The following is a 72,089-nucleotide window of genomic DNA, read 5'->3' as shown; positions in this document are numbered from 1 at the left end:
TTTCACATGAGCAGGAGCAAGGACAAGAACATTCTTGTTGAAGCAGACCCTGAACCTGAAAGGACTCTGAAGAGGAAACTGAGAGAAGCTAAAATACAACAATCCAGAGATAACCTTACAGGAATTTTCAAACAGGAAGAGGAGATGGCAGCCGAAAATAATAATAATGCAAGGAAGATGCTTGGTGACTTTACTGCACCAAATTCCAATCTACATGGAAGAAGCATCTCCATCCCTACAATTGGAGCAAACAATTTTGAGCTTAAACCTCAATTAGTTTCTCTGATGCAACAAAACTGCAAGTTTCATGGACTTCCATCTGAAGATCCCTTTCAGTTCTTAACTGAATTCTTGTAGATCTGTGATACTGTTAAGACTAATGGAGTAGATCCTAAAGTCTACATGCTCATGCTTTTCCCTTTTGCTGTGAGAGACAGAGCTAGAATATGGTTGGATTCTCAACCTAAAGATAGCCTGAACTCTTGGGATAAGCTGGTCACGACTTTCTTAGCCAAGTTCTTTCCTCCTCAAAAGCTTAGTAAGCTTAGAGTGGATGTTCAGACCTTCAGACAGAAAGAAGGTGAATCCCTCTATGAAGCTTGGGAGAGATACAAGCAACTGACCAAAAAGTGTCCTTCTGACATGCTTTCAGAATGGACCATCCTGGATATATTCTATGATGGTTTGTCTGAATTAGCTAAGATGTCATTGGATACTTCTGCAGGTGGATCTATTCACCTAAAGAAAACGCCTGCAGAAGCTCAAGAACTCATTGACATGGTTGCTAATAACCAGTTCATGTACACTTCTGAGAGGAATCCTGTGAGTAATTGGACGCCTCAGAAGAAGGGAGTTCTTGAAATTGATACTCTGAATGCTATATTGGCTTAGAATAAAATATTGACTCAGCAAGTCAATATAATTTCTCAGAGTCTGAATGGAATGCAAGCTGCATCTAACAGTACTCAAGAGGCATCTTCTGAAGAAGAGGCTTATGATCCTGAGAACCCTGCAATAGTAGAGGTAAATTACATGGGTGAACCTTATGGAAACACCTATAACCCCTCATGGAGAAATCACCCAAATTTCTCATGGAAGGATCAACAAAAGCCTCAACAAGGCTTTAATAATGGTGGAAGAAACAGGTTTAACAATAGTAAACCTTTTCCATCATCCACTCAGCAACAGACAGAGAATTCTGAGCAGAATTCATCTAGCTTAGCAAATTTAGTCTCTGATCTATCTAAGGCCACTCTGAGTTTCATGAATGAAACAAGGTCCTCCATTAGAAATTTGGAGGCACAAGTGGGCCAGCTGAGTAAGAAGATCACTGAAACTCCTCCTAGTACTCTCCCAAGCAATACAGAAGAGAATCCAAAGAGAGAGTGCAAGGCCATTGATATAACCATCATGGCCGAATCCAAGGAGGAAGGGGAGGACGTGAATCCCAAGGAGGAAGACCTTCTGGGATGTCCAGTGATCAATAAGGAGTTTCCCTCTGAGGAACCAAAGGAATCTGAGGCTCATCTAGAGACCATAGAGATTCTATTGAACCTCCTTATGCCATTCATGAGCTCTGATGAGTATTCTTCTTCTGAAGAGAATGAGGATGTCACTAAAGAGCAAGTTGCCAAGTTCCTTGGTGCAATCATGAAGCTGAATGCCAATTTATTTGGTAATAAGACTTGGGGAGATGAACCTCACCTATTCACCAATGAACTAAATGCATTGGATCAACTGAGATTATCTCAGAAGAAACAGGATCCTGGAAAGTTCCTAATACCTTGTACCATAGGCACCATGACCTTTGAGAAGGCTCTATGTGACCTTGGGTCAGGGATAAACCTCATGCCACTCTCTGTAATGGAGAAACTGAGAATCTTTGAGGTGCAAGCTGCCAGAATATCATTAGAGATGGCAGACAACTCAAGAAAATAGGCTTATGGCCTAGTAGAGGACGTGTTAGTAAAGGTTGAAGGCCTTTACATCCCTGCTGATTTCATAATCCTAGACACTGGGAAGGATGAGGATGAATCCATCATCCTTGGAAGACCCTTGCTGTGATTGATGTGGACAGAGGAGAGTTAGTCCTTCAACTAAATAAGGACAACCTTGTGTTTTAAACTCAAGAATCTCCTTCTGTAACCATGGAGAGGAAACATGAAAAGCTTCTCTCAGTACAGAGTCAACTAAAGCCCCCACAGTCAAACTCTAAGTTTGGTATTGGGAGGCCACAACCAAACTCTAAGTTTGGTGTTGAACTCCCATATCCAAACTCTAAGTTTGGTGTTGGGAGTCTATAAAATTGACCTGATCACCTGTGTGGCTCCATGAGAGCCCACTGTCAAGCTATTGACATTAAAGAAGCGCTTGTTGGGAGGCAACCTAATTTTTATTTATCTAATTTTATTTTTATTTTTATTGTTCTTTCATGTTTTATTAGGTTCATGATCATGTGGAGTCATAAAATAAATCAAAAAATTAAAAATAGAATAAAAAACAGCAGAAGAAAAATCACACCCTGGAGGAAGGACTCACTGGCGTTCAAACGCCAGTAAGGAGCATCTGGCTGGCGTTCAACGCCAGAACAGAGCATGGAGCTGGCGCTGAACACCAGAAACAAGCATGGAGCTGGCGTTCAACGCCAGAAATATGCTGCATATGGGCGTTGAATGCCCAGAACAAGCATCAATTCGGCGTTTAAACACCAGAATTGCATGCAAAGGCATTTTACATGCCTCAATGGTGCAGGGATGTAAATCCTTGACACCACAGGATCTGTGGACCTCACAGGATCACCTCAGGATCTGTGGACCCTACAGGATCCCCACATACCTCCACTCACCTTACCTCCTCATAATCCTATATCACCCTTTTCCAAGAACCCTTCCCACACCTCCCTCTCCTCCATATTTTCTCTTCTTCTTCTTCTTCTTCTTCTTCTTCTTCTATTCTTTCTTCTTTTGCTCAAGGGCGAGTAACATTCTAAGTTTGGTGTGGTAAAAGCATAGTTTTTTTTGTTTTTCCATAACCATTTATGGCACCTAAGGCCAGAGAAACCTCTAGAAAGAGGAAAGGGAAGACAAAAGCTTCCACCTCCGAGTCATAGGAGATGGAGAGATTCATCTCAAGGGTCTATAGCTCAGTGGTAGAACATTTGACTGCAAATCAAGAGATCCCTGAGATACTTCAGGGGATATATTTTCTTCCACACAATTATTGGGAGCAACTAAGGGAGGAGCAACAAAGACAAGGAAGAGACATAGAAGAGCTCAAGGACATCATTGGTTCCTCAAAAAGGAAATGCCACCATCACTAAGGTGGACTCATTCCTTGTTCTTAAATTTTCTGTTTTTCATTTTTTTATGCTAAATGTTTATCTATGTTTGTGTTTTTATTACATGATCATTAGTGTCTAAGTGTCTATGCCTTAAAGTAGTGAATATGAATCCATCACCTCTCTTAAATAAAAAATGTTTTAAAAACAAAAGAACAAGAAGTACATGGTTTCAAATTCATCCTTGAAACTAGTTTAATTATTTTGATGTGGTGGCAATACTTTTTGTTTTCTGAATGTATGCTTGAACAGTGCATATGTCTTTTGAAGTTGTTGTTTAAGAATGTTAAATATGTTGTCTCTTGAAAGAATGATGATAAGGAGAAATGTTATTTGATAATCTGAAAAATCATAAAATTGATTCTTGAAGCAAGAAAAAGCAGTGAATACAAAAGCTTGCAGAAAAAAAATAGCGAAAAAAAAAGAGAGAGAAAGAGAAAGAAAAAGCAAGCAGAAAAAGCCAAAAGCTCTTAAAACCAAAAGGCAAGAGCAAAAAGCCAATAGCCCTTAAAACCAAAAGGCAAGGGTAATAAAAAGGATCCCAAGGCTTTGAGCATCAATGGATAGGAGGGCCTAAAGGAATAAAATCCTAGTCTAAGCGGCTAAACCAAGTTGTCCCTAACCATGTGCTTGTGGCGTGAAGGTGTCAAGTGAAAACTTGAGACTGAGCGGTTAAAGTCAAGGTCCAAAGCAAAAGAAGAGTGTGCTTAAGAACCCTGAACACCTCTAATTGGGGACTTTAGCAAATCTGAGTCACAATCTGAAAAGGTTCACCCAATTATGTGTCTGTGGCATTTATGTATCCGGTGGTAATACTGGAAAACAAAGTGCTTAGGGCCACGTCCAAGACTCATAAAGTAGCTGTGTTCAAGAATCAACATACTGAACTAGGAAAATCAATAACACTATCTGAACTCTGAGTTCCTATAGATGCTAATCATTCTGAACTTCAATGGATAAAGTGAGATGCCAAAACTATTCAAGAGGCAAAAAGCTACAAGTCCCGCTCATCTGATTGGAGCTATGTTTCATTGATATTTTGGAATTTATAGTATATTCTCTTCTTTTTATTCTATTTGATTTTCAGTTGCTTGGGGACAAGCAACAATTTAAGTTTGGTGTTGTGACGAGCGGATAATTTATACGCTTTTTGGCATTGTTTTTAGTATGTTTTTAGTAGGATCTAGTTACTTTTAGGGATGTTTTTATTAGTTTTTATGTTAAATTCACATTTCTGGACTTTACTATGACTTTGTGTGTTTTTCTGTGATTTCAGGTATTTTCTGGCTGAAATTGAGGGACTTGAGCAAAAATCAGATTCAGAGGTTGAAGAAGGACTGCTGATGCTGTTGGATTCTGACCTCCCTGTACTCAAAGTGAATTTTCTGGAGCTACAAAACTTCAAATGGCGTGCTCTCAATGGCGTTGGAAAGTAGACATCCAGGGTTTTCCAGCAATATATAATAGTCCATACTTTGCCCGAGTTTAGATGACGCAAAAGGGCGTTGAACGCCAGTTCTATGTTGCAGTCTAGAGTTAAACGCCAGAAACACGTCACGAACCAGAGTTGAACGCCAAAAATACGTTACAACTTGGCGTTCAACTCCAAAAGAAGCCTCTACACGTGTAAACTTCAAGCTCAGTCCAAGCACACACCAAGTGGGCCCCGGAAGTGGATTTATGCATCAATTACTTACTTCTGTAAACCCTAGTAACTAGTTTAGTATAAATAGGACTTTTTACTATTGTATTTAGATTTTTGGATTATCTTTTGATCTATTGATCACGTTGGGGGCTGGCCATTCGGCCATGCCTGAACCTATCACTTATGTATTTTCAACGGTAGAGTTTCTACACACCATAGATTAAGGTGTGGAGCTCTGCTGTTCCTCAAAGATTAATGCAAAGTACTACTATTTTTCTATTCAATTCAACTTATTCCACTTCTAAGATATCCATTCGCACTTCAACATGAATGTGATGATCGTGACAGTCATCATCATTCCCTATGAACACGTGCCTGACAACCACTTCCGTTCTACCTTAGATTGAATGAGTATCTCTTGGATTCCTTAATCAGAATCTTTGTGGTATAAGTTAGAACCCATGGATGGCCATTCCTGAGATCCGGAAAGTCTAAACCTTGTCTGTGGTATTCCGAGTAGGATCTGGGAAGGGATGGCTGTGACGAGCTTCAAACTCGCGAGTGCTGGGCATAGTGACAGACGCAAAAGGATCACTGGATCCTATTCCAGTATGATCGAGAACCGACAGATGATTAGCCATGCAGTGACAGCGCATTGGACCATTTTCACTGAGAGGACAGGATGTAGCCATTGACAACGGTGATGCCTGACATACAGCTTGCCATGGAAAGGAGTAGGACTGGTTGGATGAAGACAGCAGGAAAGCAGAGGTTCAGAGGAACGAAAGTATCTCTATACGCTTATCTGAAATTCTCACCAATGAATTACATAAGTATCTCTATCCTATTTTATGTTTTATTTACTATTATTATTCGAAAATTCTACAACCATTTGAACCCGCCTAACTGAGAGTTACAAGGTGACCATAGCTTGCTTCAAGCCGACAATCTCTGTGGAATCGACCCTTACTCACGTAAGGTTTTATTACTTGGACGACCATTACCAGGGATCACAATTTCGTGCACCAGATACTCTGGACCTTATGTTTTAGTTTAAACAAATATTATGCATTTTGGTATTTTGTTCTTATCTGTTTTGCAGGTTCCCCCATTGATGACAAAAGGGGGAGAAAAGTTGAAAAAATTGAAAAACAGGGACTAAAATCAATTTGATTAATGATTACCCTTGTGCATGTGTTCCAATCTTATTTTCATGTTTTATGATATATGCTCTGGTTTATGCATTATCATGTTCTAATTTTGGCTGTGATATTTTGATTATGCTTTGATTTTTTTTCTAATCTGCCAATTGTTATGAAGAGTTGTTTTTATCCCAGAAAAACCTTCATAGATCATGAATTATTGTTTTATTTGGCAAAAGTTTTCTTGGCAGGAAATTGTTTTTACAAGAATTAGTTTGTTCATTTTAAGTATGTTGAGTCTTGATTATATGTTGAAATGTACTTTGAAGGTACTCAAGCATGCTTTACTTTATTTATACTGAGCAGAAAATCATTAGTTGATAACAAATCAGATTGTGTTTATCATGTTACTTCTGCTCAAAAATCAAGCTGTTCAACATTGTTTAAAAATCCACATGTTGAATACATTGTGACTTTAAGCTTGATTTACGAATGTTACATGTAATGCTTCCTTTAATAAAATGGCACATATTAAGGGGGAGCTATGTAACAGATGGAAAGGAGGAGGATTCCAAACCTTCAAAGGGAGTACTCTTAATCCTTACTCTTTTCATTTCAATTTTTAATAATGTTTGTCATCAAGGGGAGATTGATGAGTTTGAAAAACTCCAAATTAATTTGATGATGATCAAACATTATTAAAATAATTAATCACAAAATTATTAATTTGAACTTTAATTCACATTTGTTAATAATAATTTTTTTTGCTTACAGATTTTATTTTGGGCCGAAAAATAACAAGTCCAATGTGAAGTTAAAATTCAGCCTTGTGAAAAAAAAGTTTTAAAATATGTGGCTGAAATTATTATTGTGAAAGTTGGGCCATATTTTATTGAACAAGCCCAAATTAATCTTTGCTACAAGACCATCAAGGCTTGGTCCAAAAAATTGAAAAAGGAAGAAAGCAATATTGCATGCTTTCCCATGGTTACCCACTCTCATCTTTGAATGGATTTCAAAATTCAATTAACTTGCATTAATAGCATTGAAAACATGAAAGAGAAAGTGGAAATTGATTTGATTGCCAGTATTACTATCACACGTTATAAGCAAAAGGGAAGTGGAAAATTAATTCATTTTTAATTTCATTCTTCAATTACATTGAAAGTTTTCTCTCTTCTCTCTCTTCTCTCTCATTGTTTCGGTCATGTCACAGAGAAGAAGAAGAAGAAGTAAGTTATCAGAGATGAGGCACTGTAGCAGTAAAGCTATATGCAAGCAAGATGTCATTGTGATGATGGAGTTAGCAGAAAGAAGATCTACAGTAGGGTGTGGCTGAGATCTTTGCCACTAATGGTAAGATGTAGTGAAGAAGTCTCAAGCTCTCTATACCCAAAAATGGAAGAGATCCAACTCAGTCACAGAAGAAGATTCTAGGAGTATGGCTCGTCTCTACTTTTGTTCATCCATCACAGGAGGTAGCTACTTTAGCTACGTGGGAAGAAGCAGAAGATAGAGCAGATGGAGCTGTCAAGCATCAAGGACTCATCAAGGGTCAGGAATTCTTCTTGGGGAGCAAGTTAAGATGGAAGGCCCGGATTGATGAAGCTTGGTAAGAAGGGATGAGGAAGAGGTAATTGCATGTTGGATTTTACATTCGGTTCTCTCTCTTCTCTCTCTGGCCGAACCAGTTTTGTGTTGAAGAAGAAGAAGATTAGCTCGGTTCAACCGTTTTAACCTTGGAGGCTTCCCCTTCTATAATAAGGGTGAACAGCCAAGGCTTGAAGTAAGGAGAATAGAGTGAAAGCACAGAGTTCTCATAGCTACCCAAACTAACAGAAGTTCTTCTCCTTCAATGTGTTTCATGTTGTATTTTTCTATTTAATTTTGTCTGCCTTAAGTCTCATAGAAAAAGACAAACAGTGAGGTTTGTATGAAAAAGCCGTAGAGCAGAAAAAGGCAGATTATACAAAATTAAAAAAAAAAGTCATAAATGTCCTAGAGGTCCTTTGTATATCTGTGTTGTGTTTCATGATTCTGTGAGAATCCCCTTGCAAGTTGGGCTAGCACTTACCAGTTGAAAGCTTGGTAGGTGACCAAGTCAAGTTCAGGATTGAGGATAGATTCTGGACTTGTCCCGAATAGGAAGGGTAGTTCCTAGCTAGGGAGAGTTGGTGTCTGTAATCAAGAAGATTATAGTGAAATTCCATTATTGTTGTGATGTAGACTGGATGTAGGCTGCATTGTATTTAGTAGCTGAACCAGGATACTTCTTGGGGTGATTCTCTCTCTCTCTCTTCTACTCAATTTCTGAATTTGTTCGCAGGAGACAAAATTGAAAAATATCTCCTTACTGGTTATGAGACAAAAAAATGTCTCTTGACTAGTGACGAGACAGAAAGTAGAAATATCTCCTAAAGCAGTTTAAAAGGAAAGCAAGAGTTACTCTGTGAAAAGGGGCTAAGATTCAACCCCCCTTCTCTTAGCCACTGATAAACTATCATATATATTCTATCACAAATTATTCTTCCAAAAATCTTATTTTCATCTTTTATATTTTAATCATTTTTTTCTAATCTTTTTATCATCGTATATCCCCTCCCCAAATTTTCATTGTGCCATCGATCCCTTCCTTACCAGCAGTCTCAGTGTTGTTGAGCTTCTTCTCCATCAGCAAATTGTCGGTTTAGAATGAAAATAACCATTCACATACTTAGTAAAATAAACATCCATCAATTTTATTATATCTACTTAAATTCAATCCAAATTAAATAAACATCCACTTTAGAATAAAAATAACTATTCACAAACCTAGTAAAATGAACATCCAGCAAATTTCATTATATCTACTTCAATCTAATCCAAATTAAATAAACATCCATTCGCATACCTAATAAAATGAACAACAATTTAAAGCGGTGATCTTAGAGTCCTGGACAATCTCTATACTTTCTCTTACACACTACTCTGTCTTGTGTTGCAATATTTGAGAAAAAACCCATGAATCCATTTCATCAAAAAGAAAAAATCAAAATAAAAATGTGGAAGCTTGTTGCTGTCGTTGATCAATAGGGTCGAAACACCAGCAAGAAAGTGCGGAGAAACCAGCAAAGAAGAAGCAAGTGTTCACCAAAGTGGCTGGGCAGGTAGGTGGGAGGCACGAGTGGAAGCTTATTGTTTGTGTTGACCAATGGCGTTGAATCAGCAACGGAAAACTGTGGAGAAATCAGTGAAGAAGAAGCCATTGTTCACCAAAGTGGATGGGCGGGTGGGCCGGTGGGTGGGAAGTGCGTTGGACCGAGCGCCGGAGGAGGAGGCGCATCGGGCTGACTGATGGAGGTGGAGGTGTGTGACGGGCGAAGGGAAGGACTGTCGGGATGAATGACAGTGTGAGTGGAGGAGGGAGAAGAGAGTTGAGATGGAATGGAAACGTGATGCGACAGTATATTAAGAGGAGGTTACATTGTCTAATCCTAATAATTTAAATTAAAAAATTGATTATTCTAAAAAATTGAGAATTTAATTTTAATAATTAATTTAATTTTTTTTTTAAACTGTTGTTTATATTGTTCAACATTTATATTGTTCACCTATATTTTTTCATACACATTTTAGCTGAAAATTATTTCACCTTGTGCTGCTCTAATTTGCAATTATTTACAGTAGAGAATAAGTTATATTTTAGATGCAAAGGAAGAATATGTCTAAAATGAACCTAGTATCTTTGTGTACATTAAATATATTACATTTTTATAAATGATTGAATTTTATTAAATAAAAATTAAAATTTATTATAAAAAAATATTAACAAATTATCATAAATATAAAATACATTAATATATACATATATATTAATATATAATATTTTAAATAATAAATATAATTTTTATTTTCAAATAAATAAGTATAAAATATATAAATATACAAAATATAAATATTTTTTTATTCATGATCAATTATTAGGATAAATTACATGAATAAAATGATTGTTCCACAATACTACATAGATATCCTAAATTAAATTGTGTTATATGCCTGTTTTGTTTGCAACTCTATGTAATCGAATCAAATAAGTATGATTTAAACTCTTTCAATATAAATTGAATAAAATGAATTCAGTTTAGTAAGATCGGTAGTAAATCAAAACAATTAGATTCGACTTATTATAATAGACTTTTTTACCCATGCATCTTATAGTAAATCAAAATAAATGAATTCGATTTACAAGAGAGAAAGCTCTAGGTAAATCGAATCAAATAGATTCGAATTACTTCAAAATGCAAACAACATAAATTGACACCAATTAATTCGATTTAGTGTTGGTATACTCTATTAAAAGATTCGAATTAGCTTGATTTGAATTACAGCTACAATTTCCTTCTCCCCCAAAACCCCATACGAGAGAGAATTCTAAGATCACAATACGAAAAGGTTCAAAACTACAGATATAGAGGATGATTCAAATCGTATATATCTATCGATTGGATGAAATCGTACCATATTACTGATAGCATCAACGAAGACGTGAGTAACTGAAATCTCTTTTCTTTAAGTTAGATTAGAAATGTTAGCAATATTTAGTGACTTAGAGTATTTGATTATAAATGTTAGTTAGAGTAGTGAATAAAAATTTTGTTAAAATTTTTAAATTAGAAATACCAGTAATATTATTGATTTAAGATTGTTTTTAATTAGAGTATTTTTTTAATTAAAAATGTTAGTGCTGGGTGCATATGGATTTAGTGGAGAATTGAGTTTTACGAATAAGGTTAGAATAGCATTGATGAGCGGATAATTTATACGCTTTTTGTCATTGCTTTTAGTATGTTTTTAGTAGAATCTGGTTACTTTTAGGGATGTTTTTATTAGTTTTTATGTTAAATTCACATTTCTGAACTTTACTATGAGTTTGTGTGTTTTTCTGTGATTTCAGATATTTTCTGGCTGAAATTGAGGGACTTGAGCAAAAATCAGATTCAGAGGTTGAAGAAGGACTGCTGATGCTGTTGGATTCTGACCTCCCTGCACTCAAAATGGATTTTCTAGAGCTACAGAACTCAAAATGGCGCGCTTCCAATTGCGTTGGAAAGTAGTCATCCAGGGCTTTCCAGCAATATATAATAGTCCATACTTTGCCTAAGTTTAGATGACGCAAAATGGCGTTCAACGCCAGCTCTCTGCCCAATTTTGGCGTCCAGCGCCAGAAACAAGTTGCAAAGTGGAGTTCAACGCCCAAACTGGCACAAAAGCTGGCGTTCAACTCCAAGAATGACCTCTCCACGTGTAGACTTCAACCTCAGCCCAAGCACACACCAAGTGGGCCCCGGAAGTGGATTTATGCATCAATTACTTACTTCTGTAAACCCTAGTAACTAGTTTAGTATAAATAGGACTTCTTACTATTGTATTATCAATCTTTGATCAGTTGTATGCTATTTTAGATCACGTTTGGGGCTGGCCATTCGGCCATGCCTGGACCTTTCACTTATGTATTTTCAACGGTAGAGTTTCTACACTCCATAGATTAAGGTGTGGAGCTCTGCTGTTCCTCAAAGATTAATGCAAAGTACTACTGTTTCTCTATTCAATTCATCTTATTTCGCTTCTAAGATATTCGTTTGCACTTCAATCTGAATGTGATGAACGTGACAATCATCATCATTCCCTATGAACGCGTGCCTGACAACCACTTCCGTTCTACCTTAGATTGAATGAGTATCTCTTAGATCTCTTAATCAGAATCTTCGTGGTATAAGCTAGATTGATGGCGGCATTCATGAGAGTCCGGAAAGTCTAAACCTTGTCTGTGGTATTCCGAGTAGGACTCTGGGATTGAATGACTGTGACGTACTTCAAACTCGCGATTGCTGGGCGTAGTGACAGACGCAAAAGGAGGGTGAATCCTATTCCAGCATGATCGAGAATCTCAGATGATTAGCCGTGCTGTGACAGAGCATTTGGACCATTTTCACAAGAGGATGGGATGTAGCCATTGACAACGGTGATGCCCTTACATAAAGCCAGCCATGGAAAGGAGTAAGACTGATTGGATGAAGACAGCAGGAAAGCAGAGATTCAGAGGAACGAAAGCATCTCTATGCACTTATCTGAAATTCTCACCAATGATTCACATAAGTATTTCTATCCTTCTTTTATTATTAATTTTCGAAAACACCATAATTATTTTATATCCGCCTGACTGAGATTTACAAGGTGACCATAGCTTGCTTCATACCAACAATCTCCGTGGGATCGACCCTTACTCACATAAGGTTTATTACTTGGACGACCCAGTGCACTTGCTGGTTAGTTGTATCGAAGTTGTGACAAATTATGAATTGAGATTAGAGCACCAAGTTTTTGGAGCCATTACCAGAGATCACAATTTCGTGCACCAAGTTTTTGGCACCGTTGCCGGGGATTGTTCGAGTTTGGACAACTGACGGTTCATCTTGTTGCTCAGATTAGGTAATTTTCTTTTTGTTTCCTTTTCAAAAATTTTTCAAAAATCTTTCAAAAAATTTCTTCTTTGTTTTCGAAAAAAAAAAATTTAAAATAAATGTTTTCAAAAATATATTTTTCTTCAAAATTTTTAAGAATGAATTCTAGAGTTTCATGAAGCATGTTGAAGCATGCTGGCTATAAAACCATGTCTAAATTCTTTTAGACAGAGGTTTTGGCTTAAAATTGAATGAATTACTCCCATATTTATGCTAAAGCTTGACTGGCTATTAAGCCATGTCTAACCCTCAGATTGGAGCTTTAGACTAAGAATTGAAGATTCCTGGAATTCATATTAAAAATTTTGAAATCCTTATTTTTCTTTTTCAAATAATTTTTGAAAAATCCAAAAAAATTAGAAAATCATAAAAATAAAAAATATTTCATGTTTCTTGTTTGAGTCTTGAGTCAAGTTGAAAGCTTGGTGTCAATTGCATACTCATCTTGCATTTTTTGAAAATTGCATTCATGCATTGCATTCATAGTGTTCTTCATGATCTTCAAGTTGTTCTTGATAAATCTTCTTGTTTGATCTTGATGTTTTCGTGTTTTGCATCTTTTCTTGTTTTACATGTGCATTTTTGCATCCATAGAGTCTAAACATGAAAGATTCTAAGTTTGGTGTCTTGCATGTTTTCTTTGCATATACAAATTTTCAAAAATAAGTTCTTGATGTTCATCTTGATCTTCAAAGTGTTCTTGGTGTTCATCTTGACATTCATAGCATTCTTGCATGCATTCATTGTTTTGATCTAAAATTTCCATGCATTGAGCATTTTTAGTGTTTTTCTCTCTCATCATAAAAATTTAAAAAAATCAAAAAAAATATCTTTCCCTTTTTCTCTCTTAAAATTTCGAAAATTAGATTTGACTTTTTCAAAAATTTTTAAAATTTAGTTATTTTTTATGAGTCAAATCAAATTTTCAATTTAAAAATCTTATCTTTTTCAAAATCTTTTTCAAAAATCAAATATTTTTCATTTTTCTTAGTTATTTTCGAAAATTACAAAAATATTTTTCAAAAATCTTTTTCTTAATTTTATCTCATAATTTTCGAAAATAGCATCATCAATTAATGTTTTGATTCAAAGATTTTAAGTTTGTTACTTGCTTGTTAAGAAAGATTCAAACTTTGAGTTCTAGAATCATATTTTGTGATTTCTTGTGAATCAAGTCATTAATTATGATTTTAAAAATCAAATCTTTTTCAAAACTAATTTCAATCATATCTCTTTAAAAATATCTTCTTATCTTATCTTTTTCAAAAATTTGATTTCAAAATATCTTTTCTAACTTCCTATCTTCTTATCTTTTCAAAATTGATTTTCAAATTTGTTTCAACTAACTAACTAACTTTTTGTTTGTTTCTTATCTTTTTCAAAACTACCTAACTAACTCTTTCTCTCTCTAATTTTCGAAAATATCTCCCTCTTTTTCAAAATTTCTTTTTAACTAACTAATTATTTTAATTTTTGATTTTAAAATTTTCGAAAATTACTAACCTTTTTTCAAAAACTATTTTCGAAAATCACTAACTCTTTTTCAAAAATCATTTTCGAAAACCCTCTTTCTCTCTCATCTCCTTCTATTTTATTTATTTATTTACTAACATCTCTTCCTCACTTACCAAAAAAATTTGAACCCCTCTCTCTCTCTCTGTGTTCGAATTTTTTCTTCTTCTTTTCTTCTACTCACACAGGGACCTCTATACCATGGTAAAAAGGACCCCTATTATTATTATTATTATTCTGTCCCTCTTTTTCATATGAGCAGGATCAAGGACAAGAATATTCTTATTGAAGCAGATCCAGAACCTGAAAGGACTCTGAAGAGAAAACTAAGAGAAGCTAAATTACAACAATCCAGCAAGCACCTTTCAAAAATTTTCGAACAAGAAGAGGAGATGGCAGCCGAAAATAATAATAATGCAAGGAGGATGCTTGGTGACTTTACTGCACCTAATTCCAATTTACATGGAAGAAGCATCTCCATCCCTACCATTGGAGCAAACAATTTTGAGCTGAAACCTCAGCTAGTTTCTCTGATGCAGCAGAACTGCAAGTTTCATGGACTTCCATCTGAAGATCCTTTTCAGTTTTTAACTGAATTCTTGCAGATATGTGATACTGTTAAGACTAATGGAGTAGATCCTGAAGTCTACAGGCTCATGCTTTTCCCTTTTGCTGTAAGAGACAGAGCCAGAGTGTGGTTGGACTCTCAACCCAAAGATAGCCTGAACTCTTGGGATAAGCTGGTCACGGCTTTCTTAGCCAAGTTCTTTCCTCCTCAAAAGCTGAGCAAGCTTAGAGTGGATGTTCAGACCTTCAGACAGAAGGAAGGTGAATCCATCTATGAAGCTTGGGAAAGATACAAGCAGCTGACCAAAAAGTGTCCTTCTGACATGCTTTCAGAATGGACCATCCTGGATATATTCTATGATGGTTTATCTGAGCTATCAAAGATGTCATTGGATACTGCAGGTGGATCCATTCACCTAAAGAAAACGCCTGAAGAAGCTCAAGAACTCATTGACATGGTTGCTAATAACCAGTTCATGTACACTTCTGAGAGGAATCCTGTGAATAATGGGATGCCTATGAAGAAGGGAGTTCTTGAAATTGATACTCTGAATGCCATATTGGCTCAGAACAAAATATTGACTCAGCAAGTCAATATGATTTCTCAGAGTCTGAATGGAATGCAAGCTGCATCCAACAATACTCAAGAGGCATCTTCTGAAGAAGAAGCTTATGATCCTGAGAACCCTGCAATAGCAGAGGTGAATTACTTAGGTGAACCTTATGGAAACACCTATAATCCATCATGGAGAAATCATCTAAATCTCTCATGGAAGGATCAGCAAAAGCCTCAACAAGGCTTTAATAATGGTGGAAGAAACAGGTTTAACAATAATAAACCTTTTCCATCATCCACTTAGCAACAGACAGAGAACTCTAAACAAAATACCTCTAATTTAGCAAACTTAGTCTCTGATCTGTCCAAGGCCACTGTAAGTTTCATGAATGAAACAAGGTCTTTCATTAGAAATTTGGAAGCACAAGTGGGCCAGCTGAGTAAAAGGATCACTGAAATCCCTCCTAGTACTCTCCCAAGCAATACAGAAGAAAATCCAAAAGGAGAGTGCAAGGCCATTGAATTGATCACCATGGCCGAACCTGTAAGGGAAGGAGAGGACGTGAATCCCAAAGAGGAAGACCTCCTGGGACGTCCAGTGATCAATAAGGAGCTTTCCTCTGAGGAATCAAAGGAATCAGAGACTCATTTAGAGACCAAAGAGATTCCATTGAACCTCCTTATGCCATTCATGAGCTCTGATGAGTATTCCTCTTCTGAAGAGAATGAGAATGTTATTGAAGAGCAAGCTGCCAAGTTCCTTGGTGCAATCATGAAGCTGAATGCCAAACTATTTGGCATTGAAACTTGGGAAGATGAACCTCCCTTGTTCACCAATGAACTAAGTGATCTGGATCAACTGACATTGCCTCAGAAGAAACAGGATCCTGGAAAGTTCTTAATACCTTGTACCATAGGCACCATGATCTTTAAGGCTATGTGTGACCTTTGTTCAGGGATAAACCTCATGCCCCTCTCTGTAATAGAGAAACTGGGAATCTTTGGGGTGCAAGCTACTAAAATCTCATTAGAGATGGCAGACAATTCAAGAAAACAGGCTTATGGACAAGTAGAGGACGTGTTAGTAAAGGTTGAAGGCCTTTACATCCCTACTGATTTCATAGTCCTAGATACTGGGAAGGATGAGGATGAATCCATCATCCTAGGAAGACCTTTCCTAGCCACAGCAAGAGCTGTGATTGATGTGGACAAAGGAGAATTGATCCTTCAAATAAATAAGGACAACCTTGTGTTTACAACTCAAGGATCTCTCTCTGCATCCATAGAGAGGAAGCATAAAGAGCTTCTCTCAAAGCAGAGTCAAACAAAGCCCCCACAGTCAAACTCTAAGTTTGGTATTGGGAGGCCACAACCAAACTCTAAGTTTGGTGTCAAACCCCCATATCCAAACTCTAAGTCTGGTGTTGGGAGGTCTCAACAAAGCTCTGCACATCTGTGAGGCTCCATGAGATCCCACTGTCAAGCTATTGAAATTAAAGAAGCGCTTGTTGGGAGGCAACCCAATGTTTATTTATCTAATTTTCATTGTTTTTCATATTTTATTAGGTTCATGATCATGTGGAGTCACAAAATAAATCAAAAAAATTGAAAACAGAATCAAAAACAGCAGAAAAAAAATCACACCCTGGAGGAAGACCTTACTGGCGTTTAAACGCCAGTAAGAAGCATGTTTTGGGCATTCAACGCCAGAACAGAGCATGGTTCTGGCGCTGAACGCCAGAAATGCACCCTGGAGAAGAGCTGGCACTGAACGCCCAGAACAAGCATGGTTCTGGCGTTCAACGCCAGAAATGGGCAACAAATGGGCGTTCAACGCCCAGAACAAGCACCAATCTGGCGCTGAACGCCCAGAGTTGTGTGCAAGGACATTTTGCATGCCCAATCTGGTGCAAGGTTGTAAATCCTTGAACACCTCAGGATCTGTGGACCCCACAGGATCTTCACCTACCTCCACTCACTTCTTCTCACCCCTCTTTCACACAATCCCATAAACACTCTTCCCCAAAACTCTTCACCAATCACCTCAATCTCCCTTCCCTATCACCACTTCACCACTCACATCCATCCACTCTTCCCCATAAACCTACCTCATAAACTCCACCTACCTTCAAAATTCAAAATCAATTTCCCACCCAAACCCACCCTATATGGCCGAACCTTACCCCCCCTCCCTTCCCTATATAAAGCCCTCCATTCTTCCTCATTTTCACACAACACAAACCTCTCTTCCCCTTCCTGGCCGAATACACCTCTCCCTCCTCTCCTCCATATTCTTTTCTTCTTCTTCATCTATTCTTTCTTCTCTTGCTCGAGGACGAGCAATATTCTAAGTTTGGTGTGGTAAAAGCATAAGCTTTTTGTTTTTCCATTACCATTGATGGCACCTAAGACCGGAGAATCCTCTAGAAAACGGAAAGGGAAGACAAAAGCTTCCACCTCCGAGTCATGGGAGATGGAAAGGTTCATCTCCAAAGCCCATCAAGACCACTTCTATGATGTTGTGGTCAAGAAGAAGGTGATCCATGAGGTCCCTTTTAAACTCAAGAGAAATGAGTATCCGGAGATCCGACATGAAATCCAAAGAAGAGGTTGGGAAGTTCTAACAAACCCCATCCAACAAGTCGGCATCCTAATGGTTCAAGAGTTCTATGCCAATGCATGGATCACTAGGAACCATGATCAAAGTAAGAACCCGAATTCAAAGAATTATCTCACCATGGTTCGGGGGAAATACTTAAATTTTAGTCCGAAAAACGTGAGGTTGGCGTTTAACTTGCCCATGATGCAAGGAGATGCACGCCCCTACACTAGAAGGGTCAACTTTAATCAAAGGTTGGACCAAGTCCTCATGGACATATGTGTGGAAGGAGCTCAATGGAAGATTGACTCCAAAGGCAACCCGGTTCAACTAAGAAGACTGGACCTCAAGCCTGTAGCTAGAGGATGGTTGGAGTTCATCCAACGCTCTATCATCCCCACTAGCAACCGATCTGAAGTTACTGTGGATCGGGCCATCATGATCCATAGCATCATGATTGGGGAGAAAGTAGAAGTTCATGAAGTCATCTCCCTTGAACTCTACAAAATAGCCGAAAAGCCCTCTCCTGGGGCAAGGCTAGCTTTCCCTCATCTTTTTTGCCATCTATGTTACTCAGCTGGAGCTTTCATAGAAGGCGACATTCCCATTGAGGAAGAGAAGCCCATCACTAAGAAAAGGATGGAGCAAGCAAGAGAGCCCATTCATGGATCTCAAGAGACGCATGAAGCTCATCACCATGAGATCCCGGAGATGCCTCAAATGCATTTTCCTCCATAAAACTATTGGGAGCAAATCAACAACTCCCTAGGAGAATTAAGTTCCAACATGGGACAATTAAGGGTGGAACATCAAGAGCACTCCATCATCCTTCATGAAATCAAAGAAGATCAAAAAGAAATGAGGGAGGAGCAACAAAGACAAGGAAGAGACATAGAAGAGCTCAAGGACATCATTGGTTCCTCAAGAAGAAAATGCCACCATCACTAAGGTGGACTCATTCCTTGTTCTTACATTCTCTGTTTTCGTTTTCTCTATGTTAAAGTGCTTATCTATGTTTGTGCCTTCATTACATGATCATTAGTAGTTAGTAACTTTGTCTTAAAGTTATGAATGTCCTATGAATCCATCACCTCTCTTAAATGAAAAAATGTTTTAATTCAAAAGAACAAGAAGTACATGAGTTTCGAATTTATCCTTGAACTTAGTTTAATTATATTGATGTAGTGACAATGCTTCTTGTTTTCTGAATGAATGCTTGAACAGTGCATATATATTTTGAAGTTGTTGTTCATGAATGTTAAATATGTTGGCTCTTGAAAGAATGATGACAAGATGACATGTTATTTGATAATCTGAAAAATCATAAAAATGATTCTTGAAGCAAGAAAAAGCAGCAAAGAACAAAGCTTGCAGAAAAAAAAATATAAGCGAAAAAAAATAGAAAGAAAAAGAAAAAGCAAGCAGAAAAAGCCAAAAGCTCTTAAAACCAAGAGGCAAGAGCAAAAAGCCAGTAACCCTTAAAACCAAAAGGCAAGGGTAATAAAAAGGATCTCAAGGCTTTGAGCATCAGTGGATAGGAGGGCCTAAAGGAATAAAATCCTGGCCTAAGCGGCTAAACCAAGCTGTCCCTAACCATGTGCTTGTGGCGTGTAGGTGTCAAGTGAAAACTTGAGACTGAGCGGTTAAAGTCAAGGTCCAAAGCAAAAAAAGAGTGTGCTTAAGAACCCTGTACACCTCTAATTAGGACTTTAGCAAAGCTGAGTCACAATCTGAAAAGGTTCACCCAGTTATGTGTCTGTGGCATTTATGTATCCGGTGGTAATACTGGAAAACAAAGTGCTTAGGGCCACGGCCAAGACTCATAAAATAGCTGTGTTCAAGAATCATCATACTAAACTAGGAGAATCAATAACACTATCTGAACTCTGAGTTCCTATAGATGCCAATCATTCTGAACCTCAATGGATAAAGTGAGATGCCAAAACTATTCAAGAGGCAAAAAGCTACAAGTCCCGCTCATCTGATTGGAGCTATGTTTCATTGATAGTTTGGAATTTATAGTATATTCTCTTCTTTTTATCCTATTTGATTTTCAGTTGCTTGGGGACAAGCAACAATTTAAGTTTGGTGTTGTTATGAGCGGATAATTTATACGCTTTTTGGCATTGTTTTTAGTATGTTTTTAGTAGAATCTTGTTACTTTTAGGGATATTTTCATTAGTTTTTATGTTAAATTAACATTTCTAGACTTTACTATGAGTTTGTGTGTTTTTCTATGATTTCAGGTATTTTCTGGCTGAAATTGAGGGACTTGAGCAAAAATCAGATTCAGAGGTTGAAGAAGGACTGCTGATGCTGTTGGATTCTGACCTCACTGCACTCAAAATGAATTTTGTGGAGCTACAGAACTCAAAATGGCGCGCTTCCAATTGCGTTGGAAAGTAGACATCCAGGGATTTCCAGAAATATATAATAGTCCATACTTTTCCCAAGTTTAGATAACGCAAACTGGCATTCAACGCCAGCTCTCTGCCCAATTCTGGCATCCAGCGCCAGAAACAAGTTGCAAAGTGGAGTTCAACGCCCAAACTGGCACAAAAACTGGCGTTCAACTCCAAGAATGACCTCTCCACGTTGATCGAGAACCTCAGATGATTAGCCGTGCTGTGACAGAGGATTTGGACCATTTTCACAAGAGGATGGGATGTAGCCATTGACAACGGTGATGCCCTTACATAAAGCCAGCCATGGAAAGGAGTAAGACTGATTGGATGAAGACAGCAGGAAAGCAGAGGTTCAGAGGAACGAAAGTATCTCTATGCACTTATCTGAAATTCTCACCAATGATTCACATAAGTATTTCTATCCTTCTTTTATTATTAATTTTCAAAAACACCATAATTATTTTATATCCGCCTGACTGAGATTTACAAGGTGACCATAGCTTGTTTCATACCAACAATCTCCGTGGGATCGACCCTTACTCACGTAAGGTTTATTACTTGGACGACCCAGTGCACTTGCTGGTTAGTTGTATCGAAGTTGTGATAAATTATGAATTGAGATTAGAGCACCAAGTTTTTGGAGCCATTACCAGAGATCACAATTTCGTACACCAAGCATGTACGGTGGAAACACCATGATTGAAGCATATATGTTGTAGTTCGGATTTGATATTTATTGTCATCACTTTTGCTAAGAAGTATTCAATATATTATAAGATTATAATTTTGGCTATTTTTTTTCAATGAAACATGCATAATTAAAATTTTTTTAATGTAGTTATTTGTTAATTTTATTATGGTTTTTAGTAATTTTTTTTTACCATTATACAGCTAACCCGATCTTTATCAGCATGAGGAGATAATATAGTATGTCTTTGGATGACCAAATCATATCATACCTACAGATGGTCGGATTATACCATTTTGCAAGGCTCAACGACCATTGATTTAGGTTGGACGAGCTGCTAGTTAGCACTTTTATTGGGAGATGGCATTCAAAGACGCATACTTTTCATATATCATTCGACGAGTACACTATTACATTACAAGATATGACGTACCAATTATGCTTTTCGGTTGACGGTAACTATGTTAGTAGATGTCTGACGGACTTCGAGACGTATATCAAGGATAGTGATCGTTGATTTTCTAGTAATCTATAATCTTGGCACCTCTATAGGGCTAACAGAGCTCAACATGTACTCTATTTTGATGTCGTCCCAAATCTAAGGCTGTCACAGTCATATTTGGAGTGGTGATATGAACATGGACGGAAGTTCTTATCGCAGGAGCTCTTCTTCGATGATGCCAAAGCAGTTTTAATTCTGGCAGAAATTGCACAGAGAGGTGCAAGATAGACACCTCTCATAGAGCAGGTGTCTGATGTTTCAGACAGGCGTCGTATTGAGAGGAGGGATCACAAATCTTTTTGAAAGGAAAGAGCTCAACACAATATAGTAGAGCAGATAAACAAAACTAACAAACAATTTAAAAGAAACATAGTAACATTAAAAGAAGCCCATTTGTCATCTCCGGTATTGCCAACAACAACTAAAGGGGTCTACACCTCTCCACCTGTTGTGGCTCAACACAGTTATGTGAGTGATTTCTTCAACACCTTTGCTTTTATACTGAAATATCCTTCTATTTCTCTCCAGCCAGATGTTCTAAACGATCACACAGAAGCATCTCAGTCGTTGCTCTCTATCCTCTCTCCTCCTAGGCCCCTCTATCCAACCCAGAAAATGTTCTCTCATTGATCCTGAAATAGACCATTATTGTCCAATCATTGCTAACCAAGCACTCCACACCTGTCAAGCAAATTCACAGCATAGAAATAAGTGGTGCACGTGTTCTGCATACTTATTGCATAGAACACAGACGTTATCGTCCTGGTTAATGATCCCCAAGCGGCTTAACCATTCTTTTGTATTCACTCTACCTAGCAGGACAAACCAAGCAAATAGTTCTACTCTAGGTGGAACTAACCATTTCCAGATGGTCTTTGTAAAGTTGTAGCTTGTCACCTCCTCGAGGAGAATCGCCTCCTACAAAACCTGAACAAATGAGTTAGTTGTATAAACTCCTTGTCTATCATATTTCCATACTACCCTATCTTCTCTGTTAACTACTAGTTGCACAGGTCTCAAAGCCTCATGTAATTGACCAAGTAGTCCCAACTCCCATTGAAAGATCTCTCTCCTCCATTGGAAGTTTCAAATCTAGTCTAACCCATTCCAAAACCCACAATTCCCTATAACAGATCCATATTGGTTTGAAACAGAGAAAAGCCTGGGAAACCGCTCTTTTAGAGGCCCACAAAGCAACCAAATATCCTCTCAGAACCGCGTACGCCGCCCATCACCTATCTCCATAGACAAGCCTGTAACCATCTTAGCCCTTATATGGTCATTCATTATTTGCAGCTGGCAGATATCCTTCCACGGTCCTCCTCTAGTAGGTATCATCTGTGTTGATAGCATCTCATGAGGATTCAGATTATAGCAGGAACAAACCACCTTCTTCCACAACGAGCAATCCTCCTTAGCAAATCGCCACCACCATTTAAACAACATAGCTGTGTTACAAACCATAGCATCCCCAACTCCCAGCCCGCCTAGTTTTTTCGGGGCCTGCACCACTTCCCATTTGACTAATGCCATTTCATTACCACCATCATCCTTGCTCCACAAGAACCTTCTTTGCAGTGAGATCAATTTCTCAGCAACAGCTTTTGGTAGCTTAAACAAACTCAAATAATACACAAGCAGACTATTTAAGACTGATTTAATAAGAACCACCTTTCCAGCCTTCTTATTAAGAACTTTAGCTTTCCACATAATGAGTTTCTCCTCGACTTTATCTATTATAGACTTTCAGGTCTTCATTAACCTCGAATTTGCACCTAAGGGTATACCCAGGTATTTGACTGGAAGGGACTCACTCTTACACCCCAACAACTGGCACATATTCTAAATCCACTGTTCTTCACAATTTATCGGAATCAAGCTCGACTTGTCAAAATTAATACTGAGACCTGACATCAACTCAAAGCATCTCAATAGCCGCTTGTAATTCTTGATAGTGTCCTCCTCTGGTGGGCAGAACAGAATCGTGTCATCAGCAAACTGGAGATGTGACAGCACTATACTATCTCTCCCAATTAACAAAGGTGATATACGCCCACTCCTGACTGCCTCTCCCACCAACCGATGTAGAACATCCACAACCAGTACAAATAAGAACGGAGAAAGCAGATCACCTTGTCTCAGTCCTCTTTCCATCTTGAACGGCTTGGAAGACGACCCATTTATCAGAACCGACATAGATGCTGTGGAGACACACTCCATAACCCACGATCTCCATCTATGGCCAAACCCCATCTTTTGCAATACTATGTCTACAAAACTCCACTTGATTCTATCATATGCCTTTTGGAAATCTAGCTTGATTAATGCCGCCTCCTTTTTTCTTCGTTTAAGCCAGTTTACCGTTTCACATGCGATAAGTGCCCCATCATGTATTTTCCTGCCCCTTACAAATGTACTCTGTATTTTCCCTACTAATGCTAGCATCACTGATCTCATCCTCCTGACCAAAACCTTGGAGATAACCTTGTAAACGCACCCTACCATGCTGATAGGTCGCAGATCTTTAATCTCCTTTGCCCCAATGAACTTGGGTGCTAACGCCACCCAAGTGATGTTAGAGTCTGTCACAATTTGAAAGAGAATATACAAAAATATAAACAAACTTAAATGCAAAATTTTTTTCCAACGAAAACAATTTTAAAAATTGAATTCACTTGTTCAATTTTGTTGATGAACTTTGTCTATCTTGTTTCGCAGTTCGAAGCACTTGAGTTGTCAATGATAAAAATAATTTTGATGTGTCTTGCATTTATGTAGTTTTAACATTAATATCTTGCCAAATCTTAAGAGTGAAATATAAAAATAACAAATATACTTCTCTTTTTATGTTATACAATTTTTTTTGTCAAACCAAATAATTTTATATGCAGTCTGTTCAAGTCAGCATTTTCATGTATTATATATAATATTTAAAATCAATTAAATTTTTGCAAATGTTTTGATAAAAAAGTTATATCATATAATAATTTTTTAAAGAAAATAATCAGTTAATAAGTTTTTAATAAAATAAACTAATTATTTTTCAAATAATATTCAATGAAATTTAATTATTTTATATTTTTATATTACAATTTAAAATATTATATAATAATTAATTTTAATAAATAAAAAATAATTCATACTTTGTGTATTTATATATTTTATATTTATTTATTTATGTATTAGTGTATTATATATTTATTATAGTTCATCAATACTCTTCTTTTATAATAATTTTTTATTTTTTTAATGAAATTTAAATAATTTATAAAAACATATTTGATGCCGGGACGTCGCTTGGGTCACCAATCTTGGCGAGGTTAACAACCCCACTATGGTGAAAATAGCCAAGAACCCACCTTGGTTGGCTAAGCCAAGGATGTACCTCTTACTCTCAAAGAGCCTAGAGAAAAATAAGCACACAGCTTATTTAAATATATAACTCAATCAATTCAACTTGCAAATAAAAGGGGTACATACGTATATTTATACTAGTAGGGGAGGGGGAGCCTCTGAGTATTAGGCGATGTGGGATTAATTCATATGTATATTATAATAACATAACTAAACTTTATTACTTTAGCTAATATTTTTAATAACCTAATAGATGCTCCTGCATCATTCTCCCTGGGTTGGAAGAGGCTTGATCTTATCTTCTATTGATTCTGCATCTTCTTCATAGTAAGGTGACAGATCAGCGACGTTAAAAGTGGCAGATACTCCATAGTCTCCTGGAAGCTCAATCTTGTAAGTATTATCATTAATGCACTCCAAGACTCTTAATGGTCCATCCGCTTGAGGAGATAATTTTCCGCGAGACTTAGGAAATCGTTCCTTTCTCAAATGAATCCATACCAAATCTCCGACATTGAAAATATTTGGTCTCCTGTGTTTGTTGGCTTGGGCCTCATACCGAGCAGTCTGACGCAATATCTTCTGTCGTACCTCTTCATGAAGCTTCTTGATTTGTTCAGCACGTTCATCGGCATTTGCACTATACTCTCGAGGAGTTGGTAGCGGCGGAAGGTCTAAAGGACTCGGGGATCGCTTGCCATATACCACCTCGAACGGACACCTCCCTGTTGTTTGACTAATGGAATTGTTGTAGGAGAACTCAGCTTGTGGCAAAACAAGATCCCACTGGCGAGGGTGTTTGCCCACAAAACTTCGTAGCAGATTTTCCAGGCTTCTGTTGACCACCTCTGTTTGACCATCTGTTTGCGGATGACTAGCAGAGCTAAACTGTAGGTGAGTCCCCATTTTCCTCCATAAAGTCCTCCAGAAGTGACTCATGAACTTTACGTCTCGATCTGACGTGATTGTTTGAGGGATACCATGCAAGCGCATGACCTCTTTAAAGTACAGATCTAATACGTGGGAGGCATCATCTGTCTTATGACAAGGTACAAAATGAGCCATCTTTGAGAATCGGTCAACAACCACCATAACAGAATCCTTTTGTCTCTGTGTCCTAGGTAATCCCACAACGAAGTCCATGCTAACATCTTCCCATGGGGCATTTGGGACAGGCAACGGCTTGTACAAACCAGTGTTTTGATTTCCACCTTTAGCAATGTGACAAATATGGCATCTCTGAATGTGTCGAATGACATCTCGCTCAAGTTTTGGCCAATAAAATTTCTCTTTTATGAGAGCCAACATTTTGTCCCTTCCAAAGTGTCCTGCTAATCTTCCATTATGGGTCTCCCAGATAATTGATTGGCGTGGTGAACAACGGGGAATGTACAACTGATTGCCCTTGAAAAGATAACCTTCTTGAATGAAGAATTGTTGATAGGGTTGTTGCAAGCAGCACGTCCAAATTTCTCCGAAATCTTGATCTCCCTCATATAACTCCCTTACAACCTCAAAGCCAACAACATTAATTTTTAAAGTGGAAAGGAGAGTGTGTCGTCGGCTTAAGGCATCGGCAACCTTGTTTTGAGTCCCAAATTTGTGCTTAAGGAGAAATGGAAAAGATTGTAGAAACTCACTCCAAGTTGCATGGCGTCGATTCAACTTTTGTTGGGAGTTAATATCTTTAAGAGCCTCGTGATCAGTATACAAGATGAACTCCTTAGGCAATAGATAATGGCTCCAGTGGCTTAATGCTCGTATGATCGCATAAAACTCCTTGTCATAAGTGGAATACTTCATTTTAGCAGCATTAAGCTTTTCACTGAAGAAAGCAATTGGTCGGCCTTCTTGATAAAGTACAACACCGATACCAACATTTGAAGCATCACAATCAACCTCAAACATGGAATCAAAATTTGGAAGTGCAAGTACAGGAGCAGTAGAAATCCTTTCCTTCAATGCCTCAAAACTATGTTGCGCTTTAGCACTCCATGTAAAGGTATCATGCTTAAGACATTCAGTAAGTGGAGCAGCAATGGAGCTAAAATTCTTGATGAATCGCCGATAGAACGAGGCTAATCCATGGAAGCTCTTTATATCATGCAACGTCTTTGGAGTAGGCTAATTAACAATAGCATCAATTTTGCTATGATCCACCTCAATGCCTTGACTTGTCACAACATATCCCAGAAATATGACTCTATTCGTTAAGAAGTCACACTTCTTGAGATTAGCATATAGTTTTTGCTCTCGAAGTACCGCAAATACTTGACGTAGGTGGACTAGGTGTTCATCATGATCCTTACTATATATTAAGATGTCATCAAAGTAAACAACAACAAACTTCCCAATAAAGGATCGGAATACCTGGTTCATCAAGCGCATAAAGGTGCTTGGTGCATTAGAGAGGCCAAATGCCATAACAGTCCATTCGTACAATCCATCTCGTGTCTTGAAAGCTGTCTTCCATTCATCACCAGGCCTCATACGGATTTGATGATAGCCACTCCTTAAGTCGATCTTAGAGAAGATAACAGCACCATGTAATTGATCCAGCAGATCATCAAGTCGGGGAATAGGAAACATGTACTTGATGGTGATCTTATTCACAGCACGACTGTCAATGCACATACGCCACGAACCATCTTTCTTTGGAACTAGCAGAGCAGGAACAGCACAAGGACTAGCACTTTCTCTAACTAGGCCTTTGTTTAGGAGATGTTTTACTTGGTGTTGCAACTCCTCATGCTCCTTAGGACTCATACGATATGCTGGCTTGTTTGGGATCACTGCACCAGGGACAAAATCAATGGAATGTTGAATATCTCACATTGGTGGTAATCCGTTAGGGATCTCCTCAGGAACCACATCAGAAAATTCTTCAATTAAAGGCTTGACATCCTCATGCACGGATAAGGTCTCTGTGTACTCCTCACAAATTAGTAAGAAACACATGAAGTTAAAATTTTGATGAGTTTTGTTAAGGTCTGACCTTGTGATTAAGAACGGCTCAACTTGTTTCTCGTACTCATCAGGTCTTAGTGGAGTCAACACAATCTTCACTCCATCCTTGAAGAAGGAATACGTATTCTTGAATCCGTCGTGGACAGCACGACGATCATATTGCCACGGACGTCCTAGCAACAAGTGACATGCGTCCATTGGGATGACATCACACCATACCTCATCTGTATATTTACTCCCAATTGAGAATTGAACGCAACACCGCCTTGTCACTTTGACCTCATTCCCCTTTCTCAGCCACTGCAACTTATAAGGGTGAGGATGTTCCTCAGTTGGAATCTTCAGCTTCTCCACCATATAAGCCGCAACAACATTCTCACAACTTCCGGAGTCAATGATGACCTTGCATACTTTTCCTTGGGCAGTGCACCTTGTGTGAAAAATGTTATGGCGGAGCCATCCTTCATCTTCAGTTAGCATGGCAGTGTTCAAAATGCGGCGAACCACCAAAGCTTCACCATGATCTGCCGGAACCTCTTCTTCAGCATCATAGTCAATATCATCCTCCTTCTCGAACTCTTCACCTGGATCTTCATGGTCTTCTTCAATTAGAGTGATAACTCTTCGATTTGGGCAATCAGCAGCAATATGCCCAAATCCTTGGCACTTGAAACACCTTCTGTTGGATTCAATAGAGCGAGAAGAGTTATGCTCTTTATTGGCTTGTGAACTTTTTAAAAGGACTCACCTTAGAGGATTGTTGAGGAGTCCATTTCTGCTTTGGAAGATTAACCACCCCCCCTCTCTTTTGAGAAGCGATTGTTCTTCTTCTACATTATTTGCCTTTCAACCTTCAACGCTAGTCTTGTAACATCATCCAACGTCCAGAATGGTTGTAGTTGAACAATGTTTGCAATGTCCTCATTAAGCCCTCCGAGGTAGCGAGCAACAGTTTGTTCTTCAGGCTCTTGAATGTCACACTTCATAAGAAGCTCTTCAAACTCCATAGTGTATTCTTCCACGGTCAATGATTTTTGTTTCAAATTGTGAAGTTTGATGAAAACTCCTTAGTTCACGGCGCATTTTATCCCATGTCTTGATCTTGCTCCGTCCTTCTCTCTCTCGCTGACGCTTGAGATTCTCCTACCATACTGATGCATGCTTCTTTAACTTGATCGCCACAAGCTTCACACGCTTGTCATCTGGAATGTCTTTTAACTCGAATACTCTTTCTACTGTGCAAAGCCAGTCAATGAAAACATCAGGTTGGAGTCTCCCTTCAAACTCAGGAATATCAATTTTGATTCCTAAGTCTTTAGCTTTGTGAGTCGTATTGTGCCGTGCTCTTCGTGTGGACAAATCTCCAGATGAAAAAGAATAATGAAATGGATTTTCATTATCCTCTTCGCTAGAAGGACTGTCATCGGTCTGGTTTCCATGATTATGTTGAGCAGCTTCATATTTTGCAAGTTGCTCTTGCAACTCCTTAACTTGACGTCGTAATTCTTCCACTTCAATTTCTTGAATAGTTCTACGCTTCGGAGCCATCTTTTACTATGCAATAAGACTGATGCTTGGATGTTGATGTTGTGATGATGAGGATGCACAATGATGATAATGATGGAAATGAACGAAGATAATCACCAACAGAAAAGAAAAGAACAATATTACCCGGAATTTCGCAACAGACAATCCGTACTGATGACGACTCGAACCAACAGCGAGAAAACCGCACTAAGATCGTACCGCGAACCAAATAAAATTTTACTGGAGCAAGTCAAGGAGACCTAGCTCTTGATACCAAACTGATGCCGAGACGTCGCTTGGGTCACCAATCTTGGCGAGATTAACAACCCCACTATGGTGAAAATAGCCAAGAACCCACCTTGATTGGCTAAGCCAAGGATGTACCTCTTACTCTTAAAGAGCCTAAAGAAAAATAAGCACATAGCTTATTTAAATATATAACTCAATCAATTTAACTTGCAAATAAAAGGGATACATACGTATACTTATACTAGTAGGGGAGGAGAAGCCTTTGAGTATTAGGCGATGTGGGACTAATTCATATGCATATTATAATAACATAACTAAACTTTATTACTTTAGTTAATATTTCTAATAACCCAATAGATGCTCCTGCATCAATATTACATTCCATGCGAACAAAATTTTATACTTATTTTAGACACCCGTGGAAGGTGTATCTTAATTCTTAACATTCGGTCTAAAATTGGGTTGGATACTTGGATGTATTTAGTTGTTATAAATTTTAACAAGTCTAATTTTGGTGTTTATTGGACAAGTCAAAAGCATTTTCCGAGAGATCAAGGCAACTGTGAAAACAGGGTCAAGTAATAAGTTTAATTTCAATTGGGACAATGATGGTTGAAACTTGGAAGCATGCAACATTCAGAGAATCACGATTATATTTATATATTTACAAATATAATGCCATGCGTTTTCAACACCAAAGTTAACTACGCTCTGAATTGAGCTCCAGAAAGCGCCAAAACGACGCAGTTTTTACTGTTGTCTACAAAATCATGTATGGAGAGAGTTCATGGTACCGAAACCATCACCACCTAATAGAGCTTGAACGCATTCATAGCTCTTTTACTGTTATTCACCTAAAAAGTCTTCTTCGACACATTTTGCTGCAATGAAAAACACTTTTGTCATATTGATATCTTATAGCAGAATAGTCGAAAAAAAAAAATACATCAAAACTAGAATAATATTAAACCAATATATATACTTAGAAAGCAATTTTGTGGTTGGGAAAACAAGAAATACGACATCCAATAATTAAACCAATATGTTAAATAAGATTATTAAAATGTTATGCAGTAATAATTTGAACATATTCAATTATTCATACATTTTGTCTATTAATTGTTATAAAAAAAATATCGGTTCGCTATGTTACCAACAGCATATCTGCCAACTTCTGCCAACTCTTATTTATAATTGTGTTTCATGGAAATCTGTTCGTGAATGTGTCTAATAAAAATGTCTTTTTTATAGCTGTATTTAATAGAAGTATCTTTATAAATATATTTTCTGGATGTATCTCTTTATATATGTATTTAAAATATATTAATTATTAAACACATCCACGAACACACTTCCATGAAACACAATTATAAATAAGAGTTGGCAGAAGTTGGCAGATAATATGTTGGTACCCTATACTTTTCCAAAAAATATTGATAAAAAATATTGCTGTGATGCACTTGGTTGTGACACCAAAGAAATCCTGACTTTCTCCGATTGAGAATCTAGAGTCTAGACAGTGTATTTGAACCTTAATTATTAACACTAGCACAGAAAATGATAATGAAATTCTATTTCTGTAATCTGAGTTATAAACCTTAGTGATTTCTCAATAATGGCTAAACTAAGTTTTTGTTTCATAAGTTTGAGCAAAGCATTTAAAGGTAACGAATCTGTTTTAACCCACAGCGCAGAAAACAGTGACAGACTGCCAGTAATCGCTAATTATTCATTAAAACGATGAAAAAATGAAGCATATTTGTTCTCTAGCAGACTAGCACTAGCAGCGAAGCTCTGAACTATCAACGTAGCACTCACATGATAGAGCAATACTGCAGGAAAAAACTGGAGGAAAATTAACTCACATGATATACTCACATCATATTTGACATCAATCTTCTAACATAAAAGTTGGTAATTGGGATTATGTTAGATTGTACGCAATCATGTTTCACCGTAGGAGCCCCTTACAAAATCAATTATTCAATCTTTCCAAACTCACTTATCACAAAAATTGAAATAACATTCAACGGATTAGATGGATAACATAACAGAGCATATAATATACATACCTCTTCAAGTTGAAAGCTGAGCACAAGTAAAGCCACTGTTCACAAGCTGGTCAACGGCATCTCTGAACTTATAATAGTCCTCAACTTTGTTGTACACCTGATAAGAAATCCGAGCATAGCCGGTGACCACATCCCCAGCGGAGATCGCGGCTGCCGGTGCTCGAAAATAAATAGGGACCTCAACCCCAAATTCATCCCTCAAATGAGTCCTCAACCTAGCCACATCCAAATCACACCTAATCCCCAAGCAAGCCGGCAATCCAACCATGGCCATACTCGCACACATCTCCGGCGGGCTTCCGAGATGTGTCCCCCAAGCCGCAGCCAGCATCTGACCCATCTCAACAACCTTTTCATGGTTCCTCCTCTTAATCCCCTGAATTCCCCCTTCAAACCTGTTCACAAATTCCAGCACATCAGGCACCACAAGCTGTGCACTATAGTCCCTATTCCCTATCCATGCACTCTCAACGGCTAAACCGTTGCCGTACTCATGAGACACCACAGGGTGATGCAGATCGCAAGAACTGGAGTTCTTGCGACTGTACAAGAACGCAATCGAAGGTGGACAAAAGAACCACTTGTGCAAATTGCTGGTGTAAAAGTCAGCCCCAATTTCTTGCATGTCAACGCTGGTACACCCTATCCCGTGGGCCGCATCCACAAAAACTTTATCCACACTTTCCTCTCTGCAGATTCTAACTAACTCCTTCACGGGGATCACCACGCTGGGCATCGAAGTCACGTGATCGATAACTGCCAGTCTAACCGTTTTCCCGCCAGATTTCGCTCTTTCCAATGCGCAACGGAATTCTGTTATGATTTCGTTGGGGGAAGTTAGGGGGAAGGGGAGGGGGACCTGGATGACGTCGCCACCGGCGCGTGACACGTACGCCTCCACGGACTTCTTGACGGAGCCGTATGCGTAGTGGAGCATGACAACGGCGTCGACGCCTTTCTGGAACCTTCCCTCGTGGAAGGCCCAGGCGGTTTGTTGGAGGACGACGGCTGCGGCGGTGGTTGCGTTGTCGACGATGGAGATCTCGTCGACGTGTTCCGCGTTGACGAGGTCTTTTATGATGGTGCGGGAGTGGAGGATCCCTTTCTTGAGCTCGTTGAAGTAGAAATGGTCAGGCTGCCGCAGGTTGAGGAGCTGCCACCGGCGCTGGGCGGCGATGACGGAGGCAGGGCAGCATCCGAAGCTGCCGTTGTTGATGCGCGCGACGGCGGGATCGTGATGGGAGAATTCCGAGTGGAGGTCGTCCTCGGTGATGACGGCGACGGCAGCGGTTGGAGCGAGCTTTGGTTTCTTTGACACGTGACGGTTGGATATAGCATCACCATTGAGGTGGTTGTTATGGGTGGCCATTTTGGAATTGAGAGTGGAAGATGGGAATATTATTGAGAATTGGGAATGAGAACAAAGATAAGTGGTGGTGGAATGGATAATGCAGTGTTTTACAGTACATTATGGTGAGAGAGAAGATGATGGGATGGGATGGGATTGGAGGAGGAATATTATAAAAATGATGACGAGGGAACCAATTTGGAAAGTGGCCCCTTTTTTTTCTATGTAAAGATGATTCATTTTGTTTCTTCAAATTCTGTTCGCAGTTGCATGTATGTAGTAACCCATTTGCTGTCTTCTTTCATGGTTTGATTCTGCGGAAGTTGTCAATTATTCCTGCACTATTGATAGGAACTCAATAGTATGTTATATACGTTTTTATTCAACAATCATTGATACCAGATTTACTGTTTCTTCAGTGACCTGTGAATTCTGAAGTTAAATAGTCAGGGTGAAAGATACGTGTTCCTACCCCCCAAAATTACAAATTTTATGTTGTTAATGTTAGTTTAGTCCACACTCCACAATAGGAATATCTGTTTGTTAACAGTTAAGTACAGTAATTAATTTTTTTTATTAACTTATAAAAAATTAGATGAGCAGAACACACTGAAGTTTTAAAGCTTTTGATGCACATGACTTATTTAACAACTTTGAAATATCATTATATAAGTAATCATGGTATTTGGTTTAAATTAGCTCCAAAGGTACTTCAATTAATTTTTTAAACTATTAGTGTATTAAAGTAATAAGTATGAAATGAGATTTTTTTTTCCCGAAAGAAAAATATGAAATGAGAATAAATATAAATATAAGCAACACATTTTTTTTCACAAGACTAATTTTAATTAGAAGTTAGTTTATATAAATTTTCTTAGTTAGTTTATATAAGTATCAAACTATCAAAATTAAAACTATACATCAGTAGCCGAAGAATTTTTTTTATTGGAAAATTTAGAAGGTGATGGACGGCACCATGTTTTTAAGGCCTGATTGCCTGTGTTTTTGTCAACTTCATTTTCCATTATTTTAGCTTCTGTTGTCATTTTCACACATTTCTATTGTTAATTTTGGAGAAACTGTAACGCAACCACCGATACAACCAGCTTTCACAGCAATATTCTATAATGAGGTGGATGTTACGTTTGGAAGACTATTATCTTCCAATCCAATAATTTTAAAATTCTTGATAGATACAAACACCGGATACCTAATAGCAACCTAAAGAATGATTTGTAGTCCACCCTCTTAGTTACACCGTGTGCTTTCGAAGATTCAAATCTACTTTTATAACTACATATATGTATTATCTGTTTTAAGTGCAATAAGTTTCTACCCATAGAATCCTCCATTAAATAAGATAATCAGCATATAATCAGACCAAAAAGGAAATTGCTGACTTTCTTGATCTTGCTGTTGGGCTTTTTTCTTTCTTTTGTGAGGCCCAAGCAATAGCACCATGGTTTTAAGGCCCCCATTACCTGCGTTGTTGCCAACTTCATTTCCCAATTATTTTAGCTTCTGCTGTTATTTTCACACATATTTTCATTGTCAATTTTGGAGACTGTAAGGCATTAGGCATACACCGATATACCCAGCATTCACAGCAATAAGCACTTGAGCAGCTAGTAAAAATGGAGTATAAAGATAAACTAATGTCATTACTAGTATAACTAGATTGAAACTCTTAAATAAGATAATCAGCATATAATCAGACCAAAAAGGAAATTGCTGACTTTCTTCATGATTTTGATAGTCAGCATATAATCGAATATCTTAAGTGTTAGTTTTGAGTAAAAAGATTATTAGACATGGTAAGTAACTAGCTTAATTTACTCCTTGTGATGTTATGATGTGACCATTGGTTATACGATAAAATTCAAAGGGCATACGATAAAAACTTACAAATGCAATACAACGGTAACCTGATCCACTAAGTAGATGCTAAAAGAGTTACTGGTGTGGTGTGATTCACTCTTGCTAGTCCATCATTAAAGCATCCAAAATAGATAATTTTTTTCTGCTTTCTATGTAATAAGAGAGAGAGGGACAGCCAGTACTACTTTTTGTTGTCATAAGCAGCGATATTCTGGGGTTCACACTCGGGACTAAATAAGCGAACCAGCAAAGCTGTGCTTGCGCTTGTAGTTACAGCACCACAGGCTGCCCAACGAAGACTCCTGGGAATTGTAATTCGAGGGCCTGCAGTGATAATGATGCAAAAAATTGATTACTAGTTGTAGTGGAACTGTGGAAGGACTCAAAAAAGTTGAAAACATTTGCACCCAAAGCTATTTGAAAAATTCATAAGACCATTTTAGAGTGAAACCAGATATATGAAACACATTTACTTTCTTTTTCTACAGCTTTATTTTCTTTTTCTCATATTCTATTTAAGGGGTAATTTGAGAGTTGCGATTTTGGAGAGGAGAAGAAGGAAGTGGTTTGTAGTGTAGAATTTCAAAGTATAACACTACAAACCCTCCTTCCCCTCCCTTTCCCTCTAAAACCAACTTACAAACAAACCCATAGCGAACAAGAAAACAAAAAGTGTAACAAATGAAAATAGTGACTAATCCCAGTGCAATGTTCACAGATAAAATTAGAGACTAGGCTCTACCAAAAGAGCAGACTAGAAATCTGCAAAAGTCATATTGGCTCACATTAATAAGTGGATTTCCTATTTCTAATTAGACAAGAAAAAGATCCATACATTATCTATTTGCTTTAATATCATCATCCAAAGAAGATCAAATGACTATTCTTGGTTTTGGTAAATAGAAAAAAGGCCAAAAAAAGAAGCAAGGGCTCAAAGTTGTAACCATTTCAAGAAGCCAAATAAATTACAGGAAAGGAAACATGGAAAAACATCAAACAGAAGAGTTTGCTGAGATTCAAGTGGGACAATGTCACTACTCTTCTGTAATAGTGCCAATGGGCCTGAATTGGCTTGACTGCTTAAGGATTTGGTGAAGGGTTAGCTACAGATTGGAGGGGTTATATGGGGCTAGCATCAGGAAAAAGTCTTAAGTCAAGCATGGTTCTACCTAATCCATGATTAGGATTCGTCTCTCCCCATTCTTCTATCTTGATCCCAATTCTTTGACAAATTGCAAGTATGGTTGAAGAATCAAAGGGTTAAATGTAGTGAACCTGTTATGTTACCATAATCTTACACTTTACATTGATACTGCTACAAGAGTGTATTGAACCTGTTACATTACTATAATCTTCTGAAAAACATTCAGTGATACTGCTAGCATTACATTGTTTGTTCATTTCCCATTTCTATATTAGTAATTCTGGACCGAGGTAAGTAGAGCTAAGCATATCTCCCTTTAACCAAGTATTCAGAGTTATATTCTTCCCATTATTTACTAGAATGATGATCTTTTATTGTTTCCTGGTCCACTAGTGATACTATTAACTATGGGTCATTAAGGGCTCAGGCGAATACATACATAAAGTACCGAATAACACACACTAAAAAATGATAAAAAAAAACATGTATTATGTTTATAAATGAGTGAACTTTTGAAATTTGCTTGTGAAAGACATTCATAAATGCAAGGAAGCAGAAACTAAAACTTTACCATTATGATAAGTGTAGCATTTCACCAAACACTTAGAAGGCATGTGAAAAATAATAAGATGCAGAGACATAAACAAGGAACAAAAGAAAAAAACAAACCATAGTGCAATCGGCAAAGGACCCAAAATCCTAAGGCTCCACCAACACTGTATATCCCTGCAGTGTGTCTCATCAACCTGGAGCAAGGTTTTGCATCAGACCTCATCAGCTCACCATCGGAAAATCCCAAGAAACGCCGCAGCGACATCTTATTACTTTAGCTGACACAATTCATTAGCACCATATTAGAAGAATGAATGATTATTCAATCTAGCTACTGGTTCACTGGATCAATGGTTCAACCGTAGTAAAAAAAATTAGCAAGAACTGAACAATTATTAGCAAAAAGTTAACAAATCAACAAGAACAGTAACAGAAACAATCACTAACAAATCAACAAGAACCATAACAGCAATAACTACAAGAACTGAACAATTATTAGCAAAAACTTTAAGTAATCAAGAATAATAACAGCAAATAAATTCAATCACTACAAGAAATGAACATCTATGCAACAACAACATAGCAATTAACAACAAGAATCAGCAACAAGAAGAAGAACTAACAGAGGCTGAAGAAGAACAATCAGTGAGGAGATACTGAAGAGCTGAATCGAGGAACAGAGTCGCGCACTATACCTGAACGCCGGAAGGGATGGAACTGCAGGCGAGTCGGGCTGAAGGAGACGGCAACGAGAGGCAGAAGACGACGGCAGAGCTCGCGGAGTGGCGGACAGAGGAACTCGCAGCTTCAATCTCTGATTCTCTGGGAGAGGAAGGGCACGCACCGTCGGAGATGACGGAGACTATCACGGCGGAGCAGAAAGGACGGCGGCGTCTGGAGAAGAACTGGACGCTGGTGGCTGCCGCAGAATGGGACGGTGTTGGCCTGCTGGGAGTGTGGCGGACTGGAGGTGGCGACTGGACAACGAAGAAGAAAGTAGAAGATTGAAAATGAGAAAGAGATTATCTGTCTATATGAAACAAATCTAAAAACTTAAAAAAATTCATAAAAAAAAAATCACATCTTTATTAACAATCTAAAAGTCTAATTTTTCAATAGAAGTTTTCATAAAACTAAATTATTTAATAAAATAGGAAGGTTGCGAGAACCGAATCGGTCAATAAATTGGTAGAATGACTAATTCAATGATTTAGTGATTGGATCGGAATTTAACGGATTTAATTAAATAATAAATAAAATTATTAAAAATTTAATATATAATTTTAAATATTTAAATTTAATCATTTCTAATCTAATAAAATTTAAATTTTTACAATTCTATATAATAAGTTGTTCATAATTTATCATTAAAAATTTATATACAATTTCAAACATCAAAATTTATAACTAAAAAAATCAAACCACATGTAAATAATAAACACATAATATTCTAAAAAAACATCATTGTGAATTTGTGACAGCATTGTCTTGCGACTGTTAATCACTTTGTGATTATTTCATCTTCATTCTCCAACATACAGCAAAAAAAATTAACCATTAACAAAATTAAATCAAGAACTTCAGAAAATCAATAACTCCTCACAGAATCAAAATTATTAACAAATTAAATCACAGAATGAGCTAAAATAAGTAAAAATAAATTGAAACCAGCAACTTAAAATCACATAATTAGAATTATTAATAAATCACAAAATCAACTCAAAGCAAAATAACGAACTAGAAAATTTTTAAAAATCGATTTAATTCTAACAGTAAACCAATTAATTTTTGATTTGGCCGATTTTTTAATGGTATTTTTACCAGACAAATCTTTAAATCAATCAGCCTGACTAGAGAACTGGTTCCTGATTAATCAAGTCGAACCGATTGATTCGGTTTAAATTTTTAGAACCATAATAAAAAGTTACAAATTAATATAATAATTAAAATTTGTGAATATTTTTTTGATATAGATTAAAATGTGTGAAATTAAAAAAAAAATAAAAAAAATAAAAAAAATAAAAGAGAGGTAGCATCATTGGAATGAGAGAATGAGAGAAGGAGAGAGCGGGAACGAGTGTTTGAGGGCGAAACACAGTGAGCATGGCGGCCATGCCGTCGGAAGAGATAAGGGGGAGAGTGTGGGTGGGGGTGCATCCGGTGTCAAGGAGGGTTTTTCACGAGGGGGTTTTTCAAATCCTACAAAGATCTCCTTTAGAGATAAAGTTATTGGTCCAGAGAAATCGAAGGCGTTTGCACTTGCAGGATCTCTATCTGGGGATAGTATAGCCACGGTGGTGGGCAAGCAGGGCGATTCCCAACCTCCATGTGTGAATTTCACTGAAGAAGCCAAGCTTTGTTTGGCAGAGCCTTATCGAGAAGCTTTAGTGATTAAGGTTCTTGATAAAAATTATAGTTACACAGCTCTTTCACACAAGCTTCGGATGGTTTGGCGCATCAAAGGTGGATTTGATCTGCTTGATGTGGGGTTTGGGTACTTCATGGTAAAATTCGATGCATGTGAAGATCGTGAGAAGGTCATGCTTGGTGGTCCGTGGTTGATTGAGGGGCACTATGTTGCTGTAAAACCGTGGGATATAGATTTTCGGCCATGTGAGCAATCCTTCGGGTCTACGCTTGTATGGGTTCGGATTTCGGGGCTCCCAATCTGGTGCTATCAGGAACAGGCCATGATGCGTATTGCTTCTGCAATAGGAGTTCCCATCAAAGTGGACTTAGCCACTAAATTGGCTGAGAGAGGACGATATGCCCGAGTATGTGTTCAAATAAATTTAGGACTGCCAGTGATCAAGCATATCATTGTGGAAGGCGTAACTCATGTAGTGGAGTATGAAAGTTTAAATTTAATTTGTAACTCTTGTGCACGTTATGGTCACGATATGGCACAGTGCTTGGGTAGAGACTCTAGGGAAGGAAAGAGTGTTGATTCCGATGCCACCAAGCCACGGGACGGTACAAAGGCAGTGCCACATCCTGAGACCAAAAGTCATAATTTAAATGAAGTAGAACCTAATGTGGTAGGTGGCGTTACTGGCGAGAATCCTGCATCGAATTTGCAAGAAGATTTGGAGGCTAATAATTTGGAAAGAAATAATGTTGAGGAGGCTTGCATGCATGATGAACCAGGCTGGGAGCAAGTTGTGAGGAAAGGTAAAACCAAGCTGGGTCAGAAGCAATCTAACAAGGTCCAAAGAGGCATTCAATCCAGAATCGATTCGGGTAGAGTAATCAGGCCCACCATTCACTTCTCTCACACGAATGGATCAAGCTCCTATCGTGCTAGGGTCGGGTCACGAGTCAAGGTCGGACACAGCGCTTCCCGTGTTGGTGAGACGTCGATCTCCTCAACCCGACACACCCCAGTGCCTTGCGGGTCCTCTCTCCGGAAACGACCAAGGCCGGGGTCCCTACAGAGCTCGCCAGTTGAGAAGAATGGAGGCACGGTGGTGGAAGCATCGTCATGTCTTCCTGCAACCGTGAAGGAGGGTGTTACCGTGGCGGTTCCATTGGAGAAGGAAGGCGCATTGCCGGCTGTTACTGCGTCGGTAGGCGGGATTAAGGAGATATTTCAGGGAGATCCAGCAAACCTGAAGGTCACGGGAGTCACTTCCGCTGGGCAAGCCTCGGTTTGAGGTTGGTGAAGCACTTTGATTTCCTTGTTTTATATTTTTATATTTTATATTATGGATAGTTTAAATATAATAGCTTGGAATATTAGGGGTGCTTCTAATAAGTTAGCCCGGGTGAATTGTAAAGAGCTGGTTAGGAAATTTAAACCTGTAATTTTTATTGTGGTTGAAACTCACTGTCCTTTTCAACACTTGAAAATGTTCTGGGAAAGACTTGGTTATCACCCTATTGGTATAGTGGAGGCGTCAGGACACAAGGGGGGTATCTGGTTCCTTTCTGCAATACAGGGTGTTCACTGCAAATGGGTTGATGCTTTCGATCAGTGTGTTACAGTTGAGGTTCAGGTAAATAATGTGATTTGGAGGTGCAGTGGTATCTATGGTAGTCCTCAATTTAATACCAGAGTTTTGCTATGGGATTATCTTGTTACTCAATCTTCGTCTTTCTGCGGGCCATGGATTGTTCTTGGTGATTTTAATGAAGTACTATTCTCTCATGAATCTAAGGGTTGCCTCTTCTCGAGTCATCATGCAGATCGGCTTGCTGCCTCTCTAGGGGATAGTAATCTGTTTGACTTGAAGACTATTGGAAGACAATTTTCTTGGTACAGAAGGGTTAAAAATGGTGTTGAGGTGGCAAAAAAACTTGACCGGGTTTGTATCAATAGTGGCTGGCTATCTCTATTTCCAGAGGCTTACGCAGAAATTTTAAATAGGCTTCAATCTGATCATTGTCCTATCCTAGTACGCTGTACAGGTCGTCCCCAACCGAAAAAGAATAGACCTTTTCGGTTTATCGCAGCTTGGGCAACTCATCCGGGGTACAGAAATATTGTGAACCAGTCATGGCAGGCTGGCTTCAGAGAGATGCACGGCAAGCTTTCAGAAGTGCAGAAGAACTCTTTGGAGTTTAATTCTAAAGTGTTCGGCAATATTTTCGTTAGGAAATGCAAATTGGAGAGACAGATTAATTTCCTTCAGAAGCGACTTGAAGTAATGGAAGATTTGTCTATGCGGCAAAAAGAAAAACAGCTGATTGAGGAATTTAATAACACGCTTGTGCAGGAGGAACTTCTATGGTTTCAAAAATCCAGAGAGCAGTGGGTAAAATTTGGGGATAGAAATACCAAGTTCTTTCATGTCCAGACTCTTGTGCGGAGAAAGCATAATAAGATTCATGGTCTCTTTCTTCAAGATGGGGTGTGGGAAACGGACCCGGATGTCCTTAGAAGGGAAGCTGAATCCTTCTATAAACGCCTATTCTGCCAGTCGGAGGATGTAGACTTAGGTTGTCTTGGTGATGTGCCACTGCCTTCCCTGAATGATGAAGCCTGTTGTAGCCTCACAGCGCCAGTTACTCTGGAAGAAGTTAAGTCGGCTGTTTTCAGTATGCATTCTTTTAAGGCGCCGGGCCCTGATGGGTTTCAGGCTTTCTTCTTTAAAGAATACTGGAAGATTGTTGGTTTTGATGTTTGGACTATGGTTCGTCATGCATTCTCTGGTTTGGATATGGATCCAAGGATGATGGAAACTCTTGTGGTTCTTATTCCGAAGGTAGAAAACCCGGTTTCCATGAAGGATTTCCGACCAATTAGTCTCTGTAATGTGGTTTACAAAGTTATAACGAAGGTCCTGGTCAATAGACTTCGTCCCCATCTCAAAGAGATTATTGGGCCCCTTCAAGGAGGGTTTATCCCGGGGAGAGGAACCCCTGACAACATCATTGTAGCACAAGAGGTTCTCCATTTCATGAAGAAGACAAAGTCAAAGAAAGGCACCCTGGCCTTTAAGATTGATTTGGAGAAAGCGTACGATAGAGTGGATTGGGGATTTCTGAAACAAACCCTGGTGAGTTTTGGCTTTCCTCCTCCGACAGTCAATCTGATTATGCGTTGTGTCACTGCTTCCTCACTGTCTATCCTCTGGAATGGGGATAGATTAAATAGCTTTACTCCGAGCAGGGGTCTTAGGCAAGGAGATCCTATATCACCGTATCTGTTTGTGTTGTGTATGGAGAGATTGTCCTGTTCTATTAATCAGCAAGTTGATAAGGGCGTGTGGAAGCCAGTTGCGGTTTCTAGAGGGGGTCCAAGAATTTCTCATTTGATGTTTGCCGATGATTTGCTTCTTTTCTGTAAAGCTGAAAAACAACAAGTTCAAACTGTAATGGTAGCTTTGGAAAATTTCTGCAGAGCCTCTGGGATGAAGGTTAATGTGGAAAAATCTAAAGCGCTATGCTCCAAGAATGTTTCAGCGACAAGAAAAGAGATTTTCACTGGAGTCTCCTCCATCAGATTCGTTCAGAACTTGGGCAAGTATTTAGGGGTGAACCTTAATCACTCTCGGGTGACACGCGCAACTTTCAACGATGTTTTGGACAAGATTCGGGGAAGGCTAGCCAGCTGGAAAGGAAGATTGCTTAATAAGGCAGGCAGACTCTGTTTGCTCAACTCGGTAGTGACTGCGATTCCTACTTATCGCATGCAAGTATCTCTCTTCCCTAAAGGGGTAAATAATAAGATAGAATCCATGATGCGAAACTTTCTATGGAAGGGTCAAGCTGATGGTAGAGGCCTGAATCTAGTTAACTGGAAAGTGTTGGTCACTCCTAAGAAGTTTGGAGGTCTGGGAATTAGAGATCCCTTTTGTGCCAATATTGCTCTTCTTGGAAAACTAGTTTGGCAACTTTTTCACCATCCCAACAAGCTATGGGTTCAACTGTTGACGGAGAAATACCATTCTTCTAAGGATGATTGTTTTAGTCGGTCTCGAGGAAGTGGATCTTATGTTTGGAAGAGTATATGTCGAGCTTGGGATATCCTAAAGGAAGGTTTTAGTTGGTGCATTGGGGATTTGGAACAGAACTTTTGGTTTTCTAAATGGAGAAGAGAGGGGCGACTGTGTCAGGAGATGGATTATGTTCACATTTCTGATTCGGATCTCAGGATCTTGGACCTTTGGTCATCTGGACAGTGGAACCTTGAGAATATTTATTCTCCTCTGAATCAGTCTCTGCAGAGCAACATTAATTTTTACAACCCAGATGTTCAAGCTGGTTCAGAGGTCGGTTGGTGTTGGACTGGTGCGGCCTCAAAGGTTTATGATGCTCATAGTGGTTATTTATGGCTCAGTAAGAAGATGTTTAGTTGGGAGGATAGGGGTAATTGGCTTTGGCTTTGGCGTCAACATGTTCCGGAAAAGCACAAATTTTTGGCCTGGCTATGTCTTCGGGAGGCTCTTCCTACTGCTGCATTTCGTTTTAAAAGGGGCATTTCGCACACGGATAGCTGTCCACGATGTTTCTCAAATCAGGAGTCGGTTTTACATTGTATTCGGGATTGTCCAAAAGCCCAACTTGTTTGGCAAGCTTTAGGGATCTCCGATCAACCAGTGGATTTGATGAGTTGGTTCTTACATAATAGCAAACAGCGCTCCTTTAGATTCTTTTCTGGTCTCTGGTGGATTTGGTGTTCGAGAAACAACGAGATCTTTCATCCTCACGAGCATTGGACCACAGATAAGGTGATTGGTATGGCTTTGTCCTTAGAAAAGGAGCTCCGAAATATTTTTGAGTTGCAACGACTATCTATCCCCTCAACCATTAGTGGCTCTTGGATTCCCCCCTCAGTGGGTACCTTTAAGATTAATTGTGATGCTAGCTATCCTGGCAGTGGTGCTCGAGTTGGTTTTGCTTGTGTTAGCAGAGATTGGAAGGGAAGGTGGCAACGAGGCTGTCTGGGAACAATTGAGAGTCGTAGCATTTTGCAAGGAGAGTTGTTTGCTATTTGGAGAGGCTTTCTTTTAGCATGGGACTCGGGACAAAGAGACATTATATGTGAGACAGACTGTGTGGAGGCTTTTACTATTGTCAATAATTTACAAGATTGCTCTGGGTTTACTGATCCTTTGGTGTTAAAAATCCGAGATATCATGTCTTGGAAATGGCGTGCTGATCTTCGGTTGATCTTGAGAGATGCAAATACAGTAGCAGACATCATGGCAAAGACTGCAATGAGGACTATTTCTCCCCAAGTGGAGCTTCCATTGCCTTGGAAGGAATTTGAGAGTAGTATTCAGCGGGACTACCTTTCTTAAGCAGTTTCTTATTTTTTATTTTTTTTCTTTCTTAGTTTTTGTTTATTTTTCTTTTAAGTCACCAAAAAAAAAAAATGTATTACTGAATGACTAGAGGCTTGGGCCCATGTTTGAATTGTATCAGAGTCCATAAAAAAATAGAATAGTGGTTGGTATGGCTTGTGGCTTGGGTCATGCCACAATTCATGATCAGGACATGATCAAGATTGAGCGGATTATTTACGAAGGATAGTTCCTGACCAAAAAAAAAGGGAAGGGTCCATAATGGAACTCAAGCACAACCACTCCATGATCGAGCGACATATGTAGTAGATTTAACTGCTAAACTATGAGTTTACTTGTTTGATTTTTTTTTTTTGGCTTGTTTGATTTGTTTATGCGGTGAGTAGATGCGATCACGTTATTTTAATAACTAAATTTAATTAAATTGATTTAATAATTTAAAGATTAATAAAATAATTTTTAATATAAAAAAAGAAAAGACACAAGTTAAACACGCTTTAAAAAATGTCATTATTATTCTCTTTATCATCTCATAAGTACTTATGGAAGAAAAGAAAAATACTTTGTTATCTAAAAACACATATTGTATATCCTTATTTATATTATGCATTATTGAAAAATTGAGAATAGTTTTATCCATAAAAAAATATTTTAAAATTATCTTCTAGAAATAGGAAGGGTTTTCAAACTTAAGTTTTCGAACTTCTCAATATTTTAGTGTGTGTTTGGATTACCCGTTTGCATAAAATTGATTTTGCAAAATTGATTTTGATGAAAAGTAAGTTTGTATTAACGTGATTTATGTTTGGTAATCTTTATATTAAAATTGATTATAGTAAAATAAATGTTGTTTGGATTATATTACTCAAAATCACTTTTAGATGAAAAATTACCAAAAGAGACATCAATTTAAATAATTTTTTTTATATACATGTAAAATTAAAACGCTAACAAAAATAATATAAAAAATATTTATCATATAAATAAAATAAATACAATAAAAATAAAAATATGAAAAAGAGTACTATAAATTTTATAATATTAAACAAAAAAAAATATTCTATAATTTTTTTAGTACGGTCAGTACTCTTTAATTTAGTATTATTTTGGACTATAATCCATTTCCTTTATTGTATCAATTATTTTTCATTATCTATGACTCTATTGTTACTTATAATTAGTTTTTATTTATTTTGTCTTTTTTTATAAGATCATAATTTATATTATAAAATTTTGATAATAAATGTAGTATATAATAATTACAATTATAAATTCTATAAAATCAGAATAAAAAATAAAAAAATTAATACAAAACAAAAATAGAGTACATCAAAGAATAAAAAAAATTGATACAGATAAAAAATAATAAAAATGTCATAAAACCAACAACATATATCATATGAACAAAAAAATACAATAAAAGGTAAATAAAATTCATATGAATAAAATTAAATAAAAAATAAAAAAATTTCATACACAACATAAATACAATGCAGTAAATGAGGATAGAAAAAAAAAAAGAATTCATATGAACAAATAATAATAAAAATATCATAAAATTAACAAAATATCTAAAAATTAGAGCATAATAAAAAAAGCAACAACAGTTGTCAATGAATAAAAAAAAATATAATAAAATAAATAAAAATCACATGAACAAAGTCAAACAAAAATAAAAAAATTTCATAAAAAATAATATAGTAAATGATAAAAAAACTCATATAAAAACATAACATTAGAAATTAGAATACTACACAAATAATATAAAAATATTTATCCTATAAATATAAAATACAATAAAAAATATAAAAATTAAAATATGAAAGTGAGTACTAAAAATAATAAAAAAATTAAAATATTCACTTTGCTAGTGATTGAAACAAATTTGAACCATTTTTATGAAAAAAAATTGGAACTAAGAACAAGTAGGAAGAACTATAGAGAACTGTGATGGTAATAGTTACTAGTATCCTTTGTATAGAAGAAAATGAAGGATATGATTGGTAAAAAAGAAATAAAATTTCCACTTAATTTTCTAAGATAATCAGCCACCATAAACGTAAAACACAAAAGTTACAAATTTTAGCTTCTCCTGAACGTACGTTTAAAAAGTTTAAAAAGTCTAAGCTTAAGTAGAAGGCTCGCGTTCTGTCTTTGTTTTAGAGGGCATAAGTGATGTTATTGGATAGTGAGTAGTAATTAAGCTTAGACTTTTTGTTTGAGTGGATTGTAGGTGTGGCCCATGTGACAAAATTAAAAAAATATCATTTAACAATTTATTTAAAAAAACCGGTCATTATAAAATTGGTTAAACTAGATCATATTGAGGTCGGTCTGCAAATGCATTTAATTTTAAGTCAAACTTGATATTTCTAAAAGTTTAATACAAATGCAATCTCAGCCATTCATTTAGAATATTTTTATATGGTCCATTAAGGTTTGGAAAATACTTTTCCCACCAAAGACAAACCTAATTTTGAACTCTATATATCATTTTGTAGTTTGATCTAATAGTAGTTTCTATTCTTAAGAAAGTTTAAGAAAAGAATATTTAAAGTTAATAGGTTATTAAAGAACCAATCTGAGTTATTACTTAATTTTAAAAAAGTTTGAGAAAAGAATAAATAAAATTTTTAGGATAGAAATGAATCAATTTGAGTCACTGTTTAATTTTGAAAAAATTTGAAAAAATAATATCTAAAGTTCTTAGATTGGGTTGCGGTACAATTCAAGTTAAGACTTAGGCGGAGGAACTTTGATGCGAAAAATATTTACTTATACACTTATTCAATTAGTGAAATTCTCAAGTTTTTTTGGAGGATAAATATAAGCATTTTGAAACGAACTATTACATATTGATATGTACCTCTTTTGAACTCTTACCTCTTTTATCTTAAGTATAACATTTATATTCTATTAAAAAATTTTCTTTTGATATGTTTCAAGTTTTGTAGATACTTATGAAGTGCTATCAAATTATTCTGAAGTTTATTAAGAACTTAAAAGTCTTTTTGTGTAAATTTGAGTATTTCATAAATACTTATAAAAATATTTTAAGTTATTCTTTAAAATAATCCATAAACCTCTTATTTCATTGTCTTGCAAATAGTAACATTATAACTTGTTTACTACATAAAAAGATTCTCTTTAAGCTATATGCTAACATACTTTGTTGCATACAAGTTCAAAGATTTGAGAAACATGTATAGTTCATTTGTTTTAGAAAAGATGTCCATGCACGATTCAACCATTTCTCCTACATCTTTTACTAAATTCAGGACTTGAGACAATAATTAGATCTGTGTTAAGACATGTAAAATCATAATGGTGATGATATCCACAAAACTCCTAGTCATATTAGAGAAAGACGCTACCAATTAAAAGAGGGTAACGATAGATCTCTTAAATTCAGTGGCATTCAAGTGAATTGAAGGTGTGATATTGCTCATGCTAGATAACGAGATCTAAGCACTCAAAAAGGAAGGTGTAGATGGAGATCAGAGCAGTGGTATTGTATCTTGGATAAGAAGTATAGTGGTAAGATCGACATATAATGAGGATTCATGAGAAGTACTCAGTTTGGATAACAAATGGTATTCAACCATAAAAAATGATTGGAGGTCGATCTATTCTGGTGTCAGGGAATGCAGTGAACTCCTTAGGAGATCTTGAATGCATGAGTCATGTTTATAACAAAATGGAACGTGGTTGTAATCGGTACTCGTGGTAGCACTAGAATCTAAATAGATAAATTGTGAGTGTGTGTTTCGAATAAAATTAAATATGGAAGTGTGTGTTTTGAGAGTAAATGTGAAAAAAATAATACTCATTTTTAGAGTTGATTGAAAAAATTGGTTAAATTCATACAATTTTTTCAGTTCAAATAAAAAATTTAAAATATCCTATTTTTCAATTTGTAATCACATATTTGAGACCTCCTTTTCTCTTTTTTTTGTTGCCGGTGAACCGTGATGCATGGCACAACTACCTGCAAGATAGGAAATATGAAGCTGCGAACACCAAATATGATGGTGATTTTTGAAATAAGCGGCCATTTGCAAAGAGAGAAGGAGATGCTACTCTCAAACATGGAGAGAGAAAGCGAGAGAGATGCAATTGTGTGACAAAGATGGAGATGACTAAGAGAAAAGAAAAGAAAAGTTATGAGAAAGAATGGAGATGACTAAAAGGGAAGGAAAGAAAAGTTATCAAAAAGGATTAACTACGAATTTGATACCTGAAAGATTCAGTCGCTGACAAAAAGCTCCTAAAAGGTGTTATGGACAAATAGACCTTTGAATGATTTAAAAGTATGATAAAAAGACCAATAAATATTTTTTTGAGTAACAAAAAAAATTATATTTAGCAAATATTTTATCTATTAGATCTAAATTTTTGTAGTAACATTTGGATGAATATTTAGAAGGTACATAAAAAAATTAGAACAAAATTCTCTATTTTTTTTATTTTTCAAAAAATTATGGTCATTTATAATACTTTTTTTTTAAAAAAAATTTATTTGACAAAAATTTATCAAAATTTAAGAATGAAAAAATCTTATTTTTTAATTATAATTGTAAAAAATTATATCAAAATTTGATTTATAAAGTTGTTTCTTAAATATATATATTTAATATCTAGTTCTTTTTGTCTCTTTTCAAATATTTTCAGGGACTTATTTATCGTTAGTATCTTTTAGGATTTGTTTTGTCAATAATATAAAATTTTGGAGTATTATTTTAGTAGTTTATTTTATGAAAAATTTTGTTAAAAATTATTAGTGTAAAATTTGGGTTAAAATGTAAAACTGGATTGTGAGCTAAGACCCAAAAGTTTTTAAAATTATTATTGTATAAAATTAAAAATTAATAATAATATTTTAACACCAATAATTATATAATTTATATTACCCAATAATTATATAATTTATATATAGGTAATTCACATGAATAAAATAAATAGTTTTTAATATTACATCAATGTCCTAAATCTAAAAAGTTTTTAATAATGAATCCGATTGAATTTATTTGCTTCAATTTATATAATTATATGGCAAAACGAGACATATATATATATATATATAAAAGCTTTTTGAATTTAGGATATTGATGTAGTATTGAAAGCTATTCATTTTGTTAATGTGAATTACCCTATTATATATGTATATAACACCAAAAACAATTTTAAGGCATTTTCTTGATGGGTTCACTAAGTACTAACCGTCCGGACCTTGATAAGAAGAGGAAGGAGAAAGTAAAGCTAAAGGGTTGTCTATAGTGCTCAAGGATAATGAATATATCAGTACCCCATCTAAGTATAATTACCATTTACCCCAATGCGTAGAACAAGCAGAGTTATCCACTATCCACTAAACTACTATTATTGCACGAGCACGTGCGTAGAGCGTGGGTTCAACCTTTGCAATTTTCAAATTAGAATAACATTAGATTCCAGTATTCTACTAAATAAACAGTACCACCAGGCACGGAGCTTTCGCCATAGCAGATATTTTATTTCTATAGCAATAAATAAAATAAAAAATCTTATAACATTTAATTTTTCTATTCAATACATTACACTTTGATTGGTTACAAATAAAGCAGGTTTCTTGTTTGGTGAAGCTACACTGCATAAAAGACACCTCTAGTTCCCAAGTTTTTTGGGTACCTGTACTGTTACACTATACTATACTCTACACCTTCAACTAAACCTTCTCTACTTTTCTCCACCATTTTCAACTTTGGAACTTATAGTACACACCACCAACCATCTGATTTAGACTTTTAGCTTCTTCAAGCTAGGAAGGTAAAGGTTTCTTTAACTCTTTAATCATGTTCTTGTTTTGCTATGGTTGCTTCTATTTTTGGATAGTTTGACTTTCCTGTTCTTGTTTCGCTCCAGATTTGATTTTCTTTTTATTGTGTGGTTTCTTTTTTCTTTTTTATGTTAATGATCTGATGAACATGTTGATGTTTCAACTCACTTGATTTCTGTTCTTCAGATTTCAAGTTAAACATGTTTCATCTCCTGTTTGGTCCTTCTTTCTCTTTCTATGTTCTTTTAGAATATTCCCCGGATATGATTATCAACAGTTTTATTATTATTATTATTATTATTATTATTATTCTAAAAAGTGGTTTTTTTTATGTAATTATTTTTCCTGCTGGTTATATTTATAGGTGAAATGATTGTGAAAATCACTCACATGTAAGAAAGGCATCAATTATTAGGAAATAAAATGAGAAAAATGATGAAGAACAAGCAAATAAAGCTGCAGGGTTTTTTGTTAACATAAGATCTCACTAATCAGAAGTGATTTGGGAGTAATCTAAATAAATAATAACTTTTTCTTTTTATTTCTTTTAATACGGTAAATAAATAATAATTAGAATAGCAAAAGTCCTTACTAGAAAGATTCTACAATAATAATATTCAATTAACAAAAATACAAAGGTATATAATAATTCCGAAGTATGATCTAGAAGTGGTTAGTACCTGAACAATTGAATATCTGATGAGTAAGAACAATTTGTGGCAATTAAATTCAGTTTATCTCTATAAATATTGATTAATCTTTGATTATCTCAATCTGAACAAATAACTACAAGGGTCTTAACTCTTAATGTGTTATCTGCTTTCATAATTTCATTCCAATTCTATGATTGCTCTTTTTAATTCAGTATACCTGGTGTGGCAGATTTCCCTATGGGGAACAAGTATTTGTTGTTGTCTCTCTGTTTGTGGGCTTTAACATGTTCCCTTCTTCCTTCGTTCTCATATGGACTCATGAGAATCGGTTTGAAGAAGAGAACTCTAGATCTTGAAGCCATCAAAGCTGCTAGAATGGTAAGAGAAAAGCTAAGATTGAGCAGGCCGATGATGGGTGCGAACGATCATTCTGTTAATAAGCCAGGCATCGAAGACGATATAGTACCTTTGAAGAATTATCTGGATGCACAGTATTATGGAGAGATTGGAATTGGAACACCACCGCAAACATTCAATGTCATCTTTGATACTGGCAGTTCTAACCTCTGGATTCCTTCATCAAAGTGCTACTTTTCTGTGAGTTCAACTTAACTCCTTTTTCTACATTTGACAGAGCTGTGTTATATTGGTGTCTTGTATTGACTAATTTCCTGTTGTAGCTTGCCTGCTATACGCATCATTGGTACAAGTCATCGAAATCCAAAACATATGTAAAGAATGGTAATGCCAGCTTCTCTTTATTTGTATTCTAAAAGTAGCATATATGCCACTTAATATGAATTTTCCTTTTTTGCTTGTTGCCCAGGAACATCATGTAAAATAGTGTATGGTTCTGGATCAATATCTGGCTTTTTCAGTCGTGATAGCGTTACAGTTGGTGATGTCGTGGTCAAGAATCAAGTGAGTGATTTTATATCCTTTGTCAGCTTTGGGGACCTGGGTCATGATATACAGTTTTGTCACAATACTTGGGAGACTTGACTATTATCTTTACTATATTTGACTGTAGGATTTCATCGAGGCTACGAGGGAAGGAAGTCTGTCCTTTGTGTTAGCGAAGTTCGATGGAATACTTGGTCTTGGATTTCAGGAGATCTCAGTCGAAAATGCCTTGCCAGTATGGTATGTTTTAGTACGTCCTATGTTGTGTGTACATTTACATCTGATTCCCGAGTTAATAAGTTAAAGGAAAGCTTTCCTTTAATTGACTAACCTGTTATAAAATTACAGGGATAATATGGTGCTACAAAATCTTGTGAATGAGCCGGTTTTCTCTTTCTGGCTCAATGGGGATCCGAATGCGAAAAGTGGTGGTGAGCTAGTGTTTGGAGGTGTTGATCCGAAGCACTTTGTAGGAAACCATACCTATGTTCCAGTTACTACAAAAGGTTACTGGCAGGTTAGCAAAAGCAACACTCTGGTTTGATCAGGAATTCTTTGTAACATCCTAGTTTTTGCAGAAAATTGTTAACATGATTTTTTTTGTCAGATTGAAATGGGAGATTTTTACATTGGTGGTGTGTCAACAGGTGACATTTTGTACTTTGACAATAAGACTCTTTGAGTGATTAACAGGATTTGGAACATATTAAGGAGAAAAATTGAATTCTGTATTTTCCTATCTTAAGATTTATTTTTTCATTGCTGTAAGCTTTGATTATGAAGCGGATCTAACTGTGAAATATATCAATGTTCATTAGGTGTTTGTGAGGGTGGCTGTGCTGCTATTGTGGATTCCGGAACGTCTTTGCTCGCTGGTCCAACTGTATGTGCTCATATCGGTTTTGAAAAATTCTCATTAGTAAATTTTCATCTATACTTCTTATTGACTCTGAATTTATTTCAGACTGTTGTGACTGAAATCAATCATGCTATTGGAGCTGAAGGAGTTCTGAGTGTAGAATGCAAGGAAGTTATTTCTCAATATGGAGAGTTGATATGGGATCTCTTGGTCTCCGGGGTAAAATCTTCTTACCCGTCCTTTTAATATTTTTTCCCCTTTGATTCGCTCTCACTGATTGCTGCCCTTGTGCATTTTCACTCCTTGGACCTAAAATAGTTTGATTTTTGTCTGCAGGTACGAGCTGATGATGTGTGTTCGCAAGTTGGTTTATGTACAATGAGGGATCAATCTAAAAGGTTAGAAAGTCTAGGTGCCTGCACTTTTATTAAAATCTGGCCAGTACTTAACCAGCAAAAGAAAGACGAGTAATCTCATACCATTTGATGAAATCTCACACCATTAAAAACACCAATGATGACTAATTGATGGCTACAAATCACAAAATTGGCTGGTTCCCTAATACTCTTCATATATTAATGTTTACACGTGCATCAAATTAAGTAATACACGTCAGCAAAAATAATTACCTTTTTAATTGATCGCATAAATGGTCATCCAAAAGAATAGATGTAATTAAACTTTTGTGCTGAAACGGACTCCTAAGTCTACTTTTAACTTTTATACCATGCAGTGCTGGGATTGAGATGGTGACTGAAAAGGAACAGAAAGATTTGTCAGCTAAAGATACTGCTTTGTGCACTTCCTGTCAGATGCTTGTGATTTGGATCCAGAATCAATTGCGACAAGAGTCGACCAAGGACAGAGTTTTCAACTATGTAAATCAGGTATAAGCCCTTAGAATCATCGACCCTCTCCAAAAAGCTTATTAGTTGAATTAGAGTTGTATTCATTTGTATCATTTCATTTTATCATTGGCAGTTGTGTGAGAGCTTGCCGAGTCCGAATGGCGAGTCGGTAGTAGACTGTCAGAGCATTCATATATTGCCAAACATCACTTTTACAATCGGAGATAAACATTTCACCCTCTCGCCGGATCAGGTTAGTCTGAATTCCTGATAAATTAAATTACGAATTTACTTTGATAGAGAAGTTAACGAAGGAGTGAAAACTCACATGCAGTTGTCTTTATATAAAGTTGATAAAGTTGATAGTTGAGAATCGTTAGAGGATAATTTAGTCAAACTTGTCAAATCATCTAACAATTTTTAAATATCAACTAACTACATGTGAGTTTTGACCTAACGCAGGGCCTGGGTAATGAGGTAGCCTAACCATATAATTACATTAGTAGCTGATTCCCCATGGCTGAACGGGTGAACATAACTAAATAGGAGAGAATATTGAACAACACATTATAGTGTCATCTATTATCTGTAAACTTCGTCTAACTTGGAATTCTTTTTGTTCTGAAAATGTTCTCCTCTTGCAGTATATTCTGAAAACTGGAGAAGGCATTGCTGAAGTTTGTCTTAGTGGGTTTATCGCATTCGACATCCCCCCGCCACGCGGTCCTCTCTGGTATGCGCTCGCAAATTATATAGTAACCCTGCATGAAATGAACTATACAATAACATGTTCTAAGCTATGTCCTAATATGTCTACCGCTATCTGCTCGCAGGATTCTGGGCGATATCTTCATGAGGGTATATCACACGGTCTTTGACTCTGGGAATCTCCGACTTGGTTTCGCCAAAGCTGCGTAACGAGACTCGGGAGAATATGTAAGGAACATTTTCAATGGGCACGTTGGTGTGCTGTAAATAAAGAATGTTGTAAGAGTATTAGGACGTAGCTTCACTATCTTATGGGTTCATGAATGATTTTCTCTAGTACCACGTTGAACTATTGCAGGCTATTTTTCATTTCACTGTTAGACTCGCTAGATTAATGTGGATGCCTGTATGTCTGTATACCTTATGAAGACGTAGATGGCAAAGTGTGGCTTAAAATTTGGAACTTCTGTTATATCTAATTTATCCTTCCAATGAATGAGGTTCATGTAGAGTTGACCTTTTGTTTTTGGGTCATGCTTCCACATATATAAGGAAGTATAACTCGTTCTAGGTGTTTTGTCTTAGAGATGAAAATAATGAATCGAGGAGAAAAAGATACTTAAGTTCCAAAAAATAAAAAGAGAAGTATACAGAAAATAAATATAATACTTTTCAGTTTTCGGGACAGAAAAATTGTCTTCATCATCAAATGAATTTTTATTAACTGGCACTTGCGTAAACATGTGATATTGTATGATACAAGATATATGAACACACTAATTAGTAATTACACTAACTTTTAGAGCTCCCTTGGATCCGATGGAATATTAGAGTTAGTATGGACCCAAATTGCCAAAATTGGACACACATGTCTTTATCACTACTTGCTGGTGCATGTGGAAGTGGAGGAATAGGAAGATCTTTGAACCGATCTTCAACATTATATCCTCCGCACCTGTTAGCATAATGCGGAGCTTTGTGAGTAATATTAGAAAAGCCTTCCTTGAGGAAACAACAGGGGATTTCATAGCTAATATGGGAAAATGCATACCAAACATAAACATTAAAAACAAATATTCAAAATTCAAGTAAAAAGAATATCTGAAAGTAAAACAAAATAAAGCCAATTTAGATTTAGAATTTAGAATTTAGTGTATAAGATTTAGAATTTAAAGTGGCTGACAGTGGTGTCTGGTGGTGGTTGGTGGTGGATGGATAAAATTGTGGTCTTAAAAAGCAGAAGTGAAAAGTGAGAAGGGATAAAAGGATAGGAAACGTTTCAAGTGCTTCAGGGTATTTTTTTAAAGATCAGTATGCCAAGTACGGTTAGGTTGCAAATTTTATTTTGTCCTAGAGTGATGCAGGAAAAGATCAATGTATCCTTGAAAAGTAAATGAAAAGGATAAGGGGCAGCTGCTATGAGAGATGCAGAGAGAGAAAAACTTCAAATCAATCTATCTCTATCACCACATTTTTAAAAAAAAAAATATCTATTTTAACATCAAATCTATTACGAATAGAAAAAGAAAAATATTTTTTCTTTAATTTTTAAAAAATATTTGCAAATTTTAATTAAATTGAAATAAAAAAAATTTGAGAACCTTATTTTTTATCAGATTTATTGAATATTAAATTTAAGTATTCATATATATAACTATATTTTTTATAAAAAAAATGAATATGAACATTTTTATTTTAATAATGTCATTTAAAAAAATACAAATATACAATATAAAAAATTATGTATGAAATGACATTATCAAAAATAGAAGAACCATTATTATTTATTTTTTTATGCATTATTTAGGTAAAAATATTATTGCATTTACTAAAAATTAGCTATTAAATTAGTTATTTTATATTTATGTATATTTATATATAGGTTTATATATATTTTTTCACTGAATAATTAGTTATAAGAGGAAACAACCAAAAAAAAAAAAAGACTCTATTATTAAAAATGATGACTAAATAAATAAAAAAGAAATTTTGAAAAAGTTCTGCTAACAAAAATTTATTGTTTACTTGTAAAAGAAAAAATAAATTAAAAGAAATCCAACTTCTATGTTAATATTAATATTTTTATAAAAATAGCAAGATTAACATAGATGTGTTAAAATAATTTTATATATGAAATATCAAGTAGTGTAATTTAAATATCATATTTTTTTTTAAATGTTAAGATTGATAAACATGGTTGAAATAGTTAAATTCTATAAGTTTTTGTGTGCTAAAATATCTAAATTAAGAATAACACTTCATTGAAATTATCATAAAAAAAATTTTCTCTTAGAAAAATAGCAAACTATTTCTAATAAAATAAAATCTTTTTTGTTTTTAAAATTATAAATAATTTAATTCCTCAATAATATTATTTTTTAAAAAAAATGAGAATTAATTTATACTTTATAAAATTTTACAATAGATTATTTTTTAAAATAAAAATCTTAATTTTTAAATTTGTATTATAAACAGGTAATTTATATTTATCTATATTACTTATTAATTTTAATGTACAAACTAAAAAATTAAGAAAGAAATGAGTATTTCAAAAACACAAACTACAAAATTATAAAACAGCAAAGAAAATAATTTTTATTTTTGCATGTTATGTTAGTGAAATCATATAGTGAAAGATATTCTAATCATAAATTTTAATAAAAAATATTTTCATTTGTATTTAAATAAAATAAAAAGTAAAAACTAATACAAATTGAAATCTAATTTTTTTTAAATCAAATTTATTTATAAAATTGTGTTTTTTATAAATTTATAACTTTAAAATACACATTTTGATTTTAAAACAATTTATCTAATATATAATTTTTTAAAGTGGCACGGGAATTTAAACTTAAGAATTTAGAATAACAAATAATTATAATAAAATAAAGTAAGAATACTAACTAAATTTATGCAATTATGATTTTGAAAATAATTAAAGCATAACATTAGTTAAATTACTATTTAATTTGTAAAATAAATATAGTATAACAAATGTTTAGATATTATTATATGTTAGTTCAAACTCTAAAAATGTTAACTTTAAATTCATATATCATATGTAGGACTATATGTTAGGTGTATCTATTCAAAATAAAAAATTTTGGTAATGGTTCCATGGCTGGACGATGATAAATTAAATGATGATTTATAATAAAACTTAAGAAATTATTATGGATTTGTTTTAAATTGATAAACTTATAAAAAATATTATTTTTAATGAATTTGAATTGAAACACAAAATTTAGATTTTTATTATATTTTATTTTTATATTTTATTTCAATTCAAATAGAAGTATATATTTTTTTTATTGATATTTATATTTTAAAGGTTATGAAAAATAAATGATTAATTTAAAATAATATTTTAATATAATTAAAATTTATTTTATGTGATTTTACATGCATAGTCTGTGAAATAGAGATGATTTTTTTGTTTTGGTTTTTAATTTTGCAAAAAATACTTATGAAATAGTTTTTTTTTTTAAATTTATCAATATATCTCAACAAAATAAGACTAGTTGTGAAATAAAACTACCCACAAAATTAACAAATAATATGTATAATAGTAAATTTGTTCTTTTTAACACAAATTAAAAAATATTTTTTCTTTAAATAAAAAACTCTTAATATGTTTGATATTCTAAAAGATTAAAAACTAATTTATTTTTTTTTATTAAAAACTAGTTTGTCCAAAAAAAATTATTAAAAACCAATTGAAGTATTACTAAAAAATAAATGAACAAATTAAAGTCTTAAAATTAATATTTTCTAATATAAGCTAATGTTGTTTTCTGATTGTAATATGTAAATTTTGAATATTTTATCAATTGAAATTGTTATTATTAGTTGATAAATTCTTAATAATATGTGTATAATAAATTGAGTAAGGATGCAAGATTAATGGTAATCAGATGAATATAAAATTTGTGATATACGTGATAAAAAATTGGCTTAAATGGACAAAATTATGAATATTTTTTTTTTGTGTTTTTAGAAAAAAAATTTCTTTTTAGTGATTTTTTTAAAAAATAAAAATAATTTTATATTTAAATATTTTGTACAAAAATATTTTATTCTCTGTTTGATATGATAATATAAAAATATTTTTTATTTATTTATAATATTAAAGTTAAAATATTTTTTTAAGTCATTTTTTAAAAATTATAAAAATATTTTTAAAGTTTTTTTAATTTTTATTGTTAAAATTTTATCAAATATATTAAAAAATTATTAAAAAATATTTTTATTTAACAATTTAATTACAACCAAATAAATTTTGGCTCATCATTTCATTGTAAGCTAACTACAGGGCACATGACATAAGTCATAAGCTAGTCTACATCATCACACCGTAGTGGACATTATGGACTTCTTCCATACCTATGAACTTGACAATGAAAAAACAGGTTAACGGTCCACCATGCACTCATTTTTCTCATTTTCACAACATTCCTCTCTCCCATAATCTCATCCCTTTATATATTTTATATTATATCTTAATGGTTCACAGGCATGGCACACTGAACCTCCAATATAGTACAATGCCTCACCTGAAATGCATCCAAAAGGATAATTTCAAAAGAAAATCGTGAGTAATTAGATTTGGTTGGTCACTGTGTAAAGTTGGTTGTTATTTTGTTGACTCTCTAGTTGGGTTTACTCAAAAAGGTAAGGTGGTCAAACGAGGCATTCCAACTCGTTTAGGCCTAACCCATTTAAGCTCGTGGATTATACGAGGTGACTTATTTAATTTTTGTTCATGCATTACAGTTTTCAAGGTGTGACCGTTTATGGGCTAATTTGATGGTTTACGGGTTAGTCCGTTTATATATATTTTTTTTGAAAAATTTTTTTAATGAAAAATCAAGTTTTAAGCTAAAAAAAATTGGACAAAAAATTATTATTTTTGAAAAAAAAAAACCTTAAACAGATAATTTTTTAATATATTAAGTCTTTGGGCTGGATTAAAAAAGTATTGAAAAGTATTGAATTTCTTTGGAAAATACAAAAAAAATTAAATGGCCCCTTGTTTAATCCATGAACTAGCTTGTTTAACCTATTGTTTCTTTTGAGTTGATTGAGCTCAATCTATTTAGTCCAAAGTCTAAACATATCTGATTTTAGAGACAAAAACTTACTCTTTAAGCGAATAAACATATCGATATGACAAATTTGGAGTATTTTGAAGATCTAAAAATAGTTAGTTATATTTTTCATAAGGGTTAAGTACTGTTTTCGTCTCTAAGGTCTGGGGTAAAAATCAAATTCGTTCCCGATATTTTTTTGTTATTAAAATCATTCTTAACATTACAAAACGTTATAAAATCGTCCTTTTGTCCATAAATAAATTTTTTCAGACAATTTTACCCTTTAAATAAAATAAAAAATATTAAAAAAAAACACCCCACCCCATCCCTTACCCCCACTCTACGAACATTTCTCAAAAGCAGCAGAAACCCTAAGCGATGAACTAAAATTGATTTCTGCATCAAATTTATGGAAAACATGACTGTGGACGAGTTCAATGCTCATCATGACAAGTACCAAAACAAGTATATGAAGAGAGTCATCAAGCTTTGCAGGAAGCTTCAGGTCTTGGATCAGCCTCATGATCAAGATGCCTTCGATCTCGGCAACAGGATTTGGGGTACCAGAAGCTTCGAAATGGGCTTCAAAGTCAAAGAACCAGAAGAATCAGACGATGATTTTAACGATATCAGTGATAATAAAAATAATCAAGATCAAGATGAAGCCATGCTTCCAACTGAAGAAGAACAAGTCAAAGAAAAAGAAAAAGAAAAAGATAAACATCAAGAGGATGATCTTTTGAATAGGTACATGTAATAAGCTTTTTAATTTGGGAATTTGATTGTTTTGGTTCCGTATAATAATACGTATTTGTGGGAGCGTATGTAGGTGTCCGTTCTTGAGAGGGACGTTCAGGTTCAGGAGCAGAGTAGGGAGGATACCGGTGGTGTCGGAGAGAGCGGTGGAGAGTGAGGTGGGGTGCCTTGGAGAGAGTGCGGTGCAGAGGTGGGATGATAAGTGGAAGAATCTGCAGATTCAAGAGATGCAGAACTACTTGGCTGATGACTGATGATGCAGGGGATAGTGGTGATAATGGAGGAGGATTTTTTTTTATTTTTGTTTAAGGGCAAAATTGTCCGAAAAATTTTATTTATGGATAAAAGGACGATTTTCTAACGTTTTGTAACGTTATGGATGATTTTAATAACAAAAAAAGGTCGGGGACGAATTTGATTTTCACCCCAGAACTTAGAGACGAAAACAGTACTTAACCCTTTTCATAATTTGCAGCACAACATTCTTTAATAATATAAATTTTCTTCTTTTATTTTATGGTGTGCTTTAGATTTCTTTTAAATAAAATGTAACTGGGTCTATAGGACAACAATAGAAATGACAATGTTATTTTATGCTAGGATGGTTTCTCTTAAATTTTTTATTGTTCTAATAATCATATATGTTTTGGTGAATAATAACAAATCAAATTGAATTTCAAGCACCCTTTAGGATTTCATAAACGCTCTGTTAAGGTTTCTATCTAGCGCCCCCCATGGGTTTGTTACTCTCGATCTTCCCTTTTTCAATCTTCCTCTCATCTCCTTCTAATTTCTTCTAATATTTTCTTTTCCTTTTCTAAACCACTCCCTTTTTCTTTTAAACTCTCTTATTCTCATCAATCACCTACTTTATTTTTAAATTTTCTCTACAACATGAAAAGCAAATCAGAGACTCAAAAGCTCCATATATCTGGAAGTGATCAGGAGGATGACTTGATCATATTAGCTTATGAAGATGTTTATGAAGGAATTTAGACTTGTACAAGGAGTTTGTCTGAAAGGTTCTTCTCAGATCGGATATTTTCAATAGGTACCATGGAAGGAGCTCTCTATGCAATATGGAATAAAGTAGAAAGGATTTAGAGTAATCAAAAAATCCAAGAACTAGTTTTAATTTTTCTTCGATAATGTCTCTGATTTGACTTGAATTGGAGAGGTTTTCCCTGGTTATTCAAGAGTTTTGTTCTGCAGATCCATAGATGGAAGCAATCACTGAACATAGAGGATAATTACATCTCTTTCTTTCCTGTACGAGGACAATTCTAGGGATTATTAGAACAATACAGGACACTTGAGGTTGGCCAGAAATTGGGTAGGAGACTAGGACAAACTAAATATGTTGCTCTATTTAAAATTAGAGGTAAAATTACACGCATAATGAAGGCTAAAGTGGAACTAAACGGTGATAAAAAAGTGAGAGATACACTGAAATTGCTTGATCCTAATCAGAAAACGCTAGAAATTGGAGTTTGCTATGAACGACTAGGTGTGTTCTGTACCTATTATGCAAAATTGGGACATGAAACTAAGAATTGCCAATCTTTTTGTTGATGATTTTGCCCAAAACAATCTCAAGAAAGATAGAGTTAGTGAATGACTTAAGGTAGATCAGGTCGGAAGGCATTTAACTAAAAAGAGAGCTTCCTTCAATCCTAATCAACCTCGGAATGGTATTGTTCCAACTCTATCGAAGAAAATATCTCCAGTTGCTTGGCTTTTTGATAGTTTCTCAAAATTAAGTGTGCAGGACGGACATAAAAAATAGAACAGTGATAAAAATGCTGCCAATTTTGGTTCTAGAGCTGAAAATGAGGGTGAATCAAATGACATTGGTAATTCTACTGATACTAATTCTTCTTCTAATGCTTTATTGGAGACATCCTATCTCCTTAATAATGTCCAACAAAAAATAATAGTGCCATGACCAAGTTTAGAAAGGAGAATAAAAAATCAAACCTGAAACAACTTGCCAGAAAGTCAGTAATAGGTTTCAAATGAAGGACTAGAGGTAAAGGTAAGGAAGATATTTCTAAGAAAATTTGTCTCAAAGATATTATCTCTAATGCTATAAAGATGGAGGGTGCCAACCTTCATGTGACACCCAAAGGGATATGAAACAGCTTTCGTAAAATTGTTGGGGTTTGGAAAGATTCTTGACAATCCAACTTTATATGTGAAACAAAAAATCAATCTCGACAAGTTGAAAAAAATTAAGATCTTGTGGTTTCAAAAAATGGTTTATTATGGATCCGGATGGCTTATTTGGGGGTTTGGCAATGGCATCGCGAGATGGTTGCACTGTTCAGATTTTATAGCATGGTAGATTCTTCATTGCAGAATCAGTTTTGGCACCTGGTTCTAATGATTCTTGCGGTGTTCTAGATGTTTACTAACTTCAAATGATCAACATAGAATGTCTTAGTTTGCTGAATTGACATCAGTCATTCAACAGTTCCATAGTAAGATTATTTTAATGGGTGATTTCAATATCATTTCTAATTAATTGGAGAAAGAAGGCGGGGGTATAAAATCTCCCTCTTCTATTGATGCTTTCAATAGTTTTATTGATGATAATTTCATGATTGATATTCGTATGCTCAGGAGACCATTCACTTGGTCAAATAGACAAAGTGGTGATGAGTTAATACAAGAGAGACTAGATCGGCTTCTAGTAGGAGTTAATTGGAAACAAATCGATTCTAATATATCGGTTCTTAGACTCTTAGAATAAGGGTTGGAATGTTGGATCATTCCCCTCTTCTCTTAGACTTTAACCTGAGAACTAAGAAATATAAACAACGATTCAAATTCTAAGAAAGATAGTATTCCAATGATGAAATAAGGTAGATTTTTAGAGAAGTTTAGCGCGAATAGATTGATGGTTTAGCCACGTATATCCTAACTCAAAAAATAAAGCATTGTTGGAATAAGATTGTCAATTGGCAACAAGAAAATAGATCTAATTCGAAGGTGGAGATTTATTCATTATAATCCAAATTAGAGGAACTCTGTTTAGCAAGAATTCATAGGGGTGAAATCATTTCAGAACTAGAGGACAAACTTGAGAAAGCGTTGCAAAATGAGAAATCTTATTGGAAAGATAAATCTAGAATCAAATGACTCAAATCTGGTGATTAGAACACGACCTTCTTCCATCAGAAATTTAGAAATCGAACCCGAAGGAACAAAATTTGACAACTTAATGGCAGCAATGGTAAATTGGCTACTTCTAATGCTGGAATTGCTTTTATGGCTGAATCATATTTCAAAGAGATCTTCTCCTCTACTTATCATGAGAACCCTGAATTTTTGTTTACCGACTTTGAACTTAAGGTTACATCTCACATGAACCGTAGGCTTTAAAGATCAGTGACTATAGAGGAAGTGAAACGTGCTACCTTTAGCATTCATCCCCAAAGTGCTCCAAGAGATGATTGTATGACAGCAAAGTTTTCTCAAAGCTTCTGGAACATCCTTAGTGGTTATATGTTTTGAGCAGTTAAGAGCTTCTTTTCAAGGGGCATAATTTTGAAGGATTTTAATCTTACTCAAATCTGTCTTATTCCCAAGATTCCTGATAGTAAAGATATGACTCAGGTAAGACTAATAAGCTTATCTTTAGTCTTTTATAATATTATCTCTAAAGTACTTGTGCATAGACTTCAGGGTATGATAAATAGACTAATTAGTCCTACGTAGAGTACTTTTATTAAAAGCAGATTAATTTTTAATAATATCCTAATTGCTCATGAGTGCATGCATTACTTGATGAACAAAAGACGAGGACTCAAAAATGAAATGGCGCTAAAATTGGATATGAGTAAGGCATATGATAGCGCATAGTAGTGCAGCGCCCAATACACCAGAAACTCCCATCATATGAAATGGGTTTAATGTCCAATTATGAAACCCTTGGAAAAATAGGATGAATCGAAATATAGCTGCTACACCAAAACTGGGTGCAAAGAACCAACCAGACTGACCCAGTGGATAAATCAGGAATACGGAAACAAAAATAGCAATTCGTTCCCGGGCCTTGTACACACCGCCCATCACACTATGGGAGCTGGCCATGCCCGAAGTCGTTACCTTAACCGTAAGGAGGGGGATGCCGAAGGCAGGGCTAGTGACTGGAGTGAAGTCGTAACAAGGTAGCCGTACTGGAAGGTGCGGCTGGATCACCTTCGTATAGGTCGAATTGATTATTTATTTTATATGGGTGCCTATCCAAAAATGGAATATGAATCATTCACTATTTCTCCGGTTTCTAGGCCATAATCATCATGGGGGAGAGATGGCCGAGTGGGATTCGAAAATTAGTGACAACTGTTTTTTATTATGTCATTTAGAAGGACAACCCCATGGTTTCTTCAAACCAAATAGAGGTATCCGACAAGGAGACTCTCTATCTCCGACAAAGAGATCCTCTATCTCCCTACTTTTTTCTTCTGCAGAAAGTCTCTCCTTCTTGCTATACAAGGCAAAACAAAATAGACTAATTTAAGGTATTCAGGTACACAGGTGATGTCCCAAGGACAACACCTCTTATTTGCTGATGATTCTATCTTATTCTGTAAGCTAATCACGAGGCATGTTCAAACATTTTGAATTTGTTGAGTTCTTATGAAAGCATCAGTGGTCAGAGGGTGAACTTTAATAAGGCTGATGATTTTTTTAGCCACAATACCCCATCTACTACTCGTACACAATTGGCTAACTCTATGAATATTGATCACATTGGGGTCCAGTGGTTTGCCTTCTACAGTCTCTATATCTAAAAAGGCTCCTTTCCGTATGATCAAACAGAAGGTTCAGAAGAGAATCCAAGGATGGAAGTGCGGTCTTCTATCTTCGGGTGGTAGACAGGTATCGCTTAAGACTGTGGGTAAAGCTATTCCTATTTATACATTGTTTTGCTTCAAGTTACTTGACGGTTTAATTCGAAAATCCACTCTCTAGTTTCTCAGTTCTTGTGGGGGCAAAAAGTTTCTAAAAGGCAGATGGCTTGAATCAGCTGGGACACTATGACTCGTCCAAGAAGAGTAGGAGGCTTTGAATTTAAAGATCTTAGGATTCAAAATTTAGCACTATTAGGCAAACAGGTTTGACAACTTGTAACACATCCTACTTCTCTATTATCCAAAATTCCAAGAGGTAAGTAATTTAGAAATGGTAATGCTATAACTGCAGAAACTGGAGTCTTACATTTTTGGGATGGAAGAGCATACTAGAAGGCCAAAAAGTTGTTGAAAAAGGTCTTAAATAGGCTGTGGGTACTTGAGAGAATATTCGAACCTTTGGGGATCCTTAGCTGCCTCCTCCGCATCCTTTAATGATCTATGAAATGCGAAATAGATAGGCTATTTTCGATTTGGTTCCAAAAGTTAATGCCTTAATTACTGAAAATAAGAATTGGAATCAGAGTTTCATTCAGGAATTATTTTTCCAAGACATTGCAAACAAGATTTTGTCGGTTAAAATTCATCGGAGTAGTGACAAATTGCAATGGGATTTAAAAATTCAAACATTATGACATTTCTTCAGGTTATAGAATTGGCTATTTATTTCATCATCCGCCTCTTGAGGTTTGCCCTAATAATATGCATCAGAAAAGCCATGGATTGAACTATGGAAGTCACTAATAGAAAATTACTTATTACAGACGGATATTTCTGACAAATTTTATCCTACGGAAATACAGACAAATTTTGTGAGGGAATGTTTGTCAAAAACAAAGAAAAATAAATTAGCATGAATTACAGATGGAAAAAAAATCTGTCGATAATTTTGTCAGAAAAATTAGTTTTTCTGTGGGAAATAGTTACTGACGCTGTATTTAAATGAACAAAAATGCTAATGTTTTATTAAATTATTACAGACAGAAAATCTGTCTGTACTTTAAAATATTCCGTCGAAAATATTAAAATAAGGGTTTGGTTCATGTTCTTCTCTTCATTCCACAAAACACCCATATCCTTCATCAACGGTGCTCCTCACCTATCCCCTCCAAATCCTTCATCGGTGGTGCCTCTCGCCCTTGCACCGCCGTTGCCCAAAGCTCCATCACACCCCTTCCCCAATCTCTCTCTCTCTTTCAGTTTCAATGCTGATGAATTCACTACCCTCTCGACACCATTTTTCGTCGTTTTTCGCTGAAGCTCGTTGATGAGAGGATATTTTATACGCTTTTTGGCATCATTTTCATATAGTTTTTATTATGTTTTGTTTAAGTTTTATTATATTTTCATAGGTTTTAGTGCGAAATTCACATTTTTGGATTCTACTTTGAGTTGTTGCATTTTATGATGATTTCAGGTAATTTCTGGCTAAAATTGAGGAGCTTTGGACAAGTCTGAGTCAGAGACAGAGAAAGGACTGCAAATGCTGTCGGATTCTGACCTCCGTGCACTCGAAGGAGCATTTTTGGAGCTACAGAAGTTCAAATGGTGCGCTCTTAATGGCATTGTAAAGCTAACATCTAAGGCTTTCCAGCAATATATAATAGTCCATAATTTGCTTTGGAAATGAAGGTCCAAAATTGGCGTTCAACACCAGTACTTCACCCTCTTCCTAGCGTTGGATGCCCAAAAGGGAGCAGCTGGTGCCCAACGCCCAAAAAGGAGTCCAAAGCTGGCATCCAAAACCCTAGAGGGAGTACCACTCGTGGCTTCATCCCAAGCTCAGTCCAAACGCTCAACTCAAGTGGGCCCAAGGATGAATTTCGCACCTCTAATCTATTCTATCATATTTTTGTACTTCTTAGTTATTAGATTAGTATATATAGAACAAGGATCACCCTTATTCAGCAGCTAACCAGACTTTATCATATACCATATTTTTGAACGTTATTGTAAGCTATGAGTCACTAACCTCCTAGGTTAAGGACATATAGGAGCTCTGCTGATTCTTATGGATTAATAATATCATCGTTCTATTTCAATCTATGCTTGATTCTATTCTAAGATGTATCTTCGTTCTTCATCCTAATGAATTGGGAGTGTAACTTGACCATCATCCCTATTCTACATGGGTTCTTGCGAGTCCTTGACGGGATAGTACTGAATCACAAGCTTGATTATACATCTCTTAGACGGCTAATCCACGACTTCGTTGGGGACTTGGAGACATCAGTTCAGCTGAGGTACGGGGCGATTAGGGCCTTTGTGGTATAGGCTAGAATCAATGGAGCAGCGTTCTCTGATTCGGAAGATCCGACCTTATCTGTGGTGCTTTGAGTAGGATCACCAAGGGAAAGGACTGCTGGAGCTTCACCCCCGTTCAGATTGGATAACCACTGACCTGGCGTTTGATCTAAAACAGAGGAGATTAATGACGACTGACTTGGCGTTAGTCACTTACAGCCTGCCATGAAATGAATAATCAGAAGTTGAAGTAGACAGTGAGAAAAGTTGATCCAGAAGGAGGAAGCATCTCCGAAACCTCAATCGTTCTCTCATCACTGATTTCACATCTATCCAGTAACTTTATTTATTCTGTTTTATGCGTTTTCCACAACAACTATATTTTTTATCTGCCTGACTAAGATCTACAAGATAGCCATTGCTTGTTCAAGCCAACAATCTCCGTGGAATCGACCCTCACTCACCTGAAGTATTACTTGGACGACCCAGTGCACTTGCCGGTTTATTTATGCGAATATTGCGGAGTCAATTTTGTGCACTACTCATTAGCATTGTCGCCACTTCTACTCTTCTTCTCATTGTCATTGGTTTAGGTAGGCTCCGTCATCCCTTCCGATTACATTAATTCTCTTGCAATTGTATCTGTTCTATTCTCAAAACAATTTAGGGTTTTATTACAGAGACAGAAATTAATTCTGATCAAATCTAGTCTCTACCATTTATTCAACACATAATTTCAGAAATATATATAATTCATCATTACCACATTAATCAATCAGCTTCATGTTTTTGTTAGTTTATTTCGATTGTTACGATCGCATTTATCTTCAGTTAATCTCGTGTGGCTCTAATCTTTCTTCATATATATATATATATATATACACACTAGGGGTGGGTGACTTGGTTCTGATGGTGATATCTTCATAGTCAATTTGATGATATTGAATGTCACATATCATATATATTATTTAATTGGTTGATTAGTTTCAAGCATATAATATGTCATCATGATTGACTTGCAAATAAAATTTGGAAATTAAATGTTCTTATAGTGATAAAATTAAAAGACTCATAATACTACTACAACAGAAATTAATTCTAAAACGAGACATGCTATTAGAACTAAATAAATTAGTATATTTTTTTTACTCTGATTCTTCTATAATAGATGCTTAGTCAAATGTAATTCATCAAAATTGTACTATTAGAGTGGAGTTTCTCTTTTTGATATAATTTCTTAGTTGATTCTATTACATTAAACTTTTATAAATAGCTAATGTTGTAGGAGACTTGAAGCTACACCAGGATTACATGGTGGAGTTTGTCAAGTTTCTTAAGACAGAAATCTGGAAACAGATCTAGTCATTGCTACCTGTTTTTACTATTTTTAAGTTATTGAAAGTTTAATTAAAGATGGTTATCATAGATAATAAAAAATATTGGAAACAATAATTGCATGCATAAAATTTATGAATGAACCTAGAAATCACTACAAGATTTGCCATCATTTCATTTTGGTCCTTACTAGTCCCTGCTATATTTTCAATTTGGTCCTGCATAAGCAGAAACTTAGAAGACATTCATTATATTAGAAATTAAAAATAAAAAAAATACCTGTTGACTCATGGTGTGGAGTTGAAGATTGCGCTATTTTAAATCGTTGAATGGAAGTTGGTATAGTGGCAAGTTCAATTTGACATTGTTTGATTGTTTTGATAACGATGGATAAGTTCAATAGGACCAGTAACAGGGTATCGCTTCCACAAGTTGGCTTTAATACCCAAAGATCTTGCTGTCATTTGACATATCTTGTCTGAGATCTCTGCTGTCTTTACACCGAGTTTTTTATTTGCTCTCTACACTATACCACATTGGGTTAATATATTCCTTTTAAGATTGTAAATTGTGCGTACATTAATTTATTATTATATCTTTTAAAAATTAATTGAAAATGTTTAATCTTTCAAAAATACATTATCTTTGAAGAATTATTTTGATATGATTAAACATTGATAGAGTGTTATATGATAGATGAAATGTTGCTTATGTTAAATGATTTATAGGTACTAAAAATATTGAATTCGTAAGAAATATCTTGGCATCATTGATGGTGGATATATGATAGGTTGAATCCAACTAGAGGGATATTAAACTTGAGTTTTATGACAAGGTTGAGGAGTTTATAAAAATGATTAGTAAGTTAGATGTTGTGAAGTTGGAAAAAAAGTGTAAATGCCCATGCGTTAAGTGTAGATGCACAAACTATAAAAAGCTTAACATTATTAAGACATATTTGTGGGAAAAGAGATTTATGCCAAATTATTGGATTTGGACAGAACATGGAGAGATTGACGACATAGGGATTAATCACACGGGATTCAATAATTGTGGGGAAGGTTATTCAGGAAGTGGTGCAAATGTGTAAGAATGTGATATGTATGACATTAGCTGAGAAGATAACTCCAGAAGGTATCATGAAATGGTTTTTGATTCTGCTGTTCCAGAGGATCCTCATCTAGAGGCTAAAACTTTTTTTGATCTTCTTGAGGCAGCTCAAAAGCCTTTGCGGGAAGGTTGTGTACTCTCAACTATTGATAGCTGTTAGAATGCGATGCATTAAGGTTGAAGGAAACCAATCACAGGAGTCATTAAGCAGTGAGCTACCTTAATTAGAAAAATTGCTCCTGAGGGTAGTGCCATACCTAGGTACTATTATAAAGCTAAGAAGTTGGTGCAAAAGCTTGGATTGAAGGCAATCAAAATAGATTGTTGCTCAAACAATTACATGTTGTATCGAAAAGACGATACTGCTCTAACTAGCTACAAGTTTTATGAAGCACCTAGGTTCAAGCCTATTTTCGAGGGTGGTTGTAGGTCTAAGAGAGTTCCTGTCAGACGGATGCACTACTTACCCTTAATCCCTAGACTTCAAAGGCTTTATGCGTCAATGAGTTTAGCTCTGCACATGATATGGCACATAAAAAACTAACGTGATGATGGCGTGATGACCCATCCGTCACATGGGGAGGCTGATAAACCACTATTTTATGGTTTATCTTGTGCTTAATTGAGTGGATTTTATCAACTCTTTACCCACTTATTCATACTATCACTACAAGAAAAATACCCATTCAGCCACACTTTTTTAAGCTACATTTGAAAAGCGTAGCCTATTCTATGAATAGGCTACGCTTTTCTCCGTGTTGCCTTTTTATAAGAGAAAAGGATACACAATTGTGGCATCATTTAAAAAGTGTAGCCTTAGGTATTATAGAAATCACTTATAAAGCGTAGCCGTAGGTTGATATCTATAGGTTCACTTTTCGTATCAAAGAAGACGCTTTTAGAGAGTAGCCTATTTATTAAGTTTTGAGTGCGTTTTAAAAGTGATGCCTAATGTATCTAGAGCCAAAAACTTGACCTTGACCTTGGTGAATTTTTTCCCTCTTAACTCTTTCCTGTAAACTCGCACACTCAGCTCACATTTTTTCCCTCTTAACTTAGTAAAATTTTGACCCATTCCCTCCAAAGCTTGTCATCACCCTTTCAGAGGAGAAAACCCTCCAAAGCACGAAGAAAATCCAGAGAAGATCGAAAACCCTCACCATCCATCGCGAAGATACTTAGCCAAATCGCGAATGAAACGTAACATTCATCACCCTTGTTAGCTTTTCCCGTCTTCTTCGCGCCACTCATCACCCCAAATCAGAGAAAGGGTCCGCCATCACCACACCACTCACGGCATCACCACTCACCTCCAAGAAGACTCTGCACTCACTCATCTTCACCACTCACCACGCCGTCACTCATCTTCACCGCACCGTCACTTCTCTTCGCTGTGCGCTCACATCAAGAAGACGCTGCGCTCAACTGAAAGCCTCTCTTCATTTGCTCACCATCGTCGAAAAGGTATGCATCTACCTTCATTTGGTTTCTGAAATTTGAGAATGTAGGGTTCCGATTTTAGGGTTTCAATTTGGGGGTTTGGTACGATAATCTGTGAACTCATGAATTGATTTTGTGATTTTGTGTTGCGGCGTAGGAGAACTCATTCTTCTAGGTTCGTTCACCACAAGCCCTAGGTTCGTTCGTCTATTGTCTATTCTTGCGATTTTGTGTATCAAGCAGCGGAGGAGATAACTCAAATCAAAACTTCAAGCAGCGACGAGACTGTTGGTATGCCTCTTCCCCCACTCTTCGTTTGTAACTGATTCATCTCCACTCACCGCGATGGAGAACTGAGATGGTAGTGACGATGAACCGAGACAATGGTATGTATGAATTTTCTGATTCTGCGATTTTTTTTTGAGAGTTTGTTGTTCTGATTTTTGGAGTTCTACAATCTTTTGTAATTTTTGCTTCTTACTATGTTAGAGTTTTCTTTTTTATTTTGCATTTTGCTTTATGATTTTGCATCTTGCTTTGTTAGGCTTTCTTGATTTTGCATTTTGTTTTTGAATTTTGGGCATAAAACAAATGAAATCATCATGTTTTGTCTTGTTTTCTTGAAAAGTTGGGTAGGAGATGTGAGATAGTGTTGTGGTTAGGCTTGAAATTATATGTTGTATATTTGAATCAGAAAGTTAATGTGTTTTGTTGAGGTTAATACTTCCATTCCTTACTAGTACTTTATCTGGAATTAGAGATAGTACTTTAGTTCTTTTTTAGGATATTTTTTGCAAAAACTTTAGCATGGAATTGAAACAGAGTTTTGGACTAATTTAACATACAATCGATGGAAAATCCTGAAGTATGTGCTGTCTTAGCGTTGATCAGAAAGCAATGTCCTTCCATCTTGATTTCATAAAGTTGAATGAATCCGTTTTCTAAATTTATAGCTCTGTGCCTTTCTTCTACTCATAAGCACTAACATAATTTTTTTTGTATTCTTTTAGGAACAAGTAAAGCTGCAAAATTCTTGAGAGCCAATTGAATTTCTCTTTTCAAAGTACCAGAAGAAACAGTAGAGCTACTTGGGAAATCTGACCTGTATTTCTTTAGC

At 35.7% G+C, this 72,089-nt stretch overlaps 3 protein-coding genes and 2 non-coding genes across 6 annotated transcripts; 1 reads left to right on the top strand and 4 right to left on the bottom strand.

Annotated features, from left to right (window-relative positions):
* Nucleotides 1-540: 540 nt before the first annotated feature.
* On the bottom strand, nucleotides 541-648 carry LOC148544126 (small nucleolar RNA R71). The gene has a single exon (XR_015900866.1). It is a non-coding gene; the product is annotated as a small nucleolar RNA R71 (small nucleolar RNA).
* A 14,276-nt stretch (nucleotides 649-14,924) lies between these two features.
* LOC148544125 (small nucleolar RNA R71) lies at nucleotides 14,925-15,032 on the bottom strand. Its single transcript, XR_015901412.1, has one exon. It is a non-coding gene; the product is annotated as a small nucleolar RNA R71 (small nucleolar RNA).
* Nucleotides 15,033-30,185: 15,153 nt separating this feature from the next.
* LOC107619001 (putative L-cysteine desulfhydrase, chloroplastic) lies at nucleotides 30,186-33,381 on the bottom strand. The gene is made up of 2 exons (XM_016321207.3): nucleotides 31,623-33,381; nucleotides 30,186-30,431 (listed from the first exon to the last, which is right to left on the bottom strand). The coding sequence occupies exon 1, from the start codon at nucleotides 32,989-32,991 to the stop codon at nucleotides 31,627-31,629; it is 1,365 nt and encodes a 454-aa protein (XP_016176693.1). The 5' UTR covers nucleotides 32,992-33,381; the 3' UTR covers nucleotides 30,186-30,431; nucleotides 31,623-31,626.
* Nucleotides 33,382-34,783: 1,402 nt separating this feature from the next.
* LOC107619594 (uncharacterized) lies at nucleotides 34,784-37,584 on the bottom strand. The gene is made up of 3 exons (XM_016321890.3): nucleotides 37,240-37,584; nucleotides 36,662-36,822; nucleotides 34,784-35,172 (listed from the first exon to the last, which is right to left on the bottom strand). The coding sequence occupies exons 2-3, from the start codon at nucleotides 36,807-36,809 to the stop codon at nucleotides 35,030-35,032; spliced, it is 291 nt and encodes a 96-aa protein (XP_016177376.1). The 5' UTR covers nucleotides 36,810-36,822; nucleotides 37,240-37,584; the 3' UTR covers nucleotides 34,784-35,029.
* An 11,893-nt stretch (nucleotides 37,585-49,477) lies between these two features.
* On the top strand, nucleotides 49,478-54,587 carry LOC107617753 (aspartic proteinase). Of its 2 annotated transcripts, none has more exons than XM_016319603.3 (14): nucleotides 49,478-50,097; nucleotides 50,990-51,357; nucleotides 51,441-51,501; nucleotides 51,587-51,681; nucleotides 51,791-51,903; nucleotides 52,012-52,180; nucleotides 52,271-52,310; nucleotides 52,482-52,546; nucleotides 52,628-52,741; nucleotides 52,859-52,920; nucleotides 53,256-53,409; nucleotides 53,504-53,623; nucleotides 54,015-54,103; nucleotides 54,204-54,587. In XM_016319603.3, the coding sequence occupies exons 2-14, from the start codon at nucleotides 50,998-51,000 to the stop codon at nucleotides 54,286-54,288; spliced, it is 1,527 nt and encodes a 508-aa protein (XP_016175089.1). In that variant the 5' UTR covers nucleotides 49,478-50,097; nucleotides 50,990-50,997; the 3' UTR covers nucleotides 54,289-54,587. The 2 variants fall into 2 exon arrangements, with proteins under 2 accessions (XP_016175089.1, XP_088354283.1); XM_088498157.1 differs by having other exon boundaries at nucleotides 49,894-50,097; nucleotides 50,973-51,357.
* The last annotated feature ends 17,502 nt before the right edge of the window (nucleotides 54,588-72,089 follow it).

The sequence above is a fragment of the Arachis ipaensis genome, chromosome B9, assembly GCF_059453495.1.
Source record: "Arachis ipaensis isolate K30076 ecotype BB chromosome B9, ASM5945349v1, whole genome shotgun sequence".
Classification (NCBI taxonomy): domain Eukaryota; kingdom Viridiplantae; phylum Streptophyta; class Magnoliopsida; order Fabales; family Fabaceae; genus Arachis; species Arachis ipaensis.
Note: the sequence above shows the minus strand (reverse complement) of the source record. Positions and strands in the feature narration are given on the sequence as shown.

Excerpts from the sequence above, each read along its gene's own strand:
- LOC107619001 (XM_016321207.3), bottom strand. The coding sequence starts at position 32,991 with ATGGCCACCCATAACAACCACCTCAATGGTGATGCTATATCCAACCGT.
- LOC107619594 (XM_016321890.3), bottom strand. The coding sequence starts at position 36,809 with ATGTCGCTGCGGCGTTTCTTGGGATTTTCCGATGGTGAGCTGATGAGG. Across the intron at positions 35,173-36,661 it reads CCTTTGCCGATTGCACTATG|GCCCTCGAATTACAATTCCC; the intron begins GTTTGTTTTTTT and ends TTATCACTGCAG.
- LOC107617753 (XM_016319603.3), top strand. The coding sequence starts at position 50,998 with ATGGGGAACAAGTATTTGTTGTTGTCTCTCTGTTTGTGGGCTTTAACA. Across the intron at positions 52,547-52,627 it reads CTTTGCTCGCTGGTCCAACT|ACTGTTGTGACTGAAATCAA; the intron begins GTATGTGCTCAT and ends AATTTATTTCAG. Across the intron at positions 52,742-52,858 it reads GGGATCTCTTGGTCTCCGGG|GTACGAGCTGATGATGTGTG; the intron begins GTAAAATCTTCT and ends TTTTGTCTGCAG.